The 69,610-nt window shown below is 48.9% G+C and overlaps 5 protein-coding genes across 8 annotated transcripts in view; 2 read left to right on the top strand and 3 right to left on the bottom strand.

Moving 5' to 3' along the window:
• Positions 1-9,808: 9,808 nt before the first annotated feature.
• mylk4b (myosin light chain kinase family, member 4b) lies at positions 9,809-20,314 on the bottom strand. Its single transcript, XM_035413174.1, has 14 exons — positions 19,523-20,314; positions 16,225-16,318; positions 15,611-16,103; positions 15,179-15,408; positions 14,479-14,584; positions 13,632-13,725; positions 12,979-13,088; positions 12,421-12,562; positions 11,745-11,815; positions 11,263-11,391; positions 10,875-11,027; positions 10,645-10,723; positions 10,428-10,476; positions 9,809-10,142 (listed from the first exon to the last, which is right to left on the bottom strand). Exons 1-13 carry the CDS (start codon positions 20,309-20,311, stop codon positions 10,432-10,434), a joined length of 2,535 nt encoding a protein of 844 aa, XP_035269065.1. The 5' UTR covers positions 20,312-20,314; the 3' UTR covers positions 9,809-10,142; positions 10,428-10,431.
• A 24,191-nt stretch (positions 20,315-44,505) lies between these two features.
• On the top strand, positions 44,506-55,378 carry LOC118225537 (leukocyte elastase inhibitor A-like). Its single transcript, XM_035414047.1, has 7 exons — positions 44,506-44,734; positions 50,163-50,382; positions 50,892-51,029; positions 51,163-51,280; positions 51,369-51,511; positions 52,100-52,264; positions 52,436-55,378. The coding sequence occupies exons 2-7, from the start codon at positions 50,212-50,214 to the stop codon at positions 52,841-52,843; spliced, it is 1,143 nt and encodes a 380-aa protein (XP_035269938.1). The 5' UTR covers positions 44,506-44,734; positions 50,163-50,211; the 3' UTR covers positions 52,844-55,378.
• LOC118225538 (leukocyte elastase inhibitor-like) lies at positions 53,719-60,569 on the top strand. 4 transcript variants are annotated; one of them, XM_035414050.1, is made up of 7 exons: positions 53,719-53,920; positions 56,973-57,153; positions 57,815-57,952; positions 58,086-58,203; positions 58,318-58,460; positions 58,860-59,024; positions 59,492-60,569. In XM_035414050.1, exons 2-7 carry the CDS (start codon positions 56,986-56,988, stop codon positions 59,894-59,896), a joined length of 1,137 nt encoding a protein of 378 aa, XP_035269941.1. In that variant the 5' UTR covers positions 53,719-53,920; positions 56,973-56,985; the 3' UTR covers positions 59,897-60,569. The 4 variants fall into 4 exon arrangements, with proteins under 4 accessions (XP_035269941.1, XP_035269940.1, XP_035269942.1 ...); XM_035414049.1 differs by lacking the exon at positions 53,719-53,920 and adding an exon at positions 54,257-54,841; XM_035414051.1 differs by lacking the exon at positions 53,719-53,920 and adding an exon at positions 54,257-54,795.
• A 363-nt stretch (positions 60,570-60,932) lies between these two features.
• On the bottom strand, positions 60,933-65,947 carry LOC118225540 (proproteinase E-like). The gene is made up of 8 exons (XM_035414052.1): positions 65,843-65,947; positions 65,522-65,610; positions 65,014-65,111; positions 64,492-64,617; positions 63,886-64,022; positions 63,060-63,202; positions 62,411-62,563; positions 60,933-61,050 (listed from the first exon to the last, which is right to left on the bottom strand). The coding sequence occupies exons 1-8, from the start codon at positions 65,880-65,882 to the stop codon at positions 61,033-61,035; spliced, it is 804 nt and encodes a 267-aa protein (XP_035269943.1). The 5' UTR covers positions 65,883-65,947; the 3' UTR covers positions 60,933-61,032.
• Positions 65,948-67,304: 1,357 nt separating this feature from the next.
• The window catches only part of LOC118225536 (alanine aminotransferase 2-like), a 6,293-nt gene continuing 3,987 nt past the window's right edge, over positions 67,305-69,610 (bottom strand). The window contains exons 8-11 of the mRNA XM_035414046.1: positions 69,171-69,348; positions 68,390-68,545; positions 67,827-67,939; positions 67,305-67,497 (exon numbers count right to left, since the gene is read on the bottom strand). Coding sequence (XP_035269937.1) covers positions 67,407-67,497; positions 67,827-67,939; positions 68,390-68,545; positions 69,171-69,348 — 538 coding nt within the window. The 3' untranslated portion in view covers positions 67,305-67,406. The remainder of the gene's footprint in view (positions 67,498-67,826; positions 67,940-68,389; positions 68,546-69,170; positions 69,349-69,610) is intronic.

The raw sequence follows: 69,610 nt of genomic DNA on the forward strand, positions 1-69,610 counted from the left end.
AGCTCACTCACCCGCCCTGCTCCCGGCGCCCGGCGCGATGACAGGTGTAATTCCATTACCCCAAAGTAAACACCCTTTCCTTTGACCTCCAAATAAAAACCACCTGTGCCCCCAGGCCCCCCGCCCCCCCCCTCCCCCTCTCCCGCCCACCCCGCGGGTCCTGAGAACTACCCCGCTCTCACAGCTCTCTGGACCACGCACGGCCTTCTCTTCTCTGTTTTCTTTTTCTTTTTTTACATATCGAGAGAGACACAGATTGTGAGGAGTTCTCTGGGAGATGAGAGTGGGGCCAGGCAGCGGGGGGGGGGGGGGGGGGGGGGGGGTTTGAACAGACCCATATTTTTTAATTACATACAGGAAACTAGTGTTACAAAGGACATTTTCAAAGCAGGGGCCTCTGGGATGCCGTAGCTGAGGCTTGTGGGGACGTGGGGGGGGGGGGGGGGGGGCACTGTGCCTGTGAACTCAGCACTACCTCTCCTTTGTGCATGGGTGGCTGTTGTATTAGCTGGCAGAGTGGGACGGGCCCACCCAGGGACAAGCCCCCTTTCTCAGCCCTGGGGAGGCACCTGCACCTGAACAGGTTCACCTCCTGGTGGTTAGACTGTGGTTCGAGCAGCCGGCCAGCAGGGGTCGCTAGAGAGCAAAGAGCCGTGGATACTGGCAGACTGAACCCTCCTTAACCCTGGGCGATGCTACCGCCAATTACAGGTAGCCCTCATGGGGCCTCCTGGTATACCAACAGTGCCTTAACAGAACAAGCCACCCAGCAGCCCCCAGATTATTTTTTTAATTAATTGATTTATTTTTGTTCTTTTGCTTTTCCTTCAGACTCATCTCTTTGTTACAAAATTTAAAACGCGAGTTTAAATTCATCTTCGTTCCTTGCGCTGGTGGTCCCGCACTGACAGGAACTCTACCTCTATTTGTTATCTTTAGGTCCCGATAAGCACATCTGGATCTGATTGTTCTCTCCCAGAGAACTGCCTCAAGAGCTAAAATGGGGGAGGTTTCCATTTTTTTCTTTCTTTCTTTCTTTCTTTTCTTTTCATTTTTTTTTCGAAAGCTTTAAATTGATTTTCTCACCATTTCACGCCAAGCCTCGGACCAGCGAAAGCACACAGGCCCCTCACACGAGGCTCCCCACCCCCCCCCCCCCCCCCCCGGCCCCACAAACCTGGCACAAATCAGTTTCACCTGTTGGGCTAAATTACTACATGTTAAAAGTAATAAAAGCTATTAGCCAGATCAGATTTGCCCCGCATGTGTGCTGATGTAGGACCGTGGTGAACTCCCGCTGACCTCGAATGTCACATGTCTTTCTGTGTCTGGCTGAATTATTTGGACAAAGGCTGCCAATCCTGAAATAACTTTTCTTTTTCTTTTTTCTTTCTTTGAGGGGGACGGGGGAAGGGGGATGGGGGGGGCATGTCAATAGGACCTTTTATGAAGCTGAACTTTTTCCTTTTCGCCAAGAAAAAAATATATAAATTTTTTATTGCATTTTCTGGGCCAAAACTCCAGGCTCTGGGAGTTGTCACCCCGAAAAGCCCGACAGTCAGCACAGAGAGCCATAATCTGCTAAATCACCTGGATCTAGAAAAATTAACACCTGCCTGTGCCTCATCCAATAAAAATGGACGTGCTTGAGCCTCCAGTTTAAGGCACTGCCTGCTTACAGAATGGCAGCCGAGGGTTTCGATTCACAGGGAGATTTTACAGCAATCCGTCCCCACAGGCCTCCACACAGAACCCAGAACAGAGTCAGCGCTGCAGTGACCTCCCAGGGGTCACACGCGCCTCGAGGTCTGGCTACGTACTGAGATGTGGTTATGTACCAGGGTGTAGCCATGTACTGAGATGTGGTTATGTACCAGGGTGTAGCCATGTACTGAGATGTGGTTATGTACCAGGGTGTAGCCATGTACTGAGATGTGGTTATGTACCAGGGTGTAGCCATGTACTGAGATGTGGTTATGTACCAGGGTGTAGCCATGTACTGAGATGTGGTTATGTACCAGGGTGTAGCCATGTACTGAGATGTGGTTATGTACCAGGGTGTAGCCATGTACTGAGATGTGGTTATGTACCAGGGTGTAGCCATGTACTGAGATGTGGTTATGTACCAGGGTGTAGCCATGTACTGAGATGTGGTTATGTACCAAGGTGTGGCCATGTACTGAGATGCAGTTATTTACCTAGCTGTGGTAATCTACAAAAGTGTGGTTATGTGTCAAGATGTAGTTGTGCACCTAGATGTGTTTCTGCACCAAGATATAGTTATGTACCAAGATGTGATTGTGTACCAAGATGTGATTGTGTACCAGTGTGGTTATGTATGAAGACATGGCCATGTGACAAGATGTGGTTTTGCATGTTATTACATAAAAATAGGAAAACGCTTATAGCTACATACAAAGACATGGTTAATGTATCGAGAAGTAGTTCTATATCACAACAGAATCATCAATCAAGATGCAGTTTTGTATCAAGCTGTAGTTATGAATCTATCAAGACATACATAAGCACCAAAATGTTATATTTTTGTATGAAGCCATGTTATTCTTTTCCACTACTGCGTTCTACTGTTGTGGGTTGGACATGTCAGCGCACACGGCCAAGAACAGACTCCGCCCCCTCATCCGTCTCCCCGAGGTTATGCCTTTTCTCAGTCTCTCTGTCTTTTTCTCTCACTCTTTTTTTTTTGTCTGTCTGTCTGTGTGTCTGTCAGGCTTCTGCGTCGAGGTCACGGTGAAATAACGAGGCGTGACTGACGAGGCCACGGCACTTACCTGGCTGGGCCCCGCGGGCCAGAGAGAGAGAGAGAGAGAGGGAGAGAGAGGGGGAGAGAGACAGAGAGACAGAGAGAGAGAGAGAGAGAGAGAGAGAGGGAGAGAGAGAGAGAGAGAGACAGAGAGAGAGAGAGAGAGGGAGACAGAGAGAGAGAGAGACAGAGAGAGAGAGAGAGAGGGAGAGAGAGAGAGAGATTGGGGAGGGAGGGAGAGAAAGAGATTAGGGAGGGAGGGAGAGAAAGAGATTAGGGAGGGAGGGATTGTATTCCAAGAAGAGGGAGTGAGGATTACCTCCTTGGCGACTCCTCTAAATCCTGGACTAGCAGAATCCCGCGCCCCCCCCCCCCCCCCCCCCCCCCCCCCCCCCCCCCCCCCGGTAAATCAGCGAGGATTAAAGGTTCAGGTGTGCTCAGCGGCGAGGGGCAGGTAGGGCAGGGGGGAGAGCGGGGGCTGGGGTAGTTCTGTGGGGGGAATTCTGGAATTCTGTCTCCAGGAGGCTGATGTTCAGCTGATGAGGTCACAGAGGGGTCACAGGTCACATGGGTTCTGTGGACCCACCCATCTCCGTCTCTCCTGGGGGAGGACGGCGGAGGCTCATGAAGCATGTCGATGTTAAGCTGCTGATCTGGTCACAGTGGGAAAGGGTTGGGTGTGGAGCCATGCTAATCATACACTGAACAGGTTTTTATGAACAGGACCAGGTCATCTGGACCTTGGTCAGGAAATTGGCACCAATTTATATCTCTCATGGATAGTTCTTAATAGTTGTCATGGAGGTAGGCTATAACCCAGACCTCTTGATATTGTAAAAACAAATATATAATTAACTATATTAACCCTTTAAAGTGTGAGATTCCAAATGTGCAGTTGTTATGTTCTAAAATGAACATTAATGCTGATGTGACAGTTACTGCTATTACTAACCTTGGAGTTCCAGAACACCAACTTAAAATTTTGGGAAAACATTCCAAAAAAATGTTTTACTTTTCACAGGGTCATATTATTATGCTTCTGTCTCTTGTAGCAGTTGTTATAAGTTGCATGCTCATGTTTACTTTCATATGGTTCTGTGGGTGATTCGGCTGAATGTGCACGGACAGAGGGAATTCTGGGAGCTGGAGGCGTAACGGAAGCGCTCTCCTTCTGGAGCAGCCCTTTCTGTCTGTTTTAATGAAATCTGACTCGTGGTGCGACTTTGCGGATTTATAAACAAAGCTTGCGATGTTCATTAAAAATGTATTTACATTCTGAGAGGTGGCAGATTAACGTTCGGTCGCTGTAAGGTGAACTCCATTTAGTAAAAGAGAGAACAACAAACAAGAAAAATTTCACGGGCAGTGCCACTGTTGTGTTTTTCCTGCCCAGTTCAAATTCCGAGAATGGGAAAATGGATTAAGATAAGGACTCCAATTTCTCCCAAATAGGGAATAACTGGACAGTGGATTTTATGGGATTAAGGAGCGACTATGGCATGAGGTCAGCCAGGTTGGTAGAACCGACGCCCCCACCCACCCCCCCCCCCCCCAGCCACCTCCCTGAATCCCCCACCACCACCCTGACTAACCTCTCGATGAACGCTGAACCAGAACACCGAACGATTTTGTGTTCTCTCTCCTTCAGCCCCTTCCCCTGACCTCAGCAAAACAGGGTTTTTCATCCACAGCGCTGCACTTAAAAAAAATCCACCAATTCCAAATCCTGCTTTATTTTCTCAGGTGAGTGAACTGTACTGTGAGTACACTGGTTTCCCTGTCGCGTTTAATTAGGGTTCTGGAATATTGCGCTTCAGTCTGCGGGAGAAGGAAGCGAAAAAACTGCATCGCCTCCGATGCTGACCGCTGTGAATTTTTACACAGAGAGTTTCAGCGAGAGAGAGAGAGAGAGAGAGAGAGAGAGAGAAGCCTGAAATGTGGCCTCTACCCTAATTCACAGGGTAAAGATACAAAAAATAATATGAAATATAACCCGACATTCTTCCAGAAGATGGTGAAGAACAGTTTATTTCACACTAACTGGCAAATTTCACACCTTTTTAAGTTAACTGCCGAAATGCTCCTAACCAAAAGACCACCCTAATTCCCAAAGCATTTTAATGGACAATTCAAAACAACTGTGGTTAAAAAAAAAAAGCTCAAACTCTGATTGGATAGAGACATTACTGACACCACACTTTGTTTTCAAATAGTCCCCATTGCACCTTCCAATCCCTTATTGTGAAATCAACCAGGACTATTCCAACATCCAGTTAAATCAACGGATAGGCCATCTACCATGCGCGTTCATGCATTTCCATCTGAGGCACTTAGCAGATGCATTTGCCCAGATTAAACATCTTTGCTTACATCCGTTTTTAGATGCGATCTATTTACACAGCTGGACACTTACTGAAGCTGTTCAGACAGAGTACCTTTGCTCAAGGGCACACTGGCTGTGCCCCACCTGGGAGTCAAACCCGCAAGCTCACAGTTCCCAGCCAAGTTTCCTAACCGTTTTGCCACACTGACCCCCCCCCCTCCTCCCCCCTCACCCCCCCCCCCCCCCCCCCCCCCCCCCCCCCCCCCCCCCCAAGCCAAACTGCGCGAGTAATGCCGTTGTATTGCCCCCTCCCTCAGTGATAAAACCTGATCACTTATCATGATTCCAGTTCTAGTCAGAATGATGCGAGCTACCAATCCCCCGCTGAGTAGCCACGTAAAACAATTATGCGGAATCCCAAAATCAACAAACCAGGATGAACAAGAATTTATCCAAAGAATAGCCAAACAAGGTTGTTATGAGAAAAGGACAGTTGGGACATGTCACAAATACACATTTAAAATTGAAACAGTTATCATATATCGTAATTTTAAATACAGAGCACATAATCGGAGCTTTAATATCAAATTCATTATGTTTTTCAATGATTCCTTTTAAATGTGTTTACACTGCATCGTACAAAAAAGGTTAAATGTTGCTTCTTACAAGCCTGCCATCTGGTGGACACTGTCAGAGATGCAGCCTATGGGTAAAAACAGGTCAGTGTTGTATTCTGCTGAGAAATGCCAGAATACATTAGCACTGGTACGAAACATTTTTTTAAACCGAATGCCTTGAATATAGTACCTGTGTACTATAGCATTTACTGTATGAAAAAGTGTCCAAACCGCCATAAGAATCATTTTAAAACTTTTAAAAAGTACACAATACCGGGGTTATACGGTCTTTTTTTGCTGCAACTTTTCCTTGCAATTGTTTGCACAATGAAAACATCAGTAAGTAGGCCATAAACAGGGGTGAAAACGGTGTATGTGACAAAAAGTACATTTTTAAGAACACGCAACAGCAATGCGGAACACAAACGCACGTTCCTGACTGCAGTACTGTCTTCTACTCAGGGTAACCGCAGCGCGCTTTCTCCGAAAAAATTCACAAGGTTGTTAATGTAGCGGTTACATGGCATGTATTGCAATTAACTTAAGCCACATGTATGTTTTTTTTTAATACTAGCCTACGTTTTTATGCGATACTTGTACGTGTGAGAAAAAGGACATGGGGTTAGAACAGTCAAATGAAATCGTCATCATTTATGAAACACCGTATGTTCATAACCGTAAAAGGGTTTAGAATGCGTGTGTTAGGGACAGCTGGAAGCCCATGAACGCACACTACTCAAAACTAAACGCCACGTGAGCGTTTGTAACAAACTTTAACGGCATTCCATAGCGCTCGTGTTTATTGAGCTTGTCCAATGATCAATAAAGTCCATATTTTTGTATCACCGTTCCAGTTCCAGTGAGGATACTTCACTAATGAACGAGAATGCCACATTTTGGGAATGAGTAGGCGATAATGCTGAAAATCCTGAAGAGGTGGTGGTTTTGGAGAAAGGTCGTGGACTAACGGTTTTTCTCATTTACATATATTTAAAGTAGCCTATTTAAAAAATAAAAATAAAACTCTCAGTCCATTGCATGTTATAACATCGTTTTATTATTGTCATTGTTCAAAATATTCATTCAAGATTAATATTTTAGAACAAACTCCAATCGGAAAAAAGAAGACAATTTGAAAATTAAATATAAATATAATCTAAAGTCAAACAACTTAAAAACAAAGCTTATCAATTAAAGTGATAAGGCGAACGTTATTTATGAAAGAAAATTATGTTTATATATGTATTTAAAAAACAAACAAAAAAAACTCCTTTAGTCAACGAACAATTGCATAGATTACGGAGAAGAGTATGACAAAAACACACATTCTCAACATGAATCATTCCATTTTAATTTCTTTTGTAGCCGACAACTGAAAGAAAACCAATGAAATATGCCTTTTCAATGCACCCTTCGTATAACACATAGGCCAAAGGCCTTGCGTTTCAAGTATCATTCAGTTACTAGAACATTCATTAATAAATTCATACATTTAAATAGGTAGTGTTCAGTTGATGAGTAAGCCTTCATGGAAGGTAAAATGGCAAGCCTAATTTGCAGAAACGTGTAATTACGCACACACTAACCCCACGTGACGCGCTGAAAAAGACATAGCACATATAGCTGTCAGATAGCGCGTTTCTCACAGCCGGACATGAGATAAGCTCAACACAAATGCAAACAGTTAAATAAACGTAAGTTGCCGACGACGGGAAGAACACGGGTGAATAAATAAATCCATTTTAATGGATGGCGACGGCACTTGGACATTGCTGTCCGCTGTTAAATATCTGCTCGGAGGTATAGTGTTTATCGCGTCGCGATTGCCACGCGTCTCTGTGGCCCGCCAAACAGGGGCGCAATTATAATTCCCAAGAATTCGAGAGTTAACTTCGAAAATTGCCCTCGAGAACCTTTACGTCCCTAAAAAAAAAAAAAAAAAATACCAACGTATTAATAACGCGTAGTGTTACACAACAGGAGGTCGGGTAACGGGCTTATTAAATTAGGCTACTGTCCGCCGTAAAAACCAGAGTCACAGCTGTTTACGGTATGTCCCTGCGTTTCAGATGGCGCATACTAGAAGTAACCGTCATTATCTATGCACGTTCTCTCCTTCCTTTCGCTGCTACGGAGCACAGTCAAGTGTAAATGTACACACCAGATTTAAGGTAGATTCGCATATGTAGGTTAAAGAGTATATAATCTATATTGTTCAATCTGGTGCAAAGTCCGCAGTAGGAACAATACAGTACTTTTTTGTTTTTGTTTTACAGATATATTGAAACTAAACTGAATACAAACTGATGAAAAAAAACAAACATTATGGAGTGCAGTAGGGGGACATTCTGGGTTTTACACTGTCCTGGTTTTTTCTCTAAATGTGTTATTGGTGAGATGTTATATGTGAGACGTGGTCTGGTGCATCCATGTAACAACACAGGCACCTAATGACAATTCTGTGAACATGTTTTTTCCCCACTTGAAGCCTCTTCTAAAAAAGAAACTGAAATCTCATTCAGGATTTTTCCAGGTATTTTGGGGAGTGTAATACTTAGTGATCAAGATAATTAATTTCTGTCTTTATTTTAATCGTTTTTTTATTTTTTATTTTTTTGCCAATTACACTGTGGCAGCAGTGTTTTAGGAACTGAGCCGCTAATGGTTGCAGGCTTAGCTTCCTCGTGGGGCACTGCTTTTGTACCTTCAAGCAGAGCACTGCATGTTTCCGCAAAATATCCAACTATTTGAATTAGTGTTTTGTATTAAAAATTTAAATAAACAAAAAAGGCTATGCACCTTGCATAGGATAAAGGTGTAAAGCTACACTAATATAAACTGCAGTAAAATGCACAAAACTGCACAAAATGAAATGTTGTTGTTAAACAAACAAATGCCACCAGCTGTAGCCAGGTAAACTTAAAATAAAGTTCTCCAACTATAGACATTTACCAAAAAAATAAATAATGCAAGTAAAAACATAAACATGAAAAGGAGCCAAGCACAGGCCTTCTGGCATTTTCAATGAGCAACAAATAAGACAAGATAACTAAGGCTGTTTAAATTCCAGTCAAATTATGGATAGTTTATAGAAATTCATATAATTTCAATTCAATTTTGTATTACCATCACAAAATTAATTAAAAAGGAAGAAAATGTTTTTTGTAAGACTTAAAATGTTATAATATTAAGTAGAAACAAATACAAAACTATTCATATATTGACAGGCTGAAATGGATTTCAGGCCTATAATATATATCATTAAAAAATTCAAATGGTGGCTGTTTTTCGCAAAGAGTGCTATTCTCATAGCATTGTGATCCTTCAGACATGATAAAGTGCGCATTGAAGCTTATTATATCTGATTACACCCAATCACTTCACAAAACAAAAATAACACGAGAATATAGTCGTTTCAGGAGTATCTCTTGAGAGCTCATAAAAATAAATTATCTGTGATAACTTTCTTTTCAAAGATAATGATGTAGAATAAATATTTTTTAAATTCTGTCAATTTAATGTTCTCAAGTTTTTTTTTTTTTTTTTTCTTTAATCAGCAGAAGATGAATGCTTAAATCTAAGGGTGCGAAAGAGGAGTGACTTGAGAACAGCCATGAAGAGCAGATAAACTACAAGCATGAATCAGAAATACTACAGAATTGTGCGGACACCCTACTTACCAACACCGGATGCTGGTTGTTGGGGTTTTTTTTGACAGTACACTGTATCCAAGGCTATATTAAATCCACTGAACCTTCACCTAAGCGCCCCCAGAGGGCGCTCTAGGTCATCGTAAATCAAAGCGGTGACCCTGTGACTGGCACGCGGAATAAACAATAACGGATATAACGGCTCAGACGGTCTACTTAGGCCAGTGAGAGCGAGTGAAATATCAAATGTAAAAACCTAACGGTTTTCCTACAGAGCACACCCCAATAACAAAATGCACACAAAAGCTAAAGGTTAATGATACTGATAACACTATTCACTCAGTTAGCATGATAGGATCTCCTCAAATTCAAACTAGCTTTAAAAATGCCTTCATATGTTTCTGTCTGATGTGCCAAAATGTAGTATATATATATATATATATATATATATATATATATATATATATATATATGATTATTTTTTAAGAATGGGATGTAGTAAATTTATGCATTGTGTGTGGTGAGAGTGACAGGTGAAACAGGGGTTGTACTATGTTGGATAAAGGTGGAAACATTTCATGTTTTTGCTGATTGATATTCCCTCCCTTGGACATGCACTGACTCAAGCACACACACCCACAAACACACACACACACACAGAAAGAGCAGTGAGCCCAGTGATTATGCAGGGACAGCAGCATTGGTCCGGTTTGGCCACAGCCTGTGTCATCACAAAGCACCTTCGTTCAGATGCCCTCTGAAAGAGCTGTTGAGTTTGGCGCCCCCTTCTGGAAGAAAAAGGCAACACAGAGTAAACTTGAGAAACCCCACGGTATTGAATGCATTTAATTTAACCAAAATGCCCTCATAAGACATCAGTATGTTCCCATGAATTTTCATGTAAATTACCTTAAAGTACGCTGTTATGGTTTTAAAAAAGTAAAATTAATTTTAACATTGTTTTTGTGGGGGGGGGGGGGATATTAATTGAGTATTAAAAATTAACCGACAGATAAAACAGATTAAAGATCAGTGTTCAGGGCCTCCCTCCCCTGCGTGGGCCCAGTGCCTACCTGCCTAGCTCTCAGGAGGGGGGGCGTGTGTAGAGTGGCACTTGTTTCCCTGAAAGAGACGGAGAGAGAGAGACGTCTAAGTGAGGGTGGGGTGGGGGAGCAGGTCACTGAGAGAATAGAGAGAGCTGCGTCCGGGCCGGGCCGGTTTGGTTCAGTTAGGTTCAGTTCAGTTCGGTCTGGTTTGGTCCGGTCCGGTTCGGTTCAGTAAACACGGTACCTTCTGGTGAAGCCGGTAGTGAAGCCTGCGGTCGGACAGCCAGGGGTGTTTCAGTGACTCTGTGGCGCTCATCCTCCAACTGTGGGATTACACACACACACACACACACACACACACACACATTATCTACATGGAGTTGTCATCAGCTGGAGTTAGTGGAGCTGCGTCAGTCTCCCCGTCCGTTTCGAACGCTGTCGCTGTCCCAGCGAGGCGCGGGGTCGCTGCTTCACCTCTTGCTCTTGACCAGGAGCCTGGTGATGAAGTCCTTTGCCTCCTCTGAGATGTCGGCGAACTCCTCCTCCTCGAAGCTCCACTGGCAGGCCAGGATGCTGTTCAGGGTCTCGTTGTCATCCTCACCGAGGAAGGGCGACAGGCCGCTGAGCCTGAGGGGGGGCGGAGCGAGTGAGACGGGGGTGGGGGGGTGTGTGTGTGTGTGTGTTGTGTGTGTGCGAGTGTGTGTGTGTGTGTGTGTGTGTGCGTGTGTGTGTGTGTGTGTGTGTGTATGTGCTCTGTGTGTGTGTGTGCGAGTGTGTGCGTGTGTGTGTGTGCTCTGTGTGTGTGTGTGTGTGTGTGTGTGTGTGTGAGTGTGTGTGTGTGTGTGTGTGCTCTGTCACTCACAGCATGTAGGTAATGACTCCCAGGCTCCACATGTCTGTGGGGAATGAGACGAATTCGTAGTTGATGACCTCCGGAGCCAAGAACTCGGGCGTGCCGAAATTCACCCTCAGCTTCTCCCTGGGCTTGTACCTGCGGTGGGCGGGGGGGGGGGGGGCACAGGTGGGCAAGGGGGGGCTCAGAGTGACCGTACAGCACTGAGCCCACTGCCGAAAGCACCAAATCAGATTGTTTACATTAAGCATGGCCCAGTCGCAACTCCCACTTTGAACACTTGCTCAGAGCTAAACAACATCTATAAATAGCCCGGCTCCATCTCACAACCCCGGTTTATCTCGTCTCGGGGGCGGTCAGCGTCCGGGAGTTTCGCCTCGGCGTGAACATGCCGCGGGGCTAATCCGCGCTCTCTCCCTCCCCAGGGGAGCGGAGACGGGCCCCTGAGCGAGCTTTCGTCCCGAGGCGCGGCGCGGCGCAGGTCCCCTCACCTCCGGGCCAGGCCGAAGTCGATGATCTTGATCTTGTTCGTCGACCTGCTCACGCACAAGATGTTCTCCGGCTGCAGGGTGAGAGGGCGAGGGAGAGAAACGCGAGCGGTTAGCGAGGCGAGACCCAAACCGCGTAGCCTCCAGCGCTCAGCGCTCATCCAGGACACTCTGAGCGCAGCGGCTCGTCCTGATTACAGCTAACGCTCCAGACAGATCTCCTCTGGAGAGCTCAAGGAACCTATCCTTGTTTATCCCATGTGCAATTCTGTCCACCAGGGGTCAGCACTCACAGAGCAGAGAAATAAAGCCCCAAGAGCAGCAGAAGGCTTGAAAATATATCAAATAACAGGTTGTAAAACCCCTCAAAGACACAGAAATACAAAATGAAAAGAGCAAGACGCTTATGATTAGTGTCCTAAGTGGCTTTATTCGGCCACAATAAAAAATGTTTCAACTACACTACTGTTTGTAAAGGGTCAGTGCTGGTATGAAAATTAAAGCAGAGAGAGCGAAAGAGAGAGAGAGAGGCATTCGAAGACAGAGCAAATGATCAGCGGAGTGAGAAATAAATAAGTGAGAGACAGAGATGTAGAGAAGGGAGAGAAGCAAAAGGAGAGAGCCAGAGAGAGAGAGAGATGGATGAGAGAGAAAGGGACAGAGGAAGTGTGTGCCGCACCTTCAGGTCCAGGTGCAGGATGTACATCTGGTGCATGTACTGCAGACCCTCGGTGATCTGCCGGATGAAGAGGACGGTGTCCAGCTCGGTGAGGTTGTAGTTCTCGTCAATGATCCTGTCGAAGAGCTCGCCTCCGTCCACACTGCAGCCACAGAGAGGAGACAGCCGCGCTAGCGACGTTCCCATGCTAACAACGTTCCCACGCTAACGACGTTCTCACGCTAGCGACGTTCCCATGCTAACGGCGTTCCCACGCTAGCGACGTTCCCATGCTAACGGTGTTCCCATGCTAGCGACGTTCCCACGCTAGCGACGTTCCCATGCTAACGGTGTTCCCATGCTAACAGCGTTCCCACGCTAACGACGTTCCCATGCTAACGGCGTTCCCGATTTGGAACACACCTGGGCCAGGTGCCCCTTCACCTGTCCCAGGTGGGCCCAAGTTCCACGGATGGACACGCCTCTTAGCTTTCCCTTGCATTCAGACCCCAAACAGCCCCCCCCCCCCCCCCCCCCCCCCCCCCCCCCATCACAGACGAGGCGAGCGAACACACTCACTACTCCATGACCAGGATGATGTCATGTCGGGACTCGTAGGCGGCGTACAGCTGGATCAGGTTGGCGTGGTCCAGCTGGTTCATGACCTGGATCTCGTTCCTCACCACCTCCTGGAGGAGGGGCCAGAGAGAGGGGCGTGTCACTGGGGCGGAAGGAGAGCCCGTCCCACGCGGGTGTGATTTGTGCGCGTAGCACGCCTGGGGCGTGATTATTTACTGATGCTGATGTTGTCTAAACACATTGGGTTTCTGCTGCAGAGCAGGGCTGCCCAAGTCCTCTTCCGGTAGGTTTTCACTCCAACCCTAACCAAGCACACCTCAGTCAACAGCTAGAGATCTACCGTCCTGTAGGTTTTCACTGCAACCCTAACCAAGCACACCTCAGTCAACAGCTAGGCCGTGTCCAAAACAGCTTACTCGCCGACTAGAAGTTGAGTACACCGGATGAGAAAGTTGTTAAGTAGATCTCGTAGAGCTGCTAATTGGCAGAATCAGGTTGTGCCAAATTAGGGTTGAAATGAAAGCCTACAGGACAGCAGATCTCCAGGAACAGGGTTGGGCAGGCCTGCCGCAGAGGGACGGTTTGAGCTATGAACGAGCCGTGGCCGTCGCACACAGGCCTCCATCTTAGCCGCGTACGCAGCGGATACGCACCTTCTCCTTCTGACTCCGGGCCTTGATGATCTTGGCAGCTAGGGTAAGCCCCGATGAATTTTCAACACATTTATGAACTTGGCCGAAACGACCTCTGCGGGGGGGAAAAAAAAAAATATATACAGAATTAAATATTAATCGGATCTGCTTATCAAAAAGCAAACTCCATCGAAAAGGGAAAACAAACTCTGACTAAGCGTACTCCGTCTTTTTGGGCTTTTCAACAATAAACTGCAGACTTATTTTCTAATAGGAATTCAGCGCCCTTTAATTGCATGTTGCATGCCAGCGTATTCTGCTTTGTTGCATAATAAGCAGCTGGTTCCCATTTAATCCCCCCGACTTATCCCCGCTACGAGCGTTCTCCAGTCGACAGTGTGCTGGTCGAGCGGCCCTGAGCCGGGGGGAATTATCAGAGGTCATGGGTATGGGTTTCATAAATTATGCCCCTGCCGTTCCGTGGAGCTCAAAGCGTTGGGTTGCGTCAGGGTTGCGTGCAGACGGGCAAGCGCATAATTACCCTGCGCCACTTTGGGAGGGGGGCAGAAGTGATTAAAATACGCCAAACCGGCCCCTGGATTCCTCTGATTTTATTAAAGAGGAGCCGGGCCCGGATTAGCGCCGTTTGATTGGTTCTGGGGGGTCCGGTGTCACATGACGCGAGGGGCAGGCATATAAATAAACAGGGGATCTGACTTGGGAGTTATGAACCAAGGGGTGGGGGTGGGGAGGGGGGGGTGGGTTGAGGTTGGAGGTTTTAGTCATGTCCCCGTCTCTCTGTGCCCCCCCCCCCATGTTCTACCCCCGTGAACTCTGCCCGACTGGACTCTCAGTACCACTCACTCACCCCCCCAGGATCTCCTCGCGGTTGATGGTGTAGAAATTTGAGATGGTGTGCGGTTTGGCCGCGACTATCCGGTGCTCAAAGGGGGCTAGAGGAGGAGGACTGCAGTCTGGAGGAGGGAGGGAAGGAGGGAGAGAGAGAGAGGGAGAGAGGGAGGGGAGAGGGAGAGAGAGAGACAGAGAGAGAGAGAGGGAGAAGGAGAGTGAGAGAGAGAGAGAGAGAGAGAGAGGAGGGAGGAAGGGAGAGAGGGAGGGAGGGAAGGAGGGAGGGAGGGGGAGAGAGAGAGGAGAGGGAGAGAGAGAGAGAGAGAGAGAGGAGGGAGGGTAGAGAGGTAGAGGGAGAAATAGATGAGTCTTGGTTTACCAGTCAGCATGCAGATCGTATGGCCAAAAACCAAAACATCACATGACCTGTGAATGCAAGCTGACAGGCGTAAATGTACAGCAGTGGGGTTGTACAACACTTATTATTATTATTATTATGATTATGATTATTATTATTAGTAGTATGAAACCCTTTCACCAACATACATAAAACACACCCCAAACCCAGGTCCTCCCAATCATTAAATCAGCCAATCAGTTAAGTTCCTTAACAATTATGTTTTATAACCTTACGCCTGTCAGGTCATAGTTAAACACAACACGAGCTCTCCGCTCAGAGCGCTCATTCGCAAAATGACCCCGCCCAAAACGATCCTCACCAATGACATACTCTTCGGCTGGCGGCTCGCTGACCTCCTCCTCCTCCTCCTCCTGCTTCTTCTCCGGCACAGGCTCCTCCTCTCCACCCTCGGGCTGGGTGGCGCTCTCACCCTCCTCTTCCTCGGCCCCCCCTTCCTCCACCCGGCTCTTCTTCAAGTCGTCCTTCAGCAGGTCCTCCTCGGTCACTCTCCGCTTGCTGCTGGCCGCGCCCACCTCCGGGTCCTCACAGCTGGAGGAAACGAAACTGGAAATGAAATAAAATGTGTGTGTGCGTAGTTGTGTGTGTGTGTGTGCTGTCTGGGTGCTGTGTGTACGTGTATTTGTGGTGTGCGGGTGTGTGTGCAGGTGTGTGTGTGTATGTGTGTGTGTGTGTGTGTGTGTCTGTATATTTGTGGGTGTGTGTGTGTGTGTGTGTGTGTGTGTGTATGTACCTCTCTTGGACACTGGGGCTGATTTCACTCGACATGTCCTCAGGGGCTGGGGGGACTTCCTCTGTCTCAGTCACCTCTGAATCTGCGGGGATCTCCTCTGCCTCCTTCTGCCCCTCCTCCTCCTCCTCCTCCTCCTCCTTCTCTTCTGCCTCCTCTGCCCCAGGGACTTCATCGTCCTTCAGCTGATCTCCATCTTCTGTCTGCTCCTCAGGCTCGCTGAAGACCTGCGCCTCCTCTTCCTCCTGGGCCTCCGCCTCCTCCTCTTCCTCCTCCTCCTCGCTGTCCTCCGGCTCGGCCACGGGCGCGCGCGGCGTGCCCAGGATGAAGGCCAGCCGGTCGGCGGCGGCGGCGACCTCCGTCTGCTCTCCCGCCGTGGCGACGGTGCCCCCCTGTGGCTCGGGGGTGTCCCGGCGGCCCGAGCGCTCCGCATTCTGCTGGTTGAGCTTCTGCACTTCCTCCAGCAGCAGGGCCTGCTTCCTCAGGGAGACGGTGTCTGAGCGGGCCCAAAAAGAACAGAGCGCTCAGCGGAACTCTCAGCGCTGTGCCAAACTGCACTGAGAGGCCGAGGGAACGTTCCGGAGAGCGTCCGGGTCCCACCTGGGTCACCTGCTTACCTGCATCTGGCGGCTTCTTCTTCTTCTGGGACTTGAGTCCCTTGAAGGCCGAGCGAGCCTTCTCCTTCACGTCCTTCCCCTTCTGCTCTCTGAGCTGGAGAAAGAGAAAGAGAAAGAGAGAGAGAGAGAGAGAGGCACAGAACAGCCAATCAGCAAGAGCCGCCAAGCTCGGGCCCCAAGGACGCCGCCAACACCGAAGACCGCCCGCCAAAACGCCGACTGACGGTCCGCCAACATCGGCTAACGTTACAGCGTCATCGCCGTCTTACGATGCGTTCTGAACCGCTGCCACCGAGCGCAGTCGCGCTCTTGGAAGGTTTGCCGTGTCCGGATGCGGGTCAGTGGAACTGAATGAGTGAGTAAAAATAATAATAATAATAATACACACAGCACTACACAACAAACCCGGGGGAAATAAATGTTTAAAAATACTTCAGCCCTTCACCAATATACACCAGCACACCGGACACCAGTGTGTGTGCATGTGTGTGTGTGGGGGTGTGTGTGTCTGTGTGAAGTGAACAGGGTTTGGCCACACACAATAAGGACACACAAAAAACAAAAACAAATCTTGATGTGCTTGTGATATAACAGGACTGTACATAAATAGCACACTGGACTTCTGGTCCTTGGTAACTCTCAGTCCTATTCTGGTGAAGACAGAAGAGCAGAAGAACACAGACTCCAGAGTCTCGCAGTCAGAGAGCTTTTCGGGGGGGGGGGGGGGGGGGAGGGTCACAGGGGTATTTTCAGCAGGGGGGTCCAGGCAGGCCATTGTTGAGGAGGCAGGACTCTCACACCTCACTGGAGAGCGACCACAGGCCACCGGAAATCCCGTTATCACGACCTTACTTTAGCGCTCCGCAGAGCCGCTCCTCCTCTCCATCTCCGTCCCAAAATTACCGCCCCTGGGATTACCAGGCGTCCTTCGTCTCCGACCCCCAAACCTAGTGACCCGCCCTAGGCGACCAGGCGTCTCCTTTTGTACCTTTCCCCAAATTAGAGACCCAGCGTAGAGACTCCGGATTTCGGTTTTGGACATTATCGGGTGACCAGGCGTCCCCTTTTGTCCCTGTATTACAGCCTCAGCTCCTATACCAATGCCCTGGGGCAACAGAAGCGTCTTCTGTTGCTATGCCAACATTGGCAGTCTTACCCTGGTGACCAGTTGTCATCTCCAACATTAGCACACCAGAAGACCAATTGTAATTTTCAACACTTAATACGTCCAGTGACCAGGCGTCTTTTTGTCTCTTTCCCTAAAATAACAGCTCGGGAGAGGCTCAAAATACATTCATATTACAGGTCAACAGCTCCAGTCTCTGGGCTGGCATGTCGCTTCAATAAGATCCTGACGGTTACAACATTGTTAACCGAAGAGCACTCTGCCTAGAATGGTGCACCATTTTGAAGTTGCTATATAAATAATGGAGACCACAGGTGCTAGTCCCACTGTCTGGCATTCTCTGTATACCATTATATTATTCCCTTACTGCGCCCACTACATAGATAGTCCTGTACTGCACTCCCCGATGACATTGTTTATGAATCAGCTCCACAACAACAATACAGAATCTTTGATTGTGTTTCATCATAGTTCAATATGCTGTATTATAACAGCAGATACCGCTGCACAGAAGTTTGCCATAACAAGAAACCTACAAGCCAGGCCAGACTGCACAGAAAGCACTCCACGGCCCAGGCTGCCTGTGATTGGTGCACAGAAAACAATCCACGGCCCAGGCTGCCTGTGATTGGTGCACAGAAAACAATCCACGGCCCAGGCTGCCTGTGATTGGTGCACAGAAAACAATCCATGGCCCAGGCTGCCTGTGATTGGTGCACAGAAAACAATCCACGGCCCAGGCTGCCTGTGATGGGTGCACAGAAAGCAATTCACGGCAACACTGAACCTGAGAACCTTTGCAGTACCTCTTCAGTGAGTAACATGACACTGTCATAATGTCACTGCTATAAGTGTCACTGCTGTAGAATCACTGCTATAGTATCACTACTATATTGTAACTACTATAGTGTCACTGCTATAGAAACTGCTATAGCCACTGGGCAGGGGTCTGCTATTGTTGTCTCCAGGGGACTTGCTGGGTTTGATATTCATTACACTTAGTTAAGGCAATTCCATGTGTTTAGAATCTTATATTAATGCATCTGAGTTATGCATCATTACCCCCAAACTGCCCCACCCCACCCCACCCCAATACAAAATGTTAATAAAGACTCACAGTCCATGTATACAATTCAAGAATCCCAAATAAATAAATAAATAAATACATAAATAACAAGTATTTAAGATAAAATACAACAGACTTTTCAATTTCAAATTGAAAGAGAATAAAATGATCAGTGTAACATCAACTCTTGGTAGAGTACATTTTACTCTGGTAGGGTAAATGTAATCCCTGGTGGATTCACACAGACTCTGTGTGAGTTAAAGCGACACTGAACACTTCACAGCGCGTGCGCTGCCTGAACCTTCGTAGGGCAGTAGTCGCATGCAGCTCACGGCTCACGCCAGCGAAGGCCGCTGACGTGTGATAGTTTACGCGTGTGACAGACTGAGCGCTGGCCCGTCCAGCGCGGGTCAGCAGAGCATGATCAGGCCTAAGAGAAGGGCGTCCAAATCAAACGCCAATAAAAAAAAAAAAGGGGGTCAGGGAAGCCCCTGAGCCAGGCAATCACGGGACAGCGAGGTTTGGCTGTTACTACGGAAACCCCCAGGTGCACCCCCCCCACCCTGCGCTAACCCCCCACCTCCCAACCGGCCTGCACCAGGCCTCCTCCCCCAACCCTCCCCATTTAGCATGTCGCGCCCTCCCTGCCCCAAATAGAAACTTCAACGCCCCTGACGGGAGTCTTCACACCCGCACCTCTCGCTCCAGTTTGGATTTTTAAATTTAATCCCGTTGCGAAATGCACGGGAATGCTAACACTGAGAGCTCTGCACATCGCGTTATTACATCAACGCCACCAGCGAAGTGCAGGGAAGCTGCTGAACACACTACGTTTCTGACTCCGTGGAGCGACACACACAGAATGCGAATCTCTTCTGAACAGAGAGGAGTAAACTCTCTCATGACAGGACTGCACTGCTCGAATCGAACCGCTGGTCGGCCAGTTTTAGAATTATTTCAGACCGGAACATCGTCACGCAGACAGATGTATTTCTGTTTCACCCTATATCAAAACATTGCAAATGCAAACACGAACACCCCCCACTCCCCACCTCCAAATAAATAAAAATCCACTGATCCTGAGCAGTCAAAGCTCAGGGACTCACCAAGTCGATGAGTGACTTCCTCTTGTGCGCTTTTCTGCCCTTGTCGTCGAACATGGCGGGTTTCTCCTGCGCAATGGGTTCGACAGGTTTGTCCTTAATGCTTGATATGGTTGGTATCTCTTTGGCAGCAGGTTTGGCAGGTTTCTCCTTGGCCGTGAGTTTGGCAGGTTTCTCCTTGGCCGTGAGTTTGGCAGGTTTCTCCTTAGCCGTGAGTTTGGCAGGTTTCTCCTTGGCCGCGGGTTTGGCAGGTTTCTCCTTGGCCGTGAGTTTGGCAGGTTTCTCCTTAGCCGTGAGTTTGGCAGGTTTCTCCTTGGCCGTGAGTTTGGCCGGTTTCTCTTTGGCAGAAGGTTTGGCAGGTTTCTCCTTGGCCGTGAGTTTGGCCGGTTTCTCTTTGGCAGCAGGTTTGGCAGGTTTCTCCTTGGCCGCGGGTTTGGCGGGTTTCTCCGCCTTGCGGGCGGCGGGCGGCCTGTTGAAGACCAGCTCCATGAGCCGGGAGCTCTTGACCGTCTCCCCGATGAAGCCGATGACCTGCTGGATGCCCACCACCAGCCTCTCCACGCCCTCCAGCTTGCTGCTCTGCTGCTCGGACCGCTGGTTCACCGCGGACATGATGGCGCTCATCTCCCGGCACAACCCGGTCACATCGCCGCCGCCGCCGCCATCCCCGTCCCGGCCCCCCCTGAGGGCCTCCACGTCCTGGGACATGTCCTGCAGCCGGCCCAGGACCGTCTCCTGGACACTCATCAGCCGGTCCATCTTCTCGCTCAGGGACTCCATCCCCGTCTCCATGGCGCTGGAGCCGTCGCGGGCGGCGGCAGCAGTGGCCGGCGGCTTCCCGGGGTCGGCGGGCTGCTTGGCGGGAGCGTGCTTCTGCTGCAGCGTCCTCGAGTCGTAGACCTTGGCGAGCTTGCTCACCAGCGAGGAGCTCATCCCACCGGGGGCAGGAGAACTGGAGCACTCAGATACTCAACGGGACGTTCGAAGTCAGCAAAATGCTCGGTAAAATCCTGGACAAAATTTGGTTGCTGGGTGAAGGAAAATCAACATGAGTCCTTTCTTCTTCTTCTTCTTGTTCAAAATAAAAAATAGCAGCCAGAATTATTCCCCTGCACGGCTCATCTCCCAGCAAGGGGACACCAATCCACCAACAATGACGAAAATAGCGTGAAATATACCGCAAACTGTGCAACAAAAACAAAAAAAAGTCCAAATTCACAAAGTGAAGAAATTGAAGCGGTTGAAGAAAAATGTAATAAACGAAAAGAATCCGATGCTTTATTTCTCATGGAGAACTTGTCCTGGTTGAAATTGTAAAAGCAGAAAAGGACGGGTGAGTGTTGACAGAGCGAGGCCAGTGCGCCCGGCTGCTCCCGCTGTCCTTCGTTCAGAGTGACAGAGCCCAGAGGCGAAGCTTTAAGAGCTGAGCCTGCCCCGCCATCCCCAACGCCACTCAGCGCTCTCTCTACGTCAGCAGATCGGCCCCCGCCACCCGAGCCCCCGCAGGAATTCGGCTCCCTCCCGGACGGGACGCCTGACACCCGAGAAGCTTCAAAGGGCCCCCGCCTCCCGGGCCGATCAGCGGGGGTGTCACAACGCCGGGGGGATGGCCTCGGGGCGACGCGGCCTTTTCCAAAATACCCTCTTCAGCCGCAGAGCAGGCTCCGGCGGCGGGCGCCATTTCAGCTTCATCATCGCCGTTATCGTTTGAAAACGGGGGCGGGCCTTCGCTGGGCGCCGACCGAAATGTTACCGCCCCGAAACGTTAGCGCTTCGAAATGTTAGCACTCCGAAACGTTTGTGCTTCTCAAACGTTAGTGCTTCTCAAACGTTAGCGCTTCTCAAATGTTAGCGCTCCGAAACGTTAGCGCTCTGAAACGTTAGTGCTCCGAAACGTTAGCGCTTCTCAAATGTTAGCGCTCCGAAACGTTAGCGCTCCGAAACGTTAGTGCTCCGAAACGTTAGCGCTTCGAAACATTAGCGCTTCTCAAATGTTAGCGCTTCTGAAACGTTAGCGCTCCAAAACGTTAGCGCTTCTCAAACGTTAGTGCTCCGAAACGTTAGCGCTTCGAAACATTAGCGCTTCTCAAATGTTAGCGCTTCTGAAACGTTAGCGCTCCAAAACGTTAGCGCTTCTCAAACGTTAGCGCTTCTCAAATGTTAGCGCTTCTCAAATGTTAGCGCTCCGAAACGTTAGCGCTCCGAAACGTTAGCGCTCTGAAACGTTAGTGCTCCGAAACGTTAGCGCTTCTCAAATGTTAGCGCTCCGAAACGTTAGCGCTCTGAAACGTTAGTGCTCCGAAACGTTAGCGCTTCGAAACATTAGCGCTTCTCAAATGTTAGCGCTTCTGAAACGTTAGCGCTCCAAAACGTTAGCGCTTCTCAAACGTTAGCGCTCCGAAACGTTAGCGCTTCGAAACATTAGCGCTTCTCAAATGTTAGCGCTTCTGAAACGTTAGCGCTCCGAAACGTTAGTGCTTCTCAAACGTTAGCGCTTCTCTCTTTGTTTATTGGGTCAAAAACGCGGCCTGTGACAGTGTCTTCTGTTTCGGTTTAGTTACGATCCTCTCCAGGCACCTCACTTTGGTACCTTTGGTACAAAGGTACTTTGACTTGCTCTAAAATCAATGATCAATGAATCAAATAAAAACTTAGTTCAGTACTGTTTTTCCATTATATCAAACTACTGAAAGAGTATGGCTTTTGAGTTAAAAACACACTGATATCAGCACTGATAAAATAAACTTTTCAGCTTTCAAAACCAGCTTTTCAGAAATGGCCCCTTAGCTTTTCCTGGGGCCCCTATGTGTACCACAGGATGCCACTGTAACTGGTGTCCTCTTTTTATATATTATGAAAGTCTTTTTCCGCTGACACCAAAGGTTTCATTAGAGGAAGAGTGACAAGGAGGTGGATGGGGTGGGGGGTGGGGGTATTTGGGACGGGGATAGGGGTCGATGTCAGAGGGAGGGGTTGTTGACAAGTGAAGGGTCCTGCAAACTGTGCAGAGACAAAAAATAACTCCACCCTCAAAGATGTCCTAGAAAGAGAGAGAGAGAGAGAGAGAGCACGTTTTTTTTTTCTTGCCCGTCCCACAACCAAGGTGGCAGGAGAAAGATTTCAACAGCACCTCCCCACATGCCTCCTCCAAGGAAATGTGCCTTTCTGTCCCAACCACCACACTCCCCCCCCCGCGCCCCCGCCCCCCCGACCCCCAAAAACCAGGCGATCGCGTTGTCACCGTGCGTTCAGGTTTCAGCCAATCAGGCCTTCCGCACCTCCTGCGAGGAGCAAACCCCCAGCAACAGGCTCTTATTTTGGATCGACATTCGCACAATGTGACGGGACGAGGAGGCAGGTGGCAGTGCGGGGACAGTAACAAATGAGGGGGGGTCGGGGGCGGAAGGAGGGGTGCTAATGCACCTGTCCCGCGGGAGGTAACGAATGGACGGACACTGACCGCGACACTGGGAGGTTAAGCTGTGCTGCTGCAGCTCGATTCGGGGGCAGGGCTGCCTCAGGATCACCTTTCACAGGACAGGCAAAAAGCAGGCAGTGTGCGCACACAGACACACACACGCACGCACGCACGCACACAGAAACACACACACACACGCAAGCACGCACACACATGCATGCACACACACACACACACGTATGCACGCACGCAAGCGCACACACACACACAGACACACACACGCACGCACGCACGCGCACACAGAAACACACACACACACATGCACGCACGCACGCACACACACACACGTATGCACACACACACACATGCACACACACACACACACACACGCACGCACGCACGCACGTATGCACACACGCACACATTCCCTCACACACACACACACACACACACACACGCATACGCACACCTCACAGGAATCTAGTGATCTTCACTGAACTTCCTCCACAAACCACTCCAATCTCAAGTGCCTACTCAAGACGAGCAGGCAGAGCAGATTAAAGCTACAGGGCAAGAGCTCAGATTTCAGGGTGTACCAGCACTAAGTGTTCTCTCACAAATAAATGTCAGATTTACTCAGGAAAGTACAAACTGTGCAACTATTCTTACCACATCAAGAAAAAGAATGTGTATTTTCCTAACTGTCCAGCTGGAAGGTAACCGCTGTATGATGAAGTATGTGGGAAAGCCCTCTATGCAGAAATGTACCAGGAAATGACAAGCAGAAAACCGAAGCTGGGGTGGGCTGGTTGTGATGTACCAGGAAGTGACCTCACATCAACGCTGCACTTCCTGTCAGGAGAAGTCCTAATCATTCACACACACGACAAGAGGTAAAATCGACCCCTAGCACCCCGACTCCCAGACAAATGTTTTCAGGGCCACACCGGAGATGGGGGGGGGGGGTGGGGGACTTTATGCACAGGGTGCGCTTGATTGTACATATGCGTCACTTTTAATGCGTTTGAATTAAAACTGTTAGCTGATACTCTCGGCATCAACATGGGATATTTCCGGCGGTATCTCAACCTCCGGCAAGTTTGGAGTCGTCGCTGTAACCGGGCGGCCCGTTGAGAGGGCGCAGGTCGGCCGAAAGGACGCAGTAGTAGTATTTTTGGGGCGTCGGTCTACGCGCTACTGTAATGGACGACTACAGTGAAAAACGGCAGCAGCCTGGTCTCCTACGCACCGATGACTTCAGCGCTTTATTAAACCGCACAGTTACGCACACCGCCGCCTCTCGGGTTGCACTCAGGAGCGCAAACACTACCCGTTTGAAATTCTCTCGCGATTTGCAATCCAGGAGAAGCTCGCCGCTCGTGCCGAACCATAAAGGCCGTGCGCAGGACTTTTCTCCGTACAGCGATAGCTGCCGTGAAACAGCACACCCACCGACACCGCGCGGTGGTCATGGAAACAATGCCGGCGTGACCTCACCGTCCTTCTCCGGTCTCGTTTATCTGGACTGAGCGACACGGCTGCCCTCCCTTTCCCGGACCACAACGCACGCCTGACGTCGCGATCGCCAGGCTGGCGATGATATCGGGTGAACGACGGCACGATGTGGCGTGCGGCCTTCCGTAGGGTTACAAGCGAATACTTCAGACACTGATCAACGTGCCCGATGTGGCTCCTCCAGGGAAGTAGAGGTGGCGCTCGTTTAAAAAAAAAAAAAATGTTTTTCATTTATTTCTGTCACTTGTCAAAATGGCTGAAAGTGATTTACTGATAAGAGTGAGGTCTGGTTCTGTTTCCCTGTTTGGAAACAGCCGACAGCCGGTCCCAACCCAGGCCCGGCCGTGAAGTTCGCACGGAAACACAGTCAAATTCCTGTTTCCAAGGGGTGATGCAGCAGGAACACTGGCAGCTGTACCGCCCCCCCCCCCCACCCCCGACCCCCCCCAGCCCCTGGCCCCTGGACAGCCAGCAGACAGCATTCCTCTCCTGATGTGTGCGGAGGACCACCTGCACCACCTTCCTATGCTCAGCCATGGACTCGCACACTGGCTGCTGGTGGAGGGAGCGACCAGCTCTCTCTCTCTCTCTCTCTCCCTCTCTCTTTTCCTTCACTACTCCTTCTTTTCTTCTGTGCGTCTCTCCCTCTTTCTCTTTCCTGCTCTTTCCCCGTCCGTTTTCTTTCTCCCCATCTCTCACTCTTTACCTCTTTCTTTCTGTCACTACCCCTTCTTCTTCCTGTCCATCTTTTCTCTCTCTTGTTCCCTTTCTTTCTTCCTCTTACATCCATTTTTTTTTCTCTTTCACCTCACCCCTCTTCTTTTCATCTCTCTCTCTCTCTCTCTCTCTCTCTCCCCCCTCCTTCTTCTCCTCCCCTTATTTCCCTCCCTCTATACCTTGGATGCTAGTGCAGGTCAGGACGCGCCAGCGCGCAGTAGCACCAGTCCACCAGCAGAGGGGGGTATTGGGAAGTCTCCAGGCTCCAGCATCTAGGGTTGGTTTCTTCTTCTGCCAGATGGTCATCGCGTGTCCTGACCTGAGTCACACACCTGGCCAGGCACGCGGTGTGGGCGCGGGTAGAGTCACGCCTACGCCAGGGTGGCGCGCCTCTTCGCAGAACGGCAACTCGGCATCGGGAGGAGGGGCCAGCCTGGAGGTTAGCCTCCTCTGAGAAGCAGGTCAGGTCATCGGGGGGGGGGGGCTATATTTAGGCTCTTCTCAGAAGCGCGGCATGATGGGACGTCAGACACACCCCCCAAGCATGGGGAGAAGAGCCTGGGGTTGCTGTTAGAGCACCATTCCATAAAAAATACATTTTAAGATTTTAATGATCATTTGTATACCAAGAGCAGACTAGCCCCCGAACATATTTATGAGCAACTTACACGCTATTGGCCAAAACGGGTCAACAGATCGTCAGATCTTTGTGTCGCATTACAAACAAAGACTGAATTACCAAGACCTCACAGTGAGCCTTTTTGCTTTTTAATGGAACTGTCTGTCATGTGATAATGATAGTGTAATAAGGTTGAACAATTTATGAAGTACTTCAGATAACAGCTTCTTGAAGTCACATGATGAAAACCAGTACAGTCATTTCTCCACAGGAGGTCAGCAAAGAGCTACAAATTGAAACCTTTCTGTTGATATGGAAAAAGAAAATCTTGCATTCTGCGTATCTTAATACCTTGTGGCTACCTTCTTGCTATTCACAGCGAGATCATATAAAAAGATGTACAAGAGAAAAAATACAACTGATGACAAATGTGCAGTAGTGCACAGACATCATGATTTAAGACGCACACAGGGACAGCAATAACCAAACACACGCATGAACGCACACACACGCACACGTACACACACACACACACACACAGGCACACACATACACACGCACACACGCACACACACACGCACACACACAGTACATATGGCCCACAGTTTAAATTCAAGATTACGACATTTCAACACCCCACCCCACCCCACCCGCACCTCCCACCGATCTTCTCCTCCACCTGTTTATTCCAGGTCTTCATCCCATGACAGACAGGGGTCAGTAGCGTCTCCCAGAAGGCCAGGTGTAAACCTGACTCCCTGCCCCATGCTAAACTCACTAATTACCCATGATCCACTTCTCCTGTAAATATCTTACATAAAGATATATAGCAAATAAACATCTCGAAAGAATTTAAAAAAAAACATGCATTTAAGTCTGGATGTTTGTTTCCACTTAATTGCTATTTTATTTCTTCCTAGGTGGCTGTATCACATGGTCTCTGCACAACCCAAAAAAGCTCCTTGATCAATGTGTTTCAATGGGGCTGTAGCACTGTTTGGCTGAAAGAATGATTTCTCAATTACAATCTGGTTTATCTGCAGTCGTAGTATTTACTTTAATCAAGGCAAGCTAATAGGAACTATTAACACTACTTTTTCTTCTCAAAAGGCCTTTATATTATACTATAAAACATATGACTATATAACTGATGCAGAAAACGCTGTAGAATGAACCGTGCCCATGTGGAATCGGAGACAGCAGAACCCTCTAACCTAAGGCCTATCAAACGGACAGGTGTGAAAATACATCAACTTATCTTGAGGTGTTCCTCAAGGTTCCTTTCTTGGACCATTACTCTTTTGAATCTGCCAGTGACTTTACTGTATTCTCAGATAAATGTGTATTTTATTTGAAAGAGAAAAAACATGTCTTAAAAAATAAAATCCATTTAGTGTGCCTTTTGAATTCAGAGTTAAACAAGGATGTACTCTGTATAGAAAACACAATAAATCAAACCAGGGAATTTCATACAACCTAGGCTCTGTAGCCAGAGGAATTCCTTCACCACATCTACTCCATTACGCCTAAAATAACTTGCCGGAAAAAAAGTCTATTCATGAGACCAGCCTCAGGTGTGTTTGGGGGAGAACACATCACGCTCTCCAAGCACACCGCGTGAACGCGAAGCCCCGTCTGAAAGTCAACGCGGAAAAATGCTAACCGCTCCAAGACCACAATCATCTCAGATGATGGCTGGTGGAGCAGCGCTGCGGCAGCCGCATGCCAGAACGGCCGCCAGACACCCTGCCAAGATTAATGAAGCCTCGAGAGGCCACGTCACTGACAGGTGTTCTTTATACTCCATCACACACATCACACAGAGGCTTCCAGAAAGTTAGCAAACACTCTTTTTTTGGGGGGGGGGGTTTGAAAAACAGCGCTGGCCACCCGCCGAATCAGTGCGGCTAATCCTTGAAACCTTGAAATGGACGCTTGTGATGAGTGGAAAACTGTAAAACCCAACCAACTGGCAAAACTTTCTCTTCCTCAGGAAGCAATTTGTCTCCAAATTTTTTGAAAAAAAAAACCCACTTAAAACTCAATTCAACTCAGTGCTTAATTTATCAATTTTGCCTTACAGCCTTGGCTCTGTCTTGCTTAAAGAAATGTCTAAAATACGGCCAAGATCCCCCACCCCACCCCTCCCCCAGTAACCCAAGAGGAATGGAGTCCGCGCAATGTAAAGTGTCACCATGAACACCACCACTTCATCCGATATCGTCCAACAGCTAAAAGAGGAAAATATCTATTGCGCACTGTGTGTGTGTGTGTGCGTCTGTGTGCGTATGCACATGTGTGTGTGTGTGTGAGAGAGTGTGTGCGTACTGTACATCTGTGTGTGTGTGTGTGTGAGAGAATGTGCGTATACATCTGTGTGCGTGTGTGTGTGTGTGAGTTAAGAGCAGACTGAGTGAATGAGTGAACAGGTGAATGAGTGAGATCTAGTGCATAACGTGCACAGCAGTGCGCATGTAAACGCATGAATGAGTGGGCGGAGTTACTGAAGGGGGCGTGTACAAATGGAACATGTGATCTCTGACAGCACCCCCTCCACATTTTTATCCCCTGTAAAAAGGGCATTAGTCCGGTCTTAATCCCAGAGACCATATATTCTACTGTGCTGAAACCTGCACTACAGGCAACATTTTCAAAATAATAAAAATAAAATAAAGAATATTTACACAGCAGCATGTTTAGTTTTTTTAAAATTATTATTTAAATACTGAAACTGATTGTTTCTGCTGGGAGGCTAAGATAACATAAGATAAGATAACATAATGACCAGAGCAGACCATTCAGCCCAACGATGCCGCCATTTCCTGACTTTGACAGATAATACGCCGTGGTTTCCTTTTTTTGGGGGGGGGGGGGATTTAGGGGGGTGCGCGGGGGTTCTGAACTCGGTTGCAGTTTTGCTTTCATTTAGTCAGCCATTGGAAACCCCCCCAGGGGGAAGTCCCGGTGCTTCCCGGTGCTCCCCGGTGCTTCCCGGCGGTAACCACGACACTGACACCGCTGGGCCAGACTCGCCCTCGATCCGGTTCTGTCCCGATTAGCCCCACACAAGAACGGCCCGTATTTTACACAAAAATCAGAGACTGACTGATGCTCCACAGCAAGCCTGGGTGGGGCTAGTCAGGAACATAATAAGAGCAGAGGAGGGGAGAGGGGGAGAGAGAGAGAGAGAGGGAGAGGGAGAGAGAGAGAGAGAGAGAGGAGAGAGACCGAAGAGTGTGAGGAAGAGGCTGGACTCATCTTCATCACAGGCACAGTCCTGCTGCCCAGCTCAGGGAAGATGGAGGACGTGCCCCCCCCCCCCTCCCTCCATGAAGGGCAGTTCTTAGTCAGGACACCTGATCCTGTAAGAACAGACAGATCTCCCCACCGACCCCCCTGCCCCGACCCCACTCCGGCCGCCCCATACCACAGGCCACCCACCCTCTCTGCTCCCACACACACACACTCACTCCCACTGACACACTTACCCACTCACACACTTACACCTGCTCAAACACACACACACTCACACACACACACACTCACTCCCACTGACACACTTACCCACTCACACACGCTCAACCACTCACACACTTACACCCGCTCAACCACTCACACACACAAACACACGCTCAACCACTCAGCCACTCACACACTTACACCTGCTCAAACACACACACACTCACACACACTCACACACTCACACACTCACGCCCACTGACACACTTACCCACTCACACACGCTCAACCACTCACACACTTACACCTGCTCAAACACACACACACTCACTCACTCATTCCATTCTGCCGACGCTCTTATCCAAAACGACATACAATACGTGCGTACCAAAGGTCGTTCACCTGCTCACACCTCCTCACACCCGCTCGAACCCGCTCACCCATTCACCCACGCGCACAAACCGCCAAAGTGCTGTGCTGGGGGGCCCAAACAGCCAGTCTACCTGAAACCAAGTGAACCCCCCCCCCCCAAAAAGGCCATGGACTTACTGGCCACAAAGAGCCTGAACAACCACCTCCCACCCCCCAACAAACAACGCATGCACACAGACCATGATTGCCCAGAGACTGGAAAATCCGCTCAACTCATACAGTTCAGTCCATTCCTAATTTAGTGCTGCTCTCAAAACCTTCCCCCTGAAGTTCATCCCTGAAAAAGATCAATAGGAAATCTGGGAAAGACCAAGCCTAAACCCACAAAAAAATCAACAAGTGGCAAAAATGTTTTAAAAAATATTTTCAAAACAAGCGTAGTTCTGTATACGGTAGGCCATCCTGCCCGTGACGGTAATGCTGTCAGGGGAAGGTGCTCTGTAACCATCTCGACAGCTGAAACAGGGAAAACAGAACTCTGCTGTCCAAAATGGCCGACACAGCAAAAACGGCAAACGCAATCTAAGCGGAAAACACGCTGTCAGCTTGTACACAGACGACCAGGTGTCCTCGACCCCTTGGTCCTGAAGGGTCACAGCATCTAAAAATGTTTGGGTAGGAGCGCTTCCTGGACTCAAATTGACTTTGTTTGAGGTGCTCTTTGGATGGGATACGTATAGACATCAAAAACAAAGAAAACTCCAAGGCACTCTCTTTTTTTAACAATTAAAATGCCTTTATTGTTGTGGCATGGTCATATTAAACCTTTAAAAACAAACTCTGATGCGTTTCGGCATCACGCTTTCGTCAGGGAGTCAGAGCATCTGCTGGCTTTGTTACCACCTTGAAATCAGTAACCAGCTCAGATCCAGGAAACCAGGTGAGGTGAGTTACCTGTGTAACAAACTGCTTTGATTGATCCAGTGAGTGCTGAGTGACAATACAAAAAAAAACAGTAGATTCAGCAGTTTTCCAAGACCTGGGTTGAGGATCTTGGACCTGGGTTGAGGATCTTGGACCTGGGTTGAGGATCTTGGACCTGGGTTGACCCTTTTTTTAAGGATGAGGATAAGATCCTCAAAGAAAGGGGACCCTTAATCTTCTTCTGTATGCATTTCAGAAAACACCAACGTATGTCCCGAAATGCTTCACAACAGAGGTGCTCTCAACTCACCAGGTATAACCTGAGAGACGGTAAATTTATGAGAGGGACTTTGCAGATGACTTATTTCATGGCTGAACTGAAACACATGAACTTGTCGGTTTATGCGATAGTGTTTGGAAAAGATTCTTGGCACATACAACTCCATTTATTCCACTCAACTGCCCCCCCACCCAATTCAAAATAAGATTTGATTATTGAAGATGCTCTTTGAGAGGGGCATCAGTATTTTGAGTCCCCGCAAATAATGAAGAACACTGCAATTTTAGTCCTATGCAAGAGATTACTTTACATTACATTACTTCTTAACTCAATTTCCTTTAAATGCTGCAGTTTATTTTCTTTAAATTACTATCAGCAGTACATTTTCTGGAAATGCTGTACCATGTTTTCTTTAAATTCTGTAGTTTTATGCTTTATGTTTATGTTTTAATTACTGTACTGTATTTTCATTAAATGATGTGCTGTATTTTCTTTAGATGCTCTATCCTATTTTACTAAAATGCTGTGTCCTATTTTACGTAAATACTGTATCGTATTTTCCTTAAATGCTGTATCCTATTTTACCTAAATTCCGTGCTCTCTTTCTTTTTTGACATCACAATTATTTGGGCCTGTTCTGTTTCATCATCAAAATGGCAACAATTCATTTACAGTCATTACTGTTGTCATATTACTTACAGTTACAGTAGCCTCACTCCATTAAGTTTTGTAAAGGACTACAGCGAGTAATTAAAAATAAACAAGTAATTAAACAGAGTAATCTCAAAGCTGAATAAACAATCATTACTAAACACATGGCTACCATACTTCATTTCAGCCCAAGTAATGACTGTAGCGTCTATCTCTCATTTACAATCAAAGAAACAATATTATTAGGGGGATTAGTGTTTCTTAGACCAAAATATGTGCGTTCATTTGCAGGAAAATCTGCACTAGACAGTGTACTTTAAAATATCAACCCTACCTTCTATTAAACCTGCCAGTGTGTCACACGCAGGCATCTCTCAGCCTACAAGTCAATCAAAAGTTCAATCGAAAAAAAAAATCACACAAATTTTGAATGGCGTCAGTTTCAGTTTCCTCACCGGAAGAACAAAATGTGACCGACGCAAAGCCGACGCACCCGTAAACGTAGCCTACGGCATGCCAAACAAAATCAGAACTGTTCCTACGGTTAACGGGAATGATACCTTGCATCGACAGAAAAAAAAGAAAGAAAAAAAACTACGGTAGCCACTGGAGGACACTTTTCACTGAACACAAACACCTTGTGAAAATGTGAGTGTGTGTGCATCAGTGCGAGAGCAGAGGTGCGTGCCACGGCAACATCCGTCTGGTTCACAGAAATATTGGGGGAGAAAAAAAAGGCACCCCTACCTGTGCGTCAGACGTAACGGCCTCATCTCTCTCCCCGTCGCGGACGAAAAGGTTCCACAGCCTCTGCAAGAGGAAGGAGGCCAGCAGGCACAAGCTGCCCGCTATCCAAACGTCTCTGTCCTTCAGGAGGGAGTCCATGGCGGGACGGGCCGCTCTGAGCAAGCCGGCAGCGTTCCCCCCCTCACCGGCGAATTCAGGTTCAGGGTCTTCCGACGACGCCGGGCTCTCTCTCTCTCTCTCTCTCTCTTTCTCACTCTCCCTCTCTATCCCTCTCTCTCTCTCTCTCTCTGTCTCTCCCTCTCTCTCTCTCTCTCTCTGAGGGCTGAGTGTCAGCAGAGACGCTGAATTACGAAAGTATGCACCCCCCCCACTCAAAGGGTCTACCCAGTCACACAGCACAAACCCCCCCCCTCCTCCATCGCCCCCGTCACCCCCCTCCCCCCTCCTCTCACTCAAAGGTCCTGCCCAGGCACACTCCACAACTGCCCCCCCCAGCACTGAGACCTATAAGGAATGCCAGGCTGTCCGTGTGATGAGAAGGGGACAGGTGGCGGGGGGGGGGGCGCAGGCTCGCTGTACCGCGGGGCTCGATGCCCGAAACCGTTAGCAGAGACCCGTGGTGTCCGCTGACCCTAAAGACACAGCGCCTTCGGGGGGGGGCGCACGCGTGCTCCGGGGGGTTCTGAGACGCGCCCCAAACCCGCTGGGCTTTTCCTGGGAGTTCCGTGAGCCCGCTGACCTATTTGGAACTGGCAGGTGTAAAAAAAAAAATTATAATTTTTTAAAGTTCATTAAAACTTTTTAATAGTTAATATTAACTAGAAAGGTTACAATTTCAGAAGGAATTGTGCAGGCTTGCTTACTGATGGTTATGAGTAATATGGTTTGTGGACTGTAGAGGGCGCCGACATGAACATTCTACAATGCTTTCCTATGGGGGAAAATTGCTCGCAAAAAGTTGAATATTTCAAAAACCTGAATACTTCTGGAACTAGCCAGTCATTCTGGTGTAAAAAGTTTGAATGTGGTGCAAAAACTGTAGGACTAGTTAGAGCTAGAAAGATCGGGCGGAAAGTGCAGATAATTAAAAAAATATGAAAGATTTGAGAGTGAGCTGAAGCAAGCCCACTAACAAAGGGACATTGGTTTTGAGGGACATCTTCCTGTCCATTTAAAAACCTGGTCAAACACCAAAATACTCACCTTGGTTGCATGTGCAGTGTGTGTGACTGTGTGTTACTGCGTATGTGTGCACCCGTGCCAGATGCTTACATGCACCTGCATGCAGATGTGCACGCTGTAGTTGATTACAGATGTGCAGGTGAGTGAGGATGAATTCAATGCGTCACGTTTTAGTATATGTTTGCCTGTGTGCAAGTGTGTGTGTGTGAGAGACAGACAGATGAAAATCTGCCCCGTGCATGTGTGTGTGTGTGTGTGTGAAAGAGAGAGAGAGGAGAAAGAGAGAGATAGAGAGACAGACAGGCAGAGACAGAGTGAATCTGTCCTGTGCATATTTATGTGTGCCTGTGTGTGTCTGCATGTGTGTGAGTGAGAGTGAGAGAAAGTGAGAGAAAGAGAATGAGAGAGAGAGAGAGAGAGGTTGTGTGTTTTTATGGCTGGTGGGACAGATCCCTTAGCCACTCCCACCTGACATCACTGTTTGATGTCAGCATTAAGCTCCGCCCCTGCAGAGCACAAAAACCATCGCCACACCCTGGGAGGCATTTGCCACTTGGTATTGGCCCGGGTACTAAATGGAAGACTAGGGGATTGTGGGGGGTATGCGGAATGGAGAGAGGGGTACAGAGGCCCCACAGGGGGAGGGGGGGGGGCAGTACATGACTCCTGTCACCGATACATTAAACCCCATTTCGCGGAGCCCCAGGAATCCGAGGGCTGACAGCTTTCTGTCTAAAACGAGAGAGTGATTTATGGACCCCCTCCCCTCTCCCTCCCCCCTGCGCCGACTTTGTACTCAAATGAACCTGCTCAAGAGGACCGTCCCGGAGCTGAGGCACAGAGTTTAGCCGAACTCCGAGCACCTGGGAGCGGAGCGGACCGCCGGGGTTTGCAGGTTCGAACTTCAGCCGCGGGCAAAGCACTGCAGGCCCTTTGGCCCTCCCTGCAGTCACCTGCACTGATACTGAAAACAGCTGGCTGCTTAAATTACAGAATGTGCACACACCTTCATACACTAGTGTTTCAGGACCTAAAATGGGTCACCAGGGTATATGAGTCTGTAGTCCGCTAGGCTATGCTAAGTATGCGTAATTTGACAGGTCGATGAAAGGTGCTAAATTTCTCATTTGGGTCCCAGAATAAAAAAATAATAATAATTACAAATTTGTGTCTCAGTATTAAAATGTTTAAGTGTTTTATACAACATAAAAAACAGGCAGAGAGAACGCACAGTGACATTGGAACCAGTGCCGCGCTGCCACCTAGTGCTGCAACAAAGGTACTGACATAACTCAGGGGGAGCCACTTAAAACGAGCAAATGAAGAACAGCTAAGCATTTGTATTCCATTTGTATGCAAAGCAACAAACAAACAAAAACAACAACAACAACAACAACAACAAAAGAACACCCAAACAGAATTTGAAGCATTGACAGTTTTCACAGATGTGAGAAAGTGGCCAGGTTCAGAAGGGGACCACGGAATTCCCTCTGACAGCGCGGAACACTGGCAGGGTTCCGGAGGGTTCCAGAGGGTTCTGGAAGTCACTTCTGCAAGTCGCTCTGTACTAGAGTGCCTGCTAAGAGACTGTACTGCAATGCAATGTAATGTAATGAGGTGGTATGCTAAAGAGCAAAGGGGGGTACATTAGAGGTAGGGACAGGGGCTCCCACGGGGGCTTCTGGGGTATCTGGTTTTGTCGTGAACAGGCCTGTATTTAAATAGACCCGTGTTCTTGGATTACTGCTGCGAAGTGGTGGGGGGTGGGGGGTGGGGGGGTTGGTGCACACGAACGTTTGCTTAGCGACAAGCACACGCGTCTTTTGTAATTGGCTCTTTCTTTTTGTAAGTATCCAATAGGATTTGGTTCCGAGAAAGATGGATCCAAGTGGCTGGATCGAATGGCGTATTTATGAAAGTCATTATTTGTATCCAATTGCAAGTTAAATTGCAAGTGTTAAAATAGGCTTTGCTTTGACCACTTTCCTGACGCAGAGGGGCTTGGGGGCGGAGCCCCAACTTGTTCCTCTCCGCCACTCATTGGAATGCATTCCGTGGTTGCCAAGCAGCCAAAAGCAAAACTCCACTCTTGGGTTCCAGAGTATGAAGCTCATGTGCGCATCAGAACTCTTCGGCTAAAATCACGGGACAGTCACTCTGATTGCTAAATTAATTAAGACTTCAGCTAGAGGACACCAGCTACAGCTGTGTACATCAATTTTCATTCATTTTCTCATAAGTAAAAATATGTATTTACGCATTTGTGCAAGAATGCTGGGCGTCTCCAAGATCTCACTGGAAGTAAGTAAGTGCAGTACCAACAGGAAGCTTTGCTTTATTGCATTGCACAGCTTCTAGTAAAACCAGGAATGAGTCAAACTACTATGCACTGGGAGTGATATTTCCATCCCAATGCCGTTTAGAAATCTTACACAAAGGACACCCATACATATTCATTAATACAATGTTGTATACAACAGAATTTACTGAAAGGTTGGTCTGGGGGGTAAGCTTGAAATGACAAGCAAAACAGATGCCTCGGTTACGTTCAGAACCAATCAGAGCTGAAGGGGTTAACCCGGGAGGCCAATCAGAACTGAAGGGATTAACTGGGAGGCCTATCATCTAATGCCAACAATTTCAAATGCAAACGGCCAATCAAAATATCCTTGCCACAGAGGACATTGATATAATTTGAAAACTGCATATTATTTCACTTATCCCCTCATCTGCCTTCATCCCTTCATTCCTACCCTAAATCCACCCTTACGAAATCACACCAAGTGCACTTGCATAGTAGTTGCACTCCGTGAGCAAACTCAGTTTAGTGAAATCACATCTGCTGACAACCTGTTAATGCAAAATGGGACAAATTCACACAGTAACGCAATCAGAATAGGCGTATAAATGTGTAATTGGGGGCAAAAGTGACTTATTGTCATCTTTTTAAGGAGAGAACGCAGCCGGGGCGCCACCGTGTAGTCTTTTCCATTTCTTTCGGCTTCATTTTTTCAAGAGAAAATGTCTCCCTCTAGTGGAGATGTTTGTGTACCGCTGATAATACAGGTCACTAACTTGCAAGATGGTCGTGCATCCACGTGGGGTCGCTGCACAACTATATAAAAGCCCACCCGTTCATTTTATCGGAACATCTTTGCGTGCTTACAAAACGATACTAGACCGTTTTATTTATTCTAACTATAAACAAAAACCGTTTAGATTTGCCTTCGCAGGAAATGCCGCAGAGTTGCGGTTGCCAAACTGGATGTAAATCGTGGGTCAATTGCTGGGATTGCACTGGGGCATGAGAAGAAGTAACACATGGCCTAACAAACTTTCAGCCCGATTTCATAGAAGTCAGATCAAATAGGTCACTCGATGCATTTACTGAACTAGTAATAGTATACCTGCAGTTGGTTTTACATATAAAAATTAACATTTCAGTTCCATTTTTGAACATATGGCAAAAATGGAAGGGGGGGGGGCGCAACGGGTTCAGGTCTATCTGGCGCTAACTCTTATTGAACTCATTTGCACTCTTATTGAAGCACTTCCTGTGACATCACAGCATCTAGCCCACACTGACGCTCTACAGTACGGCACAGGTTAGCACTACGGGATCAGAAACACGATGGAATGGAATCTTATTGAAGCGCTTATTGTGACATCACATCATGTAGTCCTCACTGACGCTCGCATAGATTAGCACGACGGAACCACAAACATGATGGAATGGAGTGTCATTGAAGCGCTCATTGTGACATCACAGTATGTAGCCACGGAGGGCACCACGGGGTCACACACCTCCTGATGGACGCCTCCCTGCTGCTCCACGTGCTTGAGCTCCCAGAAGCACCTCATGGTCTCCACCCGCTCCAGGTAGTGGAAGAAGGCCAGCTTGTCGTGCCGGAGGCTGTTGGAGCGCGTGCGGATGCCGTTCAGCCCCACAGCCTTGCTGGACGGGGGAGAGGGGGGGCACTCCTGCTCCTGACCCGCCTCCTGGCGATCCCCGGCAGGGGTCACCCCCGAAAGGTTGCCACAGCTCGCTGGCTTTTTGTCCACGCTGCCGTTATAATTTAAAAAAAAAGGAAACAAACAAAAAAAATAAATAAATGACTGTAAAATTGCTGATTTGCACACAATACTGTACCCCCTTAAGCCTTAAAAAGTAAGTAAATAGTAAGTAAGAAAGTACATTACATTACTTTTATTTAGCAGGCGCTTTTATCCAAAGCGACATACAAAAGTGCATTTCATGGTTATTGAACAACTACAAAACAGGTTCAGTAATAGTAAGTGAGTTAAGGACTTGTGTTTGCCTTAGTGTACATTTTTCTGTTTGTTTTGTGTTTTTATGCATTTGTGTTTTCACAATAAAAAAAAACATGATTGATGCCCCCATGGTTTAATAATAGAGGATTTTTAAAATATAAATCACATCTTCAGAAGAAAAATTAATGACACTTTAATTGTTAAATGCAATCAAGCAGAGGCAATATCAACCATTGGCCATTTATATACATATTGTTTTGAGTTATGCAAATAATATACATTGAGTATTTTTTGCATAATTTAATTTCAACGAATGGACTGCACTCTAAGATTACAGCGTCAGCCTGCCCTCCTGGCCACAACTTCAAAGCACAACCTTCTTGGCGGTGCATTTAAAAGCACCTGCCCGACTAGCACCTTTCCAAGAGAAAGATCTTCCTGTTTTGTCCAGTCAAGAAAACAATTTAAGTAGCCAGCTGTTCTGTGCCGTTTTAACAGACACCAACTGGCCACATACCACAAAACAAATCACCCCCCTCCCCCCCATCAGATAAGTTAAGCGCTTCTTGTTACTATTATTCAAGCCCCAATCGTCCCATGTAGGATTGTTGTCACACAGAGGGCAGAAACCCCAGGCGTGGCACTCTCAGGGTTTGGGGTGGGGGGGGGGGGGCAGCCCCTGTCCTTTCACAGGGATAACGGCAGGTGCTGACGGGCGATGGGAGATCCGGCAGCTGCTGGGGCGGGGGGGAGGGGGTGGTGGTCAGAGTGGACTATTCTTACACCCTGAGAGATCAAACCAGGTTCCTTTCCTGGCTTAGGGTGAAGACGGAAAGGGCCCTGCAGCTATCAGTGTCCCAAAGAGAGTCCCGCTCCAGCCTCTTAAAAAAAATTAAAAATGTACTTGTTCTGTCAGAGTGCCTCAGGGCTGCCCCCCCCCTCCCCATCCCCCCCCCCCCCCCCGGGGAATTCACAGGGCGTATTGTTTATGCGGAAAGAAGCATTCCTCTTATTAACTGCGAGAGACCCAGACCCCAGACTTTCACAACAACACACTGGTTTTTTGGGGGATTTTTTTTTTGTTTGGGCAGGAGGGGGAGGGGGGGGGGGAGAGATCCCAAAACGGTGAAATATGACCCTCATAACAAATGTACTGTTGACAAGAATGGGACTTAGGAGACAGATGAGCTGAGATGGGCAGATGCCACGCTGCCCGCGCCCCTGCAGCGCCAGGCTGAAAGCTGAGGCGGAGGGCGCTGTAAGTCTACACTGATTCATTTATCAGACGCACTGGGACCGGCAGCGACAGCACCACTAAACCCGCACAGCAGGGCCCGAGGAACTCCAGCAGAGTCACACGCACACAAAATGGCCGCAAAGCAGTGAAAGAAAGAAAGGAAGGAAGGAAGGAAGAAAGTGCGCGTGTGCAGAGCAACGCTGTAAATCGCACCGCCTGTCATCGGCACCCCGTTGGAAGACAGCCATTAGTCACGATGAAAGAGAGGGAGTGCCAGGGCTCGGCCAGCGAGGGGAAACCAGGACGCTCAGAGGACCACGCCTACTGTACACTGCACTGGTTACGCAGGCGCGCACACACCTGGGTAACATTACAAATCAGACCCAGGTAAATTCTCGTCCCGACCGAGTGCGTGGCAACAGCCAACAGACGGCGATGCCATTGGCCGCCCCCATGTGATCCAATCGTATCTGTTTGTGTGCGAGCCCGGCGCTAACAGCTGCACGCTCACGATCCGTGGCAGACCCCCCCCCAGCCCCCCCCCCCCCGCCCCCCCCCCCCCCCCCCCCCCCCGTTACATAAGACCTTGACAAACCAGCATCACGACGCCGTGAGAAGCCCAGATGCCTGCCCCCCCACCCCCCAACCCCTTCCCTGGGGAGTTCTCCCGCGTGCCTATTAAAGATGCCCTCCTCTTATATAAGGAGCAAGCCTTTCGGGACAATGGTGATCTAACTGTTTTGGCAGCCTCTGGAATGGATGCTTGCTTGTTTCCCTTTGGGTGTTACCAGGGTGTTTTTGGCTGGACCGCAACAGCGGGGCCAGCCCCACAAACGCGAATGTCTGTGACTGAGTGACTGAGTGAGCGATGAAGTTACGCCATTGGTCGGCCAAGTTATGAAGTTACACCATTGGTCGGCCGGTCCAGCCATACACAAGGTTTTGACCTGGTCTTGTTTTATGACTTGGGAGCCTCCAGAAGGTCCAGGCTTTCCAAGTGGAGGGTCCCACAAACCTCGGGTCATCCGTTAAGCACTTGCGCTGTATTTTTAGGGGTTTTAGACGAGCCCGATGGAACACAAATGGCACTTCCTTTCGTGCAAAGCAATTTTTTTTTCCAGTAATCCTGCGGTTGGAAGCGCAGTCTAAAGTTAGGAGAGTGTCACGCAATCGCACACCCTCCCTCCTTCCATCCCTCCCTCCCTCTTTCCCTCCCTCCTTCCCCCTGTCCTTCCTGACTGGGAGAATTTCAGCACCACGGCGGGCTCTTAGGCTATAAAAAACAGTTGAATCTGTTTTCCGCAGCCCCTGTGGTGATTCGGCAGCGGTGTTTTAAGGCGAGGGCGCTGTGGTCCTGGACACAGTCAGGCGGCTGCTCAACCGTGCGGCTGCTCAAGCGTGCGGCTGCTCAACCGTGCGGCTGCTCAACCGTGCGGCTGCTCAACCGTGCGGCTGCTCAACCGTGCGGCTGCTCAAGCGGCCTTTCCTAAATTTCTAAATTCCAGCGAGAGTGGCCGCGTCACGCTAACCTCACGCTAACCTCACGCTAAAGTCACGCTAACGTCACGCTAAAGTCATGCTAACCTCACGCTAACCTCACGCTAAAGTCACGCTAACGTCACGCTAAAGTCATGCTAACCTCACGCTAACGTCACGCTAACGTCACGCTAACGTCACGCTAAAGTCACGCTAACGTCACGCTAATGTCACGCTAAAGTCATGCTAACCTCACGCTAACCTCACGCTAACGTCACGCTAACCTCACGCTTACGTCACGCTAACGTCAAGCAACACGGGGAGGGGGGGTGTTTTCCACAGAGGGCAGAGAGGCAGCCTCAGGTGTACCCCCCCCCGGCCATCCAACCCCCACCCCGCCCCCTCCTTCGGGGGGGGGAGGGTAACTGACACACACAGATGGGGCGCGGTCCTGAGGTCCTTCTCTGCAGCGGCTGGGAGGGAGGAGCGATCTGGGACGGCGGGCGGGGCCCCCCCCCCGAGGCATCCCACCATTCGGAGCGTGGCGGGAGGGTTTTAAGAGTGGCCGCATGCCAAGATCACAAACACGAGGCGCCGGCCTCGATTAAACGCTCGGGTTTCACCCCCGCTATCTTTAAACCTTTTTATTTATTATGCTGATGACAACAATACAGATGTACGTTACCCTCGGGTTATACAGACTGGGATCTTTTTTTTTTGTTTTTGTTTGTTCTTTAGTTCTTCCTTTCTGTTCAGTGCAGCCTAAAACTTTGCTTTCTAAAACGAAAGAAGTCAGGACCGGACTGTGCGCGTGCTTGTTCGCACATTTGCAGGCCTCTTTGCTGACATGCAGGTGTGACTGTCATCTGGATGTGAAACAGGGGATGTGGCAAACAGTTTCAGCGGAAAGCACCAAACACACCGATAAAAAAAGAAAAAAAAAACCCAACACGATGACGGGCCTCAAAGATGAACCAAATACAGAAGTCCCGCAGGTCTATTTCCCTCCAGACACGCAGGACGTACACAAGTCCCTTTTTAGCACAGCTGAGCCCTGTTTGCGCCTCCCATCGGGTCACCAGCGCTGTGGCCACGGAAGCTGCTCAACGCAAAGGCTCTCGCGTCGGTGTAAAATTACCGTTCCGTTAGTATTAGCATCCCCACTGCGTAGAGTGACCAGCGGGGGTCTGTAACCGTAGAAGTGCCCCCCCACCCCACCCCACCCCACCCCACCCTGCCCCGCCCTGCCCCCACCTCCCCCCAAAATGCTTTTTTTCCTTTTCGTTTTTTTTTTTTTTTTTTTGCGGAAACAAGGCGACGGCTATTTTTGGTAGCTAAGCAACAGATGCAGATTCGGAATGCGAGAGGCTCTCGTCTCCAGAGTTTTTTTTTTTTTTAACGAACTTGACCCCCCGGTACAGGACCTGTGCCCGCTTGCGTTCATCGCCCTGGTGGAAATCCTGGGCAGACGTGACACGTCAGCGTTTCCGTTTGCGGCAAAATTCTTTCCGAGGGTCATTTCCTGGAGAGTTCCTTGTTTATATTTTTGCTTGGAATACAAAATAAATAAATGTGCTGCCCCAAAAACTCCAAAATAAGCCTCATTGAAGTTTCAGTCATCAGTACTTATAATCAATTCATAATTGTGATATACTATATTCGGCTAATAACGAGAACAGGCAGCAGTGCTTGTCAGAGCCCTTTTTCTGCCGTCACTGTTGTAAACAGTTAAATAAGAATCAATCGGGCCATGTTTTGTGTGGGAAGTTTGTGGTAGACAGTTTTCCCACATAGTGCCAAATGCTTCAAGCAACCATGGACCTTTACAAAACCCTTTTTTCAAATCCACTTTTCGATCAAGCTCATCTGAGATTATGTACTCTCACAAGCAGCTGATGTTGGAGAAGAGAGATATTATGTTTCACTGGTACCAAACTTGCATGGATTCGATTGGTTCTGCCGGTTCAGTGGGTCTTGTACTGTAACCAGGTCCCATTCTCCTGGTACTCATCCACAGTGTTCACCATTTCAAATACACTACACTGTATATACATACTATATGCAAACTACTGTGTATAAAACACTACAGTGCACCCAGATGCCATCGCACACAAGAGGCTGCCCATTGTATTTTATTCTTAAACTGACAGAACGTGAACCATGGTGTCAGTTGGCACTTACACATGCATAGTGCTGTGTATTCCCATGTGGGAAAAAGATTCAAAGCATGGCTTTTGTCCGTGAATGTGATTACTGATACGCACCTGCACACTGTACGACTAGACTTGCGGCATTTTTATCTGGGTGTTAGAACACATTGCACGAAAACGGTACCAAGATGTACCTTTTTAAAAAAAAAATTTTTAAACAGAATTTTCATGTTCTTATGAAACTGTTACATTATTAGCACCTGACTATGCTGAAAAGGCTAGCAAGGAGTGTTCAACCTTTTATGGCGTGAGATCACAAATACTGTATCTGTTGCAGATGTTCTTAACTAAACATTATAATGCTGATGTAACAATCACATTCTGATGCTGATGTAACAATCACATTCTAATGCTGATGTAACAATCACATTCTAATGCTGATGTAACAATCACATTCTAATGCTGATGTAACAATCACATTCTAATGCTGATGTAACAATCACAACCAGCGTTTGAAAGCAATGGAGTTCTAGAAAAAACATCGGGGAAAAAACCCCACTCTGCCATGGTTTAAGTGTACGTGCACAGAGAGCAGAGAGGCAGGGGGTGAGCGTGCATGCAGAGTGTTGAGGAGAGGAAAACACATCACCTGGAAAGGTGAGGACAGAGCAGACCTACCTTTGAAATTTGGGCACACTGGCAATGCTTAGCACCTTCTTCTCCTTGCCCCCCATCTCTCTCTGGGACTCTTTCCCACCTTGCGCTGTTCCGTCCGTCCGTCCTTCCTCGGGTCGAGTGAAGGGTGTTGGAGTGAGGAGGGGGGGGCAGGGGTAGGTTTTCCTACCCGTGCTCAGCAGGGCACTGTCAGTCAGTCCGGTGAGAGACGGCCAAGAGGCTGCAGATTTTTGGCGGGGGGGTACAGGTCGTGTCCAGGGGGAGGTAAGGCTGCCTCTGGGCGGGACGGCTGCGGGGGGTAACTCTGAGCTCCACGGCGGGCAATCTGAGGAACTGAGCGGGGAATGTGGCTTGTTATCGTGGAGCGTGTGGAATCTCAGAGATCCGTCCCTGCGTCGCTCGTCTACAGGGGGGCGGGGTGCTGGGGGGGGGGGGGGGGGGGGGGGAGTAGGGCGGAGCGCTGGGTGGTGACATGGCAAGCGTAGCTACACCTGGTGCTCCCTGGACTAATCATGGTGGTGATTTATAAACCAGCTGGGTTTTCATTGGCAGATCAGTGTATCACTGTGATGTTGGCTTCTTTCTCTTTTTTCTCTTTTTCCTCTCTCTCTCTCTCTCTCTCCCTCCCTCCCTCTCCCCCCTCTCTCTCCCTCTCTCATGAGGCAGCTGTTTACTGTTGGCATGGACTTAAAACCCTTGAGTCCACCTGTCACGGTCACGCAGGTGCTCTGGACTTCAGGATAAAAGCGTTGAGCGTCATAAAGGCCTTGATTGTTCTATTGGAGTCAGGCAGGATTCTAAATTCTAAACAGTCCATATTCACAGGTCATTCCGATCCTGAGCTTCCAGGCCCAGGTAACGTTTGCTCTGCAGAACACGTCTGCTGAGCTGCAGGACCAGAGGACCCTCACAGCGAGTCGGGGACAGCCCGGGCCAGCTGACACCCTCCCTGGGTGATGCACTGCTCCAGGGCTGTCAGCACTGGCACAGTCTGGATGGGTCAATTCCAGACCACGGGGTGTGTCCTTTCTCCTGGCCAACACCATCCCATGAAGAAACACCCAACCCCCCCCCACCCCCAAACACAACATGCCTGCGTTTCATTTCCAAATAACATTCATACTGACTTACAGGACATGCTGCACCATGTCAAACTTGCAGACATTGACTGTAAACCTGTGCTTTAAATGAAAGATGGTTTTTTCCCCCCTTCAGCGAACGGCCTGGAATGTTTCCATTTAAGGCTCAGATATCCAGAGACAGAGGGCTTGCAAACACGGTCCAAATTAGATTTATACCACACACGTGATTGGCTTTCCAAAGCCTACGCAGCAAAGGGCTGCGTGTCTGTCCTTCCTCCCTCTCCCTTGTATGGAATAATAAAATAATAATACTACGAACGCTAATTTAAATAAAAAAAGCCCAAAAACCCAGCTCTCCGCGTGAAGAATCAGATTTTACGGGGTGATCACTTGTCCGGCGTAACAGGAGCTCGACGTGCGGCTCAAAGAAATCCAAGAGGTATGTGAGCAGCGTTTTATCCGCAGGTCCGTGTGAGGCCGATGGAAACGGGTTACGGGGCACGCGGACGCCGCTTCCTTTCGTGCGTACTTCTCATTGCTCGTCTCTCCTTGAGTATCTAAACCGACGCCGATTAATATTCATTTCTCGCGGCAGTACGTGGTAAGTGCACGCGGTATTACTGAAGAACGCATCGTGTTGTGTATAATTAAAAAAGGGAGTAATTAAATATTTTTAATGTGTTGCTGTGGCGTCTCGTTGCGATCGCGTGCTTTGAGAGCATCTTCACCCATCTTTTTTTTTTTTTGGCGCCATGAGAGAGAGAGAGAACATATGGGCTCGCTAATTAAGAACGTGACACTGCGCATTAAGCCAGCTACACTGGGCATGCGTTAGTCACCGCTCGTTTATAGCCTCCCATTTCACCCAGGCGTCCGTCGCGTGCGCCAGTACGTGTTACTGAGGAGCTGTGTTTGTGCTGAAACTCCACTCCTTCTCCACACCTTTTCAGCATTACAAGCAATGTATATTTCAAAAGGTTTTTCTGTTTAGTACTAACTCTTTTTTCTTTTTGTTTTTTTGCATTCCCATTTTTAGAGAAAGAAACTTAGTGCACAAAGGCCAGTAAGCTTTGGTCCAAATAGACTATAATGTATCAGGAACCTTTCACTGTCGTTCTGGTGGAAAAATGCAGCAGCCAGGCCACCTGTTCAGGGCAGTCTTTCTCAGGTACTGTTAACCCCTTCTCCCCCATGCCTGCGGGTTATTTGGTCATTTACCTTCACTGGCATCACCTGGCTGCATACCTGAAAGAAACCCCCCCCCATTTAACCCTTCGAAGAGTAGGTCTGTTGGAATGTTCATGCAATTGGTTGCCGCCACCCGGAATCCCAGGTGGTGGCAAACCATTGGCCAATCATGTTGCCAAGAGACAGGGTATGCCCCGCCCCATTCCCTTTCCCCACGGCAACTCTTCTGCTCGATTGGTGTAGGTGGGGGGGGGGGGGGGGAACCCTTGTCGCACCCTTGAGCCTTCAGAAAATGTCCAGCTGTGAAATCGATTGCTTGCAAAAAACATAAATATATATACATATATATAAACACAGTAAGTCGCCGTGGCGACACTGTGGGGATTCCCTTACCAGCGGGTGTCAAGTGTCCCCTATAATGGCCCGGCTCTGGAAAACCCCGCTGGTCACATTGCGCCCACATGGCAGGATCCGAGGCGTGGGAGTGTACGCTGAGGCGTGAGAGTGTACACTGAGGCGTGAGAGTGTACGCTGAGGCGTGGGAGTGATCTGAGGCGTGGGAGTGTACGCTGAGGCGTGGGAGTGTACGCTGAGTCGTGAGAGTGATCCGAGGCGTGGGAGTGTACGCTGAGGCGTGAGAGTGATCCGAGGCGTGGGAGTGTACGCTGAGGCGTGGGAGTGATCCGAGGCGTGGGAGTGTACGCTGAGGCGTGGGAGTGATCTGAGGCGTGGGAGTGTACGCTGAGGTGTGGGAGTGATCCGAGGCGTGGGAGTGTACGCTGAGGCGTGGGAGTGTACGCTGAGGCGTGAGAGTGTACGCTGAGGCGTGGGAGTGATCTGAGGCGTGGGAGTGTACGCTGAGGTGTGGGAGTGATCTGAGGCGTGGGAGTGTACGCTGAGGCGTGGGAGTGTACGCTGAGGCGTGAGAGTGTACGCTGAGGCGTGGGAGTGTACGCTGAGGCGTGGGAGTGATCCGAGGCGTGGGAGTGTACGCTGAGGCGTGGGAGTGATCTGAGGCGTGGGAGTGTACGCTGAGGTGTGGGAGTGATCTGAGGCGTGGGAGTGTACGCTGAGGCGTGAGAGTGTACGCTGAGGCGTGGGAGTGATCTGAGGCGTGGGAGTGTACGCTGAGGTGTGGGAGTGATCTGAGGCGTGGGAGTGTACGCTGAGGTGTGGGAGTGTACGCTGAGGCGTGGGAGTGATCTGAGGCGTGGGAGTGTACGCTGATGTGTGAGAGTGTACGCTGAGGCGTGGGAGTGTACGCTGAGGCGTGAGAGTGATCTGAGGCGTGAGAGTGTACACTGAGGCGTGAGAGTGTACGCTGAGGCGTGAGAGTGTACGCTGAGGCGTGGGAGTGATCTGAGGCGTGGGAGTGTACGCTGAGGTGTGGGAGTGATCTGAGGCGTGGGAGTGTACGCTGAGGCGTGAGAGTGTACGCTGAGGCGTGGGAGTGTACGCTGAGGCGTGGGAGTGATCTGAGGCGTGGGAGTGTACGCTGAGGTGTGGGAGTGATCTGAGGCGTGGGAGTGTACGCTGAGGTGTGGGAGTGTACGCTGAGGCGTGAGAGTGTACGCTGAGGTGTGGGAGTGATCTGAGGCGTGGGAGTGTACGCTGAGGTGTGGGAGTGTACGCTGAGGTGTGGGAGTGTACGCTGAGGCGTGGGAGTGTTAAAGCGGGGGTGGGGGTGGGGCTGGGGGGGGGATGTGGTGTTGGAGGGGTTGGCAGGAGTGGTGGCGGGGGGTTGGCAGGAGTCGGGGGGGGAGGTGGCTGGCTGTACTGATGCTGTCAGGGTGTAATAGAAGAAAACTACTCTGGGTCTGTTCAGAGGGCACGCAGAGATTCAGATTTACTTGTTGTGGGGCAGGAGGGGGTGTCATGGGATACGTGTTTGGAAGCTTACCCCTCCATAATTGGAGAGCTTATTGGAGAGCGCCAGACAAAACTGCCCCCGATCCCCCCTGGTGACAGGCTCTCCCCGAGGGGAACGATCAGTGACAGCAGCTGGGCTCTCGTGGGGAACAATCTGCCAATCTGGCATCTCCGGGTCCACCCACGCTGTCCACCTTGAACCCCGACAGTCACAGGCTGTTTTATTGACTACCCCCCCCCCCCTTCCCCAGCCCCCCTCCCTCCTAAAACCACTGCCTCCCCAATCCCCCCCCCACCCCCACCCCACCCCCACTCACACCTTCAACAGCTCATCTCCTCCTCCATTCTGATATCACCCTGATTCCATCATCAAAAGACCCTTTGATCAGGATGGCAGGGTGCTGTCCTCCATTCACCCGGAAAGAACTTCCATAATCACTTTTTTTTAAACTTTTTTAAAAAGAACAATTTTTGTCACTTTTTTTTGTCATTTTACACCATAATGGGTTAAAAAGGAGAGGCTAAAAAGGGCCTGGTCACCTAATTCGGGAGGGTTTTTGTGACAAGGAGTAACAATGGCGTCGTACTCGTGTGGACTATAGATGCGGAGTGGCCTTGGTGTGATCCACCCGGTTTCTGGTTAAGCGTTGTCATGGTGACTCAATGCTAGGAGCGCGGGCAGTTAGATTAGATTAGCGTGTCAGTGGCCGGGCTGCCGGCCGGCTGTCGCAGAGAGCAGGAGCTCCGCCCTTTTTGCCCTGTTGTGCTGTTGGGACGGGTGGTTACGGGACAGGGGGGTTCAGATGCGCCCCCCCACCCACACCCCCCACACTCTCAGTCTTTCACACTTTAGACGCCGCCACTGGGACTCCAACCGGGGCCCCAACAGAGCCTCTCCAGGAGCCACCTGCCACGCCCAGACTGCCCCCCCCCCCCACAAACGTCCCAATGGGGGAGATGGGGGGTCCAGCTGTCACCTCACATCCCACCAGCTCATTTGGGGCGCGGCGCTGGGATTGAGCTGCCGGCTTTGCTAATGTTTGTTTTGGACTGCCACTGGAGTCAAATGGGGGGGGGGGGGCGGACTAAGGGAGAATCCGACCATCCGAAATAGAAATTTAAACACGGCGCGGGGGGCAGGCGAGCAGCACCGTGGAGTGGGACGGGACGGGACGGCCCGGCGATCCCAAAAACGACAGCGGGGACGGTGTTGGGGCTCAGGTGAAAACGGACACCTGTTCACCTGCTAAGCAGGATGGCAGTGGCACCAGGTGCTGAGGTGGACTTCCTGTCCCAGGGGTCTCAGGTTCAGCGTTCATCCCTGGACAGGTAGCCACAGATCGTACAGTAAGCACAACGGCCTTACTACACCAATAAAACATTTTTAAAAAGTCGAGTTATGAACTCAAGAAACCTGCCATACCGTCGTGGAATATCTGTATCACTCTGGGGCATATTCAGAACCCACTGCGTCTCTCTACTGCTCTGAGCTGTCGTCCCGTGAAATTTGGGAGTGGGTAACCTGGAGCGGTGCCGGTTCTCAGCCCGGGGGGGGGGGGGGGTACGAGTTTCCCCGGCTTTGTGAGGGAGAGAGATCAGAAAGGAGGGGAGGCTCTTCTTCCCAGAGTCCTGCCTCCTGCCTCTCGAAGTTCACGTCGGCTCCGTCCACGTTCCCCCCCCATCTCTCTTTTTTTTTTTTTTTTGGGGAAGGCGCCAGAGAGCACAGAACGGCCTTCTCCGGGGGGACAGAATGTTCCCATCGCAGCTGGCTGCAAAGCCTGGGGGGGGGGAGGGGGGGGCGGGGAGGCGGGGGGGCGGAAGAAAAAGAAGTCATGTTCAAGTGTCTCTCTGACAGATCGCTCATTGTCCGGGACCAGCTGGAGACCCAGCGGAGGCCGGCTTAAACAAGCAGCCTGTTAGGTAACCGGAATTTTTAAGGGGAGCTTTATCTTGTGAGCCCCGGCTGCCCGGCTGTCCCGACTCCACGCCGCAGAATTCCGCCAAAGGTGAAGACCACCTTCGCCGTAAGGATGACCAATAGCGCAAGAGTCCAGCATGAGGCAACGGCTGAGGAGATGAAGTCTGTTTTGTTCCCTGACCTGCGTCATCATGTAAGGGAAGGAGCAGCGTGGCTGTGCCAACGCTGCCCCCTACTGGCTGGGATGCCCCCTGGTGCAGTACAATGGACATTGATTTCGGAGAAACAGCGCTCTCTCTCTCTCTCTCTCTCTCTCTCTCTCTCTCTCTCTGATCTGAATATCAGGAAAGGACACACTCAAAGTAAATCTATGTAAACGAGGCCTTAGTATTTGAATCGCTCATGAAACCACGAGGCTCCTGGCTGCCCCCCTGCCCACTGCCCCCCTCCCCAATTTTGGTTTGTTCCGTCGATGCTGGTCCCAGGCTATGTTACTATTTCAGAAAGGGAGGGTACTTTTTACAAGTCGGGTTCGGTTTTAACGGTGAAACCCAGCAGCCGTGATGCAGGTCTCAGGCCACCGGTGGTTTCCCGCTCTTTTACGGGGAAACCCAGGCGGGACACCGGGGGCTTTCCGTTGGCCGGTGGCAGTTAAATAATAAATAGTTACATTAAAGGCACTGACTGTGCGAGGTCTATTCCTGCTCAAGCCTCCATTTTACTGAAGCTCTGTTGGGGAAGGCAACTTTGTCAACAGCTAAGGGGTGTGGTTACGGTAGAAGTCGATTAGGAAAAAAAACCTCGCTAGTGAAGTAGCATACGTCAATGTAATCTGATTTTTAAAATATAAAAAAAATTCATTAATTTGACTATATCTGTGTTCTTTCGACAGGGTGGAGGCTCTTGCACGTTTATACTCGGTTTTTAGAGAATAACCAGCCATGGACAGTCTGGGCAGTGCCAACACGACGTTCGCTTTGGATCTCTTCCGAACCCTGAGCGACGTCGCCGGCGAGAGCAGAAACGTCTTCTTCTCACCGCTGAGCATCTCTTCGGCTCTGGCCATGGTCTATCTGGGGGCGAAAGGACACACCGCCGATCAAATGGCAAAGGTAGGCCACGTGAGAAGTTGGGCTGGCTCTGGCTTCCGCGGACTTCATCGTTTGATTGGCTTGACTGCTCACTTCACACGTGCGTACAGTGGCGTCGTGCGCAGACATCGGCCCAGATGCTCCGGCGTCGATCCAGCAGTTCGTTTGGGGTTATGTGTGGTTTAGTTTAGGGTTGCTCTTCGTCTCTGTAGCTACTGTAGCCTATGGCTTGGCAGGCTGAACATCTCGTCTCTTTACCTAATACCGTATAATAAAAGCGCACGGATCCATCGCCAATCTTCTTTTTAACCAAGACGGTGGTTCATGCAGCACATTCTTCAGTTGAGGTCTGTCGGTAAATATCCTTTGTTGCTACTGGGATCTCATTTTGTTGGTTTATTTAATATTTAATTTAAACAGATCGACAGACCCATTTGTCTTTTATCTCTCTAATCCCCCCTCTCTCTCCCTCTCTCTCTGTTTCCCTCCATCTCCTCCACCTCCTCTCAACGTCTGTATCTCCTTCCCAGGTTCTTTGTTTCAATAAAGCCCAGAATGTTCACTCAGACTTCCAGGCTCTCAGCGCTGACATCAACAAACCCGCCGCCTCTTATCTCCTGAAACTCGCCAACCGTCTCTATGGAGAAAAGACCTTCAACTTCCTCCCGGTGAGGTCCACTTCCACTACACAGTTTGCCTTTCTCTTTTGTCTGGAAATCCCTCTTTCTTGCCCATTGCCTGCCCTACAAAAACAGTTTCTGTAACTGTTGGAGTCTGATAGAGTTTGGAACTCTGTTGTAGGCATTCTTAGAATCCACACAGAAGTTCTACAGTGCAGACCTGGTGCCCTTGGATTTCATTGGTGCCTCAGAAGAGTCACGGAAGCAGATTAACCAATGGGTGGAGGAGCAGACAGAAAGTAAGACACCCAGAACAGATTATGAGAAACATCGACCACTTCTGGCAGCACTGTTTCTTAAATCCAGTCTTCTGTGTTACACCCCCAGGTAAAATCAAAGACCTTCTGAAACCAGGAACGGTTTCTGCTGTGACAAGGTTGGCTCTTGTGAACGCCATCTACTTCAAAGGGAGCTGGATGCACAAGTTTGACGGAAAGCGGACCAAAGAAATGCCCTTTAAAATCAGTCGAGTGAGTTTTCTTGCAAATGCCTTTGATAAAATATTTAGTGTTCTGAGTGCAATGGGCATGTGCAGGGTCGCAGTAAGCACAGTAAGTTGGGACCTCCTGCCTGAAAATGATGCATAAAAATTAAATCATTAAAATGTGTGTGCAGCAAGATATGCCACTGGTCAGGATAAGTCCCTAAAAAGGTGATGATTTCACCCCATTCTCCTCGAGTAGACATGTGTTCATATTTTCTATGTATGGAAACAGTTGCAGGCAACACAGTGATGGCAGTAACATCGTCAGCTTGTATCGCCCACCCTGACTGCGAGTCTTCCTGGTTAGGGAGCTGAACATGGAACCAAAAAAGTTAAGATCATTCATTTGGGGACCTGGCCATGAAATAAGATGGAGATTTTTTTTCGAGAGAAACTGGGAATGGGAGGAAGTTGTTGTATTTTTGCATTCATTCAAAAAGTAAATGTAAAACCAGACTTGTTTCCACAAAGTTAATGGCCATTTTGAGAAAGGGAGGAGAGACGTTATTTAAAATGGCGTTTATAAAATCTGATGAGTTGATTGATTCCTTTTGTCCTCCACTTGTCGTGCCAGTTTAATAGCAAACCGGTGCAGATGATGTTCCAGACGGACCAGTACCCGTACAGGTACATCCCAAAATACAGACTGCAAGTCCTTGAGATTCCGTACCAGGAGGACGAGCTGAGCATGTTCATTCTGCTGCCCAGGTCATCCATCTTTGGCAATGCACTCAAAAAGGTAACAGCTTACCTGGGGTAATTTATGACACATAACTAACTTTTTTTTAATTGACAAGAAAAGGAAATGTAATTACCAAATCCAGGTGCTACCACATTGAAATGTACAACGTTGATGCATATCAACACCCCCCCTCCCCCCCTCCCCCCCTCCCCCCTCTGCACACACCAGCTTGAGAAAGAGCTCACTCTGGAGAACATTGACAGCTGGACAGACAGGAAAAACATGGAAAGAGGCATAGACATCTGCGTTCGCCTGCCCAGATTCAAGCTGGAGGAGGACTACGAGCTGAACACGCCCCTGGGGCGCCTGGGCATGAGCGACGTTTTCGACGCCGGGCGGGCGGACCTGACGGGGATGAACGGGCAGGGGGGGCTCTACCTCTCCGCCGTGGTCCACAAGGCGTTCGTGGAGGTGAACGAGGAGGGCACGGAGGCGGCGGTAGCTAGCGCAGAGTATGTGACGTACAGCCTTTTCCAGCAGTATAAAAAATTCACCGCCGATCACCCCTTCCTCTTCTTCATCCGGCACAACCAGTCCCGCAGCATCCTCTTCCTCGGGAGATTCTGTTCCCCGTAAAAAAAGGAGAACCTGAGAACTTGGATGCAGTATTTTTTTTTCAAGGCAAGGCTGAGGAAAAATCGTTGGTTTTGAATCTGGGCAGAACGCATAAATCTGTGTCCTGGATGTGTTCGAGATCTGAATTGTGTTTCAGTCTTAGTATAGTTCATTTGCTTTAGCGCTTAATGACATTACGTATATATGCTGACCGGTCTGGGAATGTTATTGCCCCGGGTCTGGTGCTGTTACTCATATAAATGTTCTCCCACAGTGCTAAATGAGTAGTAATGGTAGCCTCACCTCCCTAGCCCTGGAGCAACTCCGTCAGATTACAGGCGCCCTTCTGTTCACTTCCATTCAGTTTTATTTGTACAGTGCTTTTAACAGAGAGTCTCACAAGTGCTTTGCAGTGGAGGCTGGAGACACAAAAGAACACTGGGAAAAAAAGCAGGCCTGAAAAAAAAGAAAAAAAACCAGGGGCGACATATCTCAGGAGGTAAGACCGGTTGTCTGGCAGTCGGAGGGTTGCCGGCTCAAACCCCGCCCTGGGCGTGTCGAAGTGTCCTTGAGCAAGACACCTAACCCCCAACTGCTCTGGCGAATGAGAGTGTGTCTGAAGCCCAAAACGTGCAAAGGAAGATTATTCCACTAGACAGGAGCTCTGCAAGAGAAGGCTTTGCCTCCTGTTGCAATTTTACATATATTTGGAATTTCCAAATAGCCTTGTGAGCGAAACAATATTGGGTAGTGATGTCCAGGATGTATGTGCCATTTACAACTGTGTCAAAATCAAGTCAAATATCTCCAGTGTATTATACTGTATTAGCAACCCTGGAGAAACAGAAGTGTTCAAAGTGCCTTTCGCCGGGTTTAATCAAAGCGAATGCAGAACAAGTGTAAACCCCATATCAGCAATGTGATATGGCGTGTGGAGCACGTGACCAGTCTGTGTTCCCAGGACCCTCTTGACTCAGTTTTTTACAAATGTGCCGAGGAGTCAAATTTGTACAGCTACGCAGTCTGTTGACGCCGCACGCTAAAAACAGAGCACGCGCTGAATCTGCGGCTCGCTCCATGCGGTGCTCCTAACATTAGGTAAGAAAACTGCCGCTCCAAAGCCACGAAGCGTTTTCATTTGCGCAAGCTAGTGTACTATAGTGTACTGTTGCAATGGTAAAATGAGGAAAAATGCAATTGTTCAACACAAACCAGTTGGATTTCGATCACATTAAGTGCCCTACCATTTTCTCGCCAGCTAACTGGCTAATTACGAAGGCATTGGCACACTTTTGTTTTTTGTGAATGTTTAATTTTGTATGTGGTTATTCTATATACGTATGTACACTTAACGCAATGCAAAACATGTGCTGATGAGCCTGTCTCTGTTCTAAGTTTTATTTTAAATGTCTCTCCCAAGAGGGATATAGATCCGGTGAGGTGTTTTGTTGAAGTGAATTGAGCAGGCTTTGTGCAAATGCACACTCCGTTGTTTCTGTACAATCGCTGAAGAGCACGTGCTGCGTGTTTGGCTCGAACCGTGCTGTGCTCGTGAAAAAAACCTTTTATATTGAGGCTAGCCCGCATCCTTGCTGAGTGATGTCATCCCAGCAAAACAGATATAAAAAGTTCTCGCAGTGTAGCCTCCTTGTAGTGGTAATGTCATAGCATTCACAAAACATTCCAGTAACATTGTAAGAACAATTTTGTGTTTTGCTGAGATTCTGTCTGACTCCACAAGGCAATGAGAACATCCAAGAGGGTTCAGCTGTGGATTGCTTTTTTTTCTTTCTTTACCATATACCAATGCTGAAAGTTAAAGTTGTTTCTTCAATCTAAATGGGTACTGAATATTCAATATCCTTTCCTTAATGCTGAATTTAGTTATTTAGTATAAAGAAGGGAGTTGGTAATTGACGACCAATAAATCAAAATGTGCATGGGACATTTTGGACTGCAACAACATTTAATAGGTAATTTTTGCTTTGGTGTTGCTATTGCTACATCTTGGTATCATTGGTGAGTACACACCCCAAATGTGTTTTATGAAGTTGTATGTAATTAAGGATTGTTTACGTAAGCATGCATTTGCATTGAATAATCCATTAATGTAACAGGCACTTGTACATCCCAACACACATACACATATATGGAGGTACTTGGATCTTGTTATGCTTTTGCTCACTGAATAAAATTCTCAGTTTGACAAAAACGTTGCAGGTTTGTCCAGAACGATGACAGTTCTTCACAGAACCGTGGCATCAGTTGGACTTTATGGTCACGCCGACAGAAGTTTTAGGTTTAAAATTGAATTTTCATGACAGATAAACTGCATTAGCTGTAAATATGTTAAGCATATAACTGGCACTTGTGAGACCTAGCATATTGGATATTATTTTTGTGAAATGTTTGACCTTGTTATATGCACCTTTCATGCATGTGGACTTTGAAACCTACTCTTGTGCAACTATTAAAATTGTAACTTTGGTGCAAACATTGGGAGGGGCACTTATGTGTAGAGTCTATAAACTGAAAATTAAATCAGTGCAGACTAAAGAACTAGATTATTTTTCTGTGCAAGGTTAACAACATTTCTGCTTTCTCACAAATTGAATGGAATTCATTAATTCAATTCAAATTTCAATTACAAAAACAACTCTGTGTACCACACTAACAGGACTGTTGGGATTTCTTCCATTTATTTTCAGGTCTACTTTAATGTATTACTGCAACTCTTTATTATAATATATATAATATAATTATAATACTGATCCATACAAAGGAGAGTTGATATCTCACTAAAATTAAAAACATTTGTGCGCTTGTTTTTTTTTTCTCAGTGAAAATTAAGTGCATTCATGAGCTATCATACCAAAAATGATATTATTATATGAGGAAATGCAAGTCGCTTATTACTCCTAAAGTTATATAGTTACTGCAAAATACAAACCACATTGCTTTCCACCATATTGTCATACATCAGCTTTATAACACTTTAAGGCCTGTATAAAAAGTATATACTGTATTTTCTTGGAAGTCAGCGTGTGACCTATAGGCCTACTTATTTTTTTGAAGGTTTCTACACCTTCGACATTATTTTCATTAAAGGGCGTGTTCGATTGCTGTCATTAACGGGCGTAGTCGATACAACCTTTGCCCTGTTACCGCTGTTCAGTGATAGGCCTATTCCTGCTCAAGCCTCCATCTTACTGAAGCTCTATTGGGGAAGGCAGGTGAGCCCTATTGGGGAAGGCAGGTGGGCTCTATTGGGGAAGGCAGGTGAGCCCTATTGGGGAAGGCAGGTGGGCTCTATTGGGGAAGGCAGGTGAGCTCTATTGGGGAAGGCAGGTGAGCTCTGTTGGGGATGTCAGGTGAGCTCTGTTGGGGAAGACAGGTGAGCTCTGTTGCAGGTGAGTCATTAACGGGCGTAGTCGATACAACCTTTGCCCCGTTACCGCTGTTCAGTGATAGGCTACACACACCTTGCTTAGACTTGCTTAGTCTTTGTCTGGCTGCGAAGAGGAACTGGGCTACTTTGCGCTGTAGGTAAGTATGGATGTACAGGCTAAATTAGACCTACGGTATCGTGTCAGTTATTGATATTTCATTCAAATTTTCTTTTAATGTTCTAATTAATAAATGCATATTGTATAGCCGTGTGAGAGCTGGCTGTTTCTGTGGCTTGTTTAATGAATTGCGTTATTGCTCAGTCATTCAGACTTATTTCTTTTTGTGTTTGTTTTTTGTTTGCTGCATATGAATATAAGGTTCAACATTTCTGTTAAAAAGGGTTTTGTTCTTTTGGCTTATTGGCATACAGTTGTGTGGGTGAAGTAAAAATTGTATGGCTATTTTGTATTGTTTTTCACCACGCACTACGCGTAAAATATTGGATAGGCTGCCTTGTGTAGGCTACGCGACCGTTGCTCGCAAATGGTAGCCTATGCTTATTGTTTTCTCCGTGCATCTTCTAATGTTGAGTACGTCGAAACGCATAAATTATTCAGGAGTAATCAGACATGCCCGGGTGTACAGATTTTTTTATTTATTTATTTATAGAATATTTTACCCGGAAGAAAGCTCCACGCAGCAGCGTACTTTCGTTTTCGCTGATACGATTTTTTCATTTTCGTTTATACTCGGTTTTTAGAGAATAACCAGCCATGGACAGTCTGGGCAGTGCCAACACGACGTTCGCTTTGGATCTCTTTCGAACCCTGAGTGACGCCGGTGCGTGCGGAAACGTATTCTTCTCACCGCTGAGCATCTCTTCGGCTCTGGCCATGGTCTATCTGGGGGCGAAAGGAAACACGGCCGATCAAATGGCAAAGGTAGGCCACGTGAGAAGTGGGTTGGCCGGGCTGCCGTAGAGTTCATTGCTTGATTGACTTAAGGTTGCTTTGCTTTACTTAAGGTTGCTTTGCACGCGCAATAGCATTGCGCGAATGTTTCAGAAACGTTCCCAGAATAGTCAAGGTCGGCGCACGTGAGCTGCGTTTGGTTTCGCCTCACCCACAGTCTGCGTCTCCATTAGCTTAGTGTAGCCAGTAAGGCAGGCTGGATGACCTATCCGTCTGTTTACCAAAGGAGCGCGTGGATGCGTCACCGTCAGATTTATCTTTTTAACGAGTGCAGTCATGCGTAAGGACGCACAATGTCTGCATTTTTCCAGTTGAGGTGTGTAGGTAACTCATTGTTCTGAGGAATATAGCCTTGTAGTTGCACAAGGACCTTTATAATGTTGTGTGGGTGCTTTTTCCAGCGACCACTTGAGCTGAACTGCACATAATCAAAATGACCACTGCTCTGTACAGGGCCCTAAAATAGTCATGAATTCCGACATCTCAGATTTACCCCTGTGCTACCCACTGATATCTCATTGTGTTGGTTGACTGAATATAAATGTGGACAGTTGCACAGACCCATTTGTTATCTCTCTCTCTTTCCCTCCACCTCCTCTCCCTCCTCTCAACGTCTGTATCTCCTTCCCAGGTTCTTTGTTTCAATAAAGCCCAGAATGTTCACTCAGACTTCCAGGCTCTCAGCGCTGACATCAACAAACCGGCCGCCTCTTATCTCCTGAAACTCGCCAACCGTCTCTATGGAGAAAAGACCTTCAACTTCCTCCCGGTGAGGTCCACGTCCACTACACAGTTTGCCTTTCTCTTTTGTCTGGAAATCCCTCTTTCTTGCCCATTGCCTGCCCTACAAAAACAGTTTCTGTAACTGTTGGAGTGTGATAGAGTTTGGAACTCTGTTGTAGGCATTCTTAGAATCCACACAGAAGTTCTACAGTGCAGACCTGGTGCCCTTGGATTTCATTGGTGCTTCAGAAGAGTCACGGAAGCAGATCAACCAATGGGTGGAGGAGCAGACAGAAAGTAAGACACCCAGAACAGATTATGAGAAACATCGACCACTTCTGGCAGCACTGTTTCTTAAATCCAGAGCGTGCCATGGTCCGTCCTTCAGATTCTTCTGTGTTGCCCCCCCAGGTAAAATCAAAGACCTTCTGAAACCAGGAACGGTTACTACTATGACAAGGTTGGCTCTTGTGAACGCCATCTACTTCAAAGGGAGCTGGATGCACAAGTTTGACGAAAAGCAGACCCAAGAAATGCCCTTTAAAATCAGTCGAGTGAGTTTTCTTGCAAATGCCCTAAAATATGTTGAGTGAAATATGAATATATAGGATCACGATGAAGTAGGGTCCTCCTTTCTGAAAATTGTGCGTTAAAAATAATATGATTAAATTGTGTGTGTGCAGTGGGAGATGTGTTTTGGAAGCCACTAGTTAGGATTAGTTAGGCAGTGCCAGACTGAGGGCGAAAATACCACAACTGTTGTTTTTTTACGTTCATTAAAAAACGGAAAGTGCAAAACGAGACTTGCTTGCACCAAGTTGAAGGCCCTCTTGTCGGGAGGAAAGGAGGGAGAAAAATGTGATTTAAAATGGCTTTTATTAAATGAACACAATCTGATACGTCCACTTGATCCTTTTTTTCCTTTTTGTTCCTCCTTCCCCTTGGGGTACCAGAACGAGAGTAAGCCGGTGCAGATGATGTTCCAGATGAAGAAGTTCCCCTTCAACTACGTCCCCGAGCACAAGCTGCAGGTCCTGGAGCTGCCGTACCAGGGGCAGGAGCTGAGCATGTTCATCCTGCTCCCGGAGGAGTCCCCGGACGGCAGCGCGCTCAAAAAGGTAGCGGGCTCTTGGTGTTGTTGGACGGGTGACCACTAGGTGGCACACCTTTTAGATGCGAAGCACCTCGTGGACATCGGGAGTTCATCCCAGTCACTTATTTTGTGCGTCCTTGTCTCCGGGGTCCTGGCCTGACCTGGAAACCGATCGAGGGTCGCCACGGTGAAGGAGCTCAGAGGCTCCTGAAGGACGCTTCAGCAAGCGAACGCGAGTGTATCAGTAGTGAATCTACAGAAAATATATTTTTTTTAAATATTGAAGTACTTCATAATATTTATGGGCAAATATACAAATAATTTCCGCTTTCAGATATTGAAGTGTATTCTTTTATGAAAAAAATGTTTTCAAAACACTTCACGTATTTACAATATGTTGTGGCGTGTCCTGATTGCTCAATGGTTAAGATGATGGACTTCACCCCCCCCCCCCCACCCCCCAACCCCCCCTTCTCTCTCCGCACACACCAGCTGGAGAAGGAGCTCACTCTGGAGAAGATCGACAGCTGGACGAGCAGGAGCAACATGAGCACCAACGCAGAGGTCAGGGTTCACCTGCCCAGATTCAAGCTGGAGGAGGACTACGAGCTGAACACGCCCCTGGGGCGCCTGGGCATGAGCGACGTTTTCGACGTCGGGCGGGCGGACCTGACCGGGATGAACGGGCAGGGGGGGCTCTACCTCTCCGCCGTGGTCCACAAGGCGTTCGTGGAGGTGAACGAGGAGGGCACGGAGGCGGCGGCCGCCACGGCGGGCATGATCAGCTTCTGCATGCTGATGGAGGAGAACTTCACCGCCGATCACCCCTTCCTCTTCTTCATCCGCCACAACCAGTCCCGCAGCATCCTCTTCCTCGGGAGATTTTCCTCTCCGTAAAAAAAAAATTAAATCAGATTGGCGTGTGTTTGCAGCCCAAAATTAAGGAAAATTTTTTGCTAATTCTGGACTTTTTTTTTTTTTTTTTGCTCTGCATGTTTTTTTATTTTCTTGGGGTTATTCTCTTGGACTGCTCTACCTGAATACGCCTTCTACCGGGCTTGCTGTGAATGTCATCATCATGTGACCTGACCGTTACATACGAGCGGCTGTCTGTTAGGGCTGGGCCATATGGACAAAATCAAATATCACAATATTTTTGACCAAATGCCTCGATTTCGTGATGATATTGTGGGGATGACTATTGGTACTTTCACAAAATTACCCTATGAGATTTTTGATAAATAATCATCAGTAATGCCTATGTAATAACCTAGTGGGTAAAGGCAAATAATGGAACAGCTAGAACAGTCAGGTAGGTTCAGAAAATGACATCACTTGTCATACTGTAATGCTGCCTTTAAAACCAGGAAAAGACAACACTTATGCCATATCACGATATTACGATATAGAAAATCCCAGACAATATGTAGTCTCATCACAATATCGATAATCGTAATATCGTAATCGTAATATCGATATATTGCCCAGCTTTTGAAACATTCTTCTGTGGCACCCTTCTGTGGTTTTCAGTATGGAAATCCCACCAATAAAACCATATACAATAAGAAGACTGCTAGCTGTCCTGTGGTACTGTGTGGACTGTGATGGGTATATTGGCCGCTGGCTTGCAGTCGAGTGGACACACATTTCAGCTGTAGGTTGTGTGTGTGAATGTGGCAAAACAGCTACTCCACATGCTCATTTGGGGATTAAAAAAGTGTGTGTGTGTGTGTGTGTGTGTGTGTACAGACACACACGCTCACAGGGCTGAAACGTAAATCTGAATCTGAATTTAGTTCCTTCGTAAAATAGGAATTGAGAATTTTTCTCAATTCTCCAAAAGCTGAGAGGAGAGAAGGCTATGAAACAAACCATTTACAATCTGTCAAAAATATATATTTATCAGAAGAATAAGAGGCTTGTTTGACACATCAAGGATTTAAACTTTATTTTCCACTGATTTATTTAATGCCTTTTAGGGCATAACATGTGGTCTTCGGAGGGAAAACTGCAGGTGTTACTGTCATGGAACCTCAGTTGTAGAGCATTGTCTAAAAAGACAAGAAACAGCTGTGATTTTTCTGGCTATGTCAGCAAGGTATTAATAAAATTAGTTACTACTCGTGTCTTTCAGGTTATGTCACGACAAGAAAATAAGGTACTACACAAGTCTTTCAAGTTATGTCATGACAAGAAAATAAGGTACTACACAAGTCTTTCAAGTTATGTCATGACAAGAAAATAAGGTACTACACAAGTCTTTCAGGTTGTGTCATGACAAGAAAATAAGGTGCTACACAAGTCTTTCAGGTTATGTCACGACAAGAAAATAAGGTACTACACATGTCTTTCAGGTTATGTCATGACAAGAAAATAGGGTACTATACATGTCTTTCAGGTTATGTCACGACAAGAAAATAAGGTACTACACAAGTCTTTCAAGTTATGTCATGACAAGAAAATAAGGTACTACACAAGTCTTTCAAGTTATGTCATGACAAGAAAATAAGGTACTATACAAGTCTTTCAAGTTATGTCATGACAAGAAAATAAGGTACTACACTTGTCTTTCAAGTTATGTCATGACAAGAAAATAAGGTACTACACAAGTCTTTCAAGTTATGTCATGACAAGAAAATAAGGTACTACACATGTCCAGTGTATAAATACAGCTTGGGGTGGCAGATCCACCCAGTTGAGGGGTCTGCTGAGCAAACACCATGCCAGTACAGCTCCTAGAGCTGCTCGGAGTTTCACCAGGTTGTCTCAGAAAGCGTTAGCAGCTTAGCGCACTGCTAGCAGGTGTATAGAGGGGCCTTGGGTAATGGGGGGAGGGGAGGGGTGGGGGGGATGCGACTCACGTCACTGATCCACTGGCTGAAGGAGGACGTGCGAGTGAAGACGGTGGGCTTCTGGGTAATGGGGGGGGGGAGGGGAGGGGAGGGGAGGGGGAGGGGAGGGGGGGGTGCGACTCACGTCACTGATCCACTGGCTGAAGGAGGACGTGCGGGTGAAGACAGTGGGCTTCTGGGTAATGGGGGGGGGGAGGGGAGGGGAGGGGAGGGCGGATGCGACTCACGTCACTGATCCACTGGCTGAAGGAGGACGTGCGGGTGAAGACGGTGGGCTTCTGGGTAATGGGGGGGGGGGGGGGGGGGGGGAGGGGAGGGGAGGGGGGGGTGCGACTCACGTCACTGATCCACTGGCTGAAGGAGGACGTGCGGGTGAAGACGGTGGGCTTCTGGGTAATGGGGGGGGGGGGGGGGGGGGGGAGGGGAGGGGAGGGGGGGGTGCGACTCACGTCACTGATCCACTGGCTGAAGGAGGACGTGCGGGTGAAGACGGTGGGCTTCTGGGTAATGGGGGGGGGGGGGGGGGGGGGAGGGGAGGGGAGGGGGGGGTGCGACTCACGTCACTGATCCACTGGCTGAAGGAGGACGTGCGGGTGAAGACGGTGGGCTTCTGGATGGTGTTGCAGCCGCGGGACGAGACGAAGCTGGTCACTCCCTGGACGTACCACCTGCCATCCCTGCCCTGACAGTTCAGAGGCCCTCCTGAGTCTCCCTACAGAGAGAGAGAGAGAGAGAGAAGGGGAAATAGAGAGAGCGAGAGAGAGAGAGAGATGCAAAGAATGCAGTGAAGGGGGGAGAGGGAACATGACGAGGAAGGAGGACAGATTTCTGTCTGACAGGAGAGACCCAACATAAACATAAAAAAACCCAGGTTGGAAAGAGAGCGAGCGATGGTGATTATTGTGACAGGGATGGTGATGATGATGATGATGATGATGATGATGACAATGGTGGTGATGATGGTGATGAAGGATGAAAGTGCACCCCCCGTCCAGTGAAAATCAGCCCACAGCCCCGCCCCAGGATTTTGACACCATGCGTAACATTCCCCCCTGTCTGAGCGGTGAGGGTTATTCCCGGGTTGGGTTCCCGTGCGACGGCAGGATTAGCGTTCCTGGAAAGCCAGCCGGGAGAGGAGAGGAGAGGAGCAGGGGTGGGGGTACGGGGGGGGCTAGGGGGGGGGCGCTTTTTGGAAAAGCGGGACTCACGTTGCAGCCGGAGCGGATGTCCCCCCCGGCGCACACCATGCTGGGCTTGACGGTGCTGCCCCACCAGTCGGACCGGCTACACACGGGGTGGTCCACCACCGGCAGCAGGGCCTGCTGGAGCTTGGAGGCGATGGGACCGCCGGCTTTTCCGGACACACAAAAAAAACGGAGAAAGCGCTCAGCCTCTCTGGACGCGAGCCGAACCCGCTATAGACAACCCGTGAGAGCCCAGAACCCAGGCATACCCGTAAAGAGCCCGGAGCCCAGGCATACCTGTGGGAGCCTGGTTCTGTCGCTCTCAGTGCAAGTCAACCACACAGTACTGTAAAGCCCAAACAAACAACATCCTACACGCAACCACATAGAACACCCTGAGAGGAGCCAGCTGGTCTGAGGGCTAGTTACCCAGGAGAGAGCACAGGTGAACTCGTCAGGCTACGGCAATTCACTCGAAACCCATGGGCGCAGATCCCAGGGGGAATGGGGGACACACCCCTATTGCAACCCCAATATCCTAAATAAAATTTCCTGTTTGTTTATACCACCAACCTCACCCACATACCAATCCGCCTCCCCCCTCCTCCCCCAGCTCCCCACACCCCCTCCGAAGTTGAAACGAGATCTACTGTACATCCTTTGCTCAAAACTGCAGTCGAACGCATCAAGTGCGACCCGACCGGAAGTGCAGCACAGCCGAACGCTGGGGGCACTAAGAAAAACCATCCGGCACCTTCTAATGCCGGTAAGCCTACGGTGAATGCTGTAAACGTTTGACTTGCGGTAAGTTTCGGGGTTGGGGGTGGTGGGGGGGGGGGGCGATGCTTACTGTACAGCCTGCCCCAGCCGGTGATGTAACAGGGCTCGTTGTGAGCCACCAGGTCCCCGGCCGGCGGCACGCAGGCCAGCTGCACCTTGTCGTTGATGAAGGCGCTGGAGGCCAGCTTCACCAGGGCCACGTCGTCGCTGGAAGGTGGGGAAAGTAAATAAATCCATTTTTCTTTTCTTTTTAAAAAAAAATCTCCTTACTCTTTGTAACTAAACGACAGCACTGTTCGTTTCATTTTTCTCGTTCGCGTTGCCTGCTTTGTCTTATACTCGGTGATCTATATACGCTCTTTTTCTTTTTTTCATTGAACACGGATTCCAGCTACACGATCAGGGGCGTCACCAGGGATTTTGGGCCCCACGCACTGGGCCCCAGCACCCCATCCCTGGGGCACTCTTATACAATCCAACAGTTACCAAACCGATCTGTGTGAATGCTCTCAACAACATCAGCCACAGTACAATTTCACAGCCTCCGGGCGTGAAGCCCCCCTCCTTTCTTCGCCGATTAAAGAGGCGCCCAAAAAGCCGCGCCCGTTCCCCCTTCACGCCGTCCTCCAGGTGTGGGGGGGGGGGCGCGCTCGTGGGACAGGTAACGGGGCCTCACCCGCAGGCCACGCAGTTATCGTTCCAGCCGGGGTGCACGAGGATCTTCGACACCTCCCGAATCTGCTCGTTATTCTCCTCCCTGGTCAGGTCGTACTCTCCCAGAACCACGCGATACTTGCGAGACCTGTCACGGGGGGGGGGGGGGGGGGCGGTTATTTCCAAACTTTAAACTTGTAAGTTTAAATTTCACACACGACGAGTGCAATCCATCACATGTAGCAGTGAGACTCAATGGGTGTAAATCTCAACAAACAGAAAATTTCTTTATGATTTCTTTTGGGGGGGGGACAGTACTACCTACAACAAGATAATAAGGGGGGGAGGTGACCATTTTGTGTCGGTACAGGTACAGGTACAGGTGGGCTAGGTAATGTGCGTTCACCGAGCTTCCTGCTGCGTGGCATTTGTTCTTCACATGTCCCTGTCCTTGTATTGGTCTTGGTGTCATTTCACGGAAGGGGATTGGGGGATTGGGGGACTGGGTTGGTGGGTGGGGGGGGGGGGTTTGGTTCGAACTCACGAAATGCAGTGCCCCGCAGTCAGGACCCAGTTGGGGGCGATGAGCGTGCCCCCACAGGTGTGCCGGTAGGTGCCAGAACTCAGGTACTGCAGGGAAATCTGGAGAGGACACACGACGTAAACATGAACTTCCTTTCAGCGCGGAGACCGCCGCTGTGCGCCGCTCGCTTAGGAGACGCATCCCCTCTGAGCTGGTGAAGAACGGCGGCGAGAACATTAGTCACGAAGTCGAGCTGCCTCCTGTCTGCTCACGGTTAGCCCACAACAGCAGGGTTCCTCCCCCGGCCCAGACCACAACACCCGGGTTTACGAATGCAGGCCACTGGCAGCCAGCACAGACTGGCAGAGCATGCAACAGGCCAGGTTAAAAAAGCTTAAATATTAAACGCTAAACAAATAGATCTGAAGCTAATGCAAGATGGCCGATGTGCGACACTGATGTACGGTAAATGGTGAGCAGTCAAAAACCCGCTGCTTATGCAGAACGGACAAAATGGCCGCCCTCCTACCTGCCAGGGCCAGCTGTAGGGGCGAGCGTCGACCCCGTTCACCACCCGGCTCGGGTTGGGCTTGTAGGTGGGCACCCCGCACCCGTAGGCTGGAACACACACACACACAGGTACAGGTGTTTTAATCTCGGGGTGGAACTTCGGGGTGGAACCTTGGGTGGACGATTCCGTATTCAAGCAGTTCAACGCCCCTTTAAAACACGCCTCAGGTCTATACCCCTGACGATTCGCATTGCAAGTCTATGGAAAAGAGCATCTGCTAAATTAATGTACATAAACATAAATGCAGTTTTTAAAAAATATAATTTGTCGAATACTCACCGGTGGCCGCCAGAAGCAGAACAAGACCAAGTTTCATCATATTTCCTCCGACGATGTCCGTGGGACTCCGACCCCTTATATCCCTCGATGTCGGCCCTGGGCTGTTATCAGGAGCCCTGGTGCTAATATTAGCTGGGAACACCTGCCTGTTTGCCCAGGTGCTCTTTGCATTGGGCAAGCACTGGCCACAGTCTTTAAACTATAAAGCCTAAAACGCACAGAAGCCATGCTGCCATGCTACCAATGCTACCAATGCCAATGGCTGCACCTCCTGGGACAGCTGACTTTCAGCTGGAAGAGGTGTCATGATCCCGCATGAAGCTACCTGACCTCTGACCTCTGACCTCTGGACCAAACTGACAAACGTCGAGATTGTGAATTACAATTTTTAGCAATGTGACACATGCAGCATGTGTCGTTTTCTGATATTTTGTGTCCACATGAATTTTAATTCACACACTTTTGTAGGTGTGCTTGGCTTGTGATCGTAACGATGAACAGCAGCACAGAAATTAAGGGCAGCTTTCCAGCGATTTAAAAGAGCAGGTGTTTCAGGCTCAGGGAATCAGACTTCAGTGTTAGTGTTCTCACCCGATTAGGTGAAGACATGTTTGAGTTGGCTTATTGTCAGAAGCACGGTCCTTGAAAGAAGCAGTCGACATACGGTAACGTGCAACGTTCATGTTCGCTGCGCTCAAGGCAATAAACAAAAACTGGAAAAAGCACAGTGCAACTATTCTGGTTATTATAATAGTGCATCATTTACCCAGCATGCTGTTGCCCTACTTTGTACCAACCAGGTCATTCTCAAAATAAAATTCCCCGGAACAAAATTAGATTTGCACGGTGGAACAAGCGCTTGCCACAGCGGCTGTGTTGGTTGCCACAAGTTTCAGTTTGGGTGCACGGCTAAGTCGATCCAGTGGCTTATCTTGGTAATAAAAGCCGCTCTCTGGTTTGTGGTTATGCACCTGTTCACCTGTACCAGGAACACCTGTCCTCTGATTCTCTTCCAGCGAAACATACAAGGTATTCTGAACATGCATCAGTAATTCTGTGGCTTGTTTATTTATTTTATTTTATTTTTATTTTTTACAGCTTTATCCTCAACCAATATGTGATTCTTAACTGAACATTCTAATGCTGATGTAACAATCGCCAATTACTGCCAGCAAATGAAGGCAATGGAGTCCTAGAACACTGACTTACAATTTGGAAGAGACCCACTTCCAAAAAAACCTGCTCTTCAAAGGGCAAATGGCTGAGAGGGGGAAGTGTCCGTGATTCGCTCATCGACAATTTTTATGAAAGACAATCTGCAAATGTGCGAGTGTATGTCGCAGAGATTCGAACGCTGAAGATTTTGTGAATCCCCACCTAAAATAATGAAATGAATAACCACCTGACAATCAACTTGCGACTGTAAAAAAAAAAAAAAAAAAAAAGTTTCGCCCAAAAAGGATCAGGTGAAGGTTGGATTTATTAGTTTTTCTGGTTTATTAGAGCAGGGGAGCCATTTCCTTGCGGGGAGAAATGGCAGGAGGTCAGGAGAAACGGCAGGAGGTCAGGAAAACGCTCTCATAAACCTGAGGTGGAACCTCTTCAGACGACCCAAAGCGTCCTCCAGAACCTCAGGGCACGCCATCACATGCAACCTGAGAGGTGACCAGCAGAGGGCGCTCACCAGACAGACCAGCAACGAGAACGATCAAACATAAAATTGAGACAGGCCTCGCAATCACATAACATCTGATAAGACATTTTCTTTTTCTTTTTTAAATAGCATTTTGCACGACACATTGTTTACGCTTGTACCACAGTACCAGGCTTTAGTGTAGAGGAATTCTGGGGACTTACAGTGAGATTGTGTATAAACATGCAGGGCATGAAAAGGTGTTATGGGTTGAAACAGACTCTGCTTTTGTGACCCAGATACTTGGGGGGAAGGGGGAGGGGGGAGGGGAGGGTGAGTGTGGGAACACACCTGATGTGGTAAGTGCCTTCCCTTTGCCCAAACTCGCACCCAGGTCCAACAAACAACCCTTCCTCCTCCAGCAGCTGCCTAGAGTACAGCAGGTCTGCCTCAACTCCAGCTGACTAGTGGGGGGAGGGGGGGAGAGAGAGACGGAAAGAGAGGGAGAGAGAGGGAGAGAGAGAGAGAGGGAGGGAGAGAGAGAGTGAATATACTGCGATGGACTAAATCAGTCTGGTCTTGCTTTATTTACATACTGTAAATACACACATAATGTATACATAACAATACGTACAATATGAACATACAAATATATATACACACAGACATAAAAACATGCATGCATACATACACTCACATACTGTATATCTATGTACAGTCACACATGCAAACATGCACACACACACACATCCACACACACACACACGCACACACACACACACACACACACACACACACGCACACACACACGCACACACACACACACATTGCACACAGACACACACACACGCACACACGCACACACGCACACACACACACACACACACAGTGATTTCGGGGGGTGCTGTGCTCACCCTGGCCTGCTCCACTGCTGCCGTGGGGAGGTGCAGACGGGGGAAGAGGTAATGCCCCCCCGCGCCCGTCTGGCAGCTGACCCCCGGCAGAGAGTCCAGAACCTCCCGGGCCCGGCGGACATTCCCAATCAGTGCGTCCCGTTGGGTCTGGACTTCCTGGCGGCGGGGGGGGTCATGACAGATTTACGACCTGGTCTTCATTTGGGGCGAGTTCCATTTACTCTGTTCCTAGGACCTCTGCACTTACATGACATTCTTTTAGTATACAGGCTTCCAAACTTTTCTCGTACAGGGACCCCCCCCCCACCCACCCCACCCCCCAGCCAGGCTCAAAGGCATCCTGGGCCCCCCCCATCATCAAGTTAATAAAAGTAATACTTTTTTTTTAAGGCTTTTTTAAGGCAAAAAATATTTCAATATTTCAATATAATATTTCAAATTTCTATATATAGTCAATGCATATCAAGTCTTTGTCAGGGACCCCCTGCAGTACCTTTAAGGGCCTCTGGACCCCCTGCAGTACCTTGTACCAGTACTCTGGAGCCCCTACTGAAAACCCAGGATTCAGCAGGTGCTCTGGTCCAGAGAGACTTACATTTTGCACAGAAGCAAGTCTCAAACAGCTGCAGCTGCAGGGCTGTGGTGCACACGAGCCATCTATTCATAGCTGCGTTTAACAGACTTAGCATCCTGTGATGCTATGTAAAAATGATTTCCTGTTAGCTGAGCTCTGTTTTGTTTCGGGGGGTGGGGCGGGCGGGCGGGCGGGGGGGGTGCTGACCTTCGCGTATGTGGCGTGGGAGGGGTCCCCGGGGCGCGGGGGACAGGCCATGAGGTCCAGGGCGATCTGACCCGGGACGGGGGGGCATATGTCCACGGAGAGCAGAGTCTGCTGAAACGTAGAGATCACCGCGGGGTCCACGTTGAGCACTTCCATGTACCCAGCACGCAGGCCGCCCCTGCACCAGGAGAAGAGTCGCGAGCGCACACCGATTCACTGACTCACTGCTTTACCGACTCACTGCCTCCCTCACTCTCTGCTGGCTTGTGATTCACTGACTCACTGCTTTACCGACTCACTGCCTCCCTCACTCTCTGCTGGCTTGTTTCACTGATTCACTGACTCACTGCTTTACCGACTCACTGCCTCCCTCATTCTCTGCTGGCTTGTTTCACTGATTCACTGACTCACTGCTTTACCGACTCACTGCCTCACTCACT

Source organism: Anguilla anguilla, chromosome 4 (genome assembly GCF_013347855.1).
Source record: "Anguilla anguilla isolate fAngAng1 chromosome 4, fAngAng1.pri, whole genome shotgun sequence".
NCBI lineage: Eukaryota > Metazoa > Chordata > Actinopteri > Anguilliformes > Anguillidae > Anguilla > Anguilla anguilla.

Bases quoted from the DNA above. Each gene is read 5' to 3' on its own strand.
- mylk4b (XM_035413174.1), bottom strand. From the start codon at position 20,311: ATGGAGACGGGGATGGAGTCCCTGAGCGAGAAGATGGACCGGCTGATG. The intron at 11,028-11,262 runs GTGAGTGACAGA...GCCCCCCCTCAG, and splicing joins GGAGTCATTACCTACATGCT to GCTCAGCGGCCTGTCGCCCT. The intron at 10,724-10,874 runs GTGAAGCAGCGA...GTAATCCCACAG, and splicing joins CTCCTGGTCAAGAGCAAGAG to TTGGAGGATGAGCGCCACAG.
- LOC118225538 (XM_035414050.1), top strand. From the start codon at position 56,986: ATGGACAGTCTGGGCAGTGCCAACACGACGTTCGCTTTGGATCTCTTT. The intron at 58,461-58,859 runs GTGAGTTTTCTT...TTGGGGTACCAG, and splicing joins TGCCCTTTAAAATCAGTCGA to AACGAGAGTAAGCCGGTGCA. The intron at 59,025-59,491 runs GTAGCGGGCTCT...CGCACACACCAG, and splicing joins ACGGCAGCGCGCTCAAAAAG to CTGGAGAAGGAGCTCACTCT.
- LOC118225540 (XM_035414052.1), bottom strand. From the start codon at position 65,882: ATGATGAAACTTGGTCTTGTTCTGCTTCTGGCGGCCACCG. The intron at 64,023-64,491 runs GTGAGGCCCCGT...CCCACCTTCCAG, and splicing joins GATAACTGCGTGGCCTGCGG to CGACGACGTGGCCCTGGTGA. The intron at 63,203-63,885 runs GTAAGCATCGCC...TGTCCGGAAAAG, and splicing joins CGGCTGGGGCAGGCTGTACA to CCGGCGGTCCCATCGCCTCC.
- LOC118225537 (XM_035414047.1), top strand. From the start codon at position 50,212: ATGGACAGTCTGGGCAGTGCCAACACGACGTTCGCTTTGGATCTCTTC. The intron at 51,030-51,162 runs GTGAGGTCCACT...ACTCTGTTGTAG, and splicing joins AGACCTTCAACTTCCTCCCG to GCATTCTTAGAATCCACACA. The intron at 51,512-52,099 runs GTGAGTTTTCTT...TTGTCGTGCCAG, and splicing joins TGCCCTTTAAAATCAGTCGA to TTTAATAGCAAACCGGTGCA.